The following is a 71,219-nucleotide window of genomic DNA, read 5'->3' on the forward strand; positions in this document are numbered from 1 at the left end:
AAGCAAATAAAAAGAAAGTATCTAGAAATTCTCAATTATCGGGTCCTGAGACATAGTTCGAGGGGTGTCTTAGATCTTCCGGGAACAAACAATAGAGTCACAGGTTGAAAAATAAAGTGAAAAGAAACATGGATTAATTTTTAATCGATCCACATTCATGAATCTTCATTCCGTTCTATTTTTGTTTTTAAGAGGCTTTAAACTTTTTCAGTTCATTCGTGAAGGGCCCTTGTGGGAAGAAACTTTTCTCCATACTACTTCTTAACCTGTCTTGAGCAAGATACTTCATTCTCGCTCGATGTTTCAACCAGCAGCTATGTTGCTTCGGAGACTATCGAACGGGAACTAGAATTAATAATGATTCATGAATCTGATTGTTTACACATTTTGACATAGGATTGCGTCTTTCGCGAACATATACAAATTGAAAAAGGAAAATCGATCGCATCGTAAAAAATGTCCAATTTCAAGCACCTTTTGCTCATGATGAATTGATGAGGTTTTTGCGTCAATTCATTTGGGAACTCTATAACAATCATTGAATCAAATAATATATGTCATCAAACTAACTTTCGAGCAATTGAGAATTATCAACCGATATCCAGAACGAAGTACCGGACTCTGGTAGGTCGAAAGATACAAGCTTCCTCTTGTACTCACAGTTATTGCTCAATAATTTTTTAATATACGAGAGTTTTGCATCAATCGATTTGGACACTCCATAACAATTTCATTGGAGCGCAAATGAACAAAATAATAAATTTTAGGAAACCAAGGTGCCTGGGGAAATCGGCTTTTTTTTGTATTGCAAGTAAGGTGAGTGATACGATTAATTCTGGTAAATAAAATATATATTTGGAACTTCAGTAGTGGTTTCTTCGCAAAATTTCATATCTCATGCATTGTAAAACGATTAGGACTAGTGTTAGTGTAAGATTGTATATGTTAGCGGTTATGTTAAAAATGATTTCAAATGTGAAACGATTTATTTCAATTTTAATAAATAAAAACCAATGTGTGTTTCTGCTCGAGAACGGATCGTCCGATTTATGCTGTTTATTTTGTTGTGTTCATCTTCATACGTATTGTGTATATGTTAAGTTCTCGCGGCGAGAAAAATTGGAATAGTGAAAGAATATTGGAAAAAGTGATTTCCCATATGTCTTACATATCGTATTAGGTGTAGCTTCGTGTTCCGTTGGTTTTTGATCAAAAATGGCAATGGGTTGAATACTCAGAAAGTAAAAATTTGAAAGAAAATTACCTTTTCCATTTCAAATAAGATCAAATTGTGATCGATAATGATAATTATTTCATATTACATAGGTGAGTTGTGGTGAGTTTTTGTTTCATTATTTCATCCATACAGAATACTGGAGCCATCTCGTCCAGGGCCACAGAGAGTGGTTTTTATCATATCTCATTCCACTTCGGCTTCTTCTATTGTGATACACACCATCCAACGACTAATCAACATTCTTGTTCCATCATCATCACTCGGTTGTTACACTGGTGGATTGAACAAACAATACCCAACAACCAAACAAAATGGCTTTTTTCAGGGTTACCAAATCATTATCAAATGATTTAACGATGTAATTTTTCGAACATATCCAAAATCAGCATGCGACAGATAGCTTAACAGAATCCTATGTCAACTATGAGATCGTGCCTCGGACACAACCCTTCTGTGACCTTTTTTTTTTAATAAAAATTGCTAAATTGCTTGCGAAAAACACAAAAATTGAAAAATTGAAATTTTAAAAAAAATGTTTACATCACAATTTAGATAATTCACTTTTACATGCTGTAAACAAATTTCATCCAAATCGTTTCACTAGATTCTGAGATAAACGTACCCACAGCTGAAAAAACATGGTTTCGAGAAAAACGCGTTTTAAGATTCGTACAACTATGTTGCTTCCCTTGGAGTGACCTCATAGTTTTCTGCTGCAATTTTTCAACGAGATGAAATATCGAAAAATCCTTTCGGCACAACATTCTTGAATGTATAAGCCTCCCGAAAACGCAAAAATTCCATCTTTCCGACTTTTCAGAGAAAGTTCCCTCCTTAAGTGTTCAATGTATAACAACGATGAAAAAGTTTCGTGCTGTCGTAATAAAAAAGGAGTACGCCAAAGCGATATGTTCATAAGTTTGAAAAACCTGGGACTGAAGCATGATTTTGTTTATCGAACCATTAGGAGGAACCGTGAGACTTCCTTGTTGGATGACCGAAAAAGATCCGAAAGAAGACGTTCAGCAAAAACCTAGCGGGCGAATAATATCGTCGGGGAGTGAAAATCACAACGTGGTCGGTAATATCCATGTTTCTAAATCGACAATGCACAATTTGCTCAAACATGACATCTTAGGAACTTTTAAGGAACGTAAAGTTGATGGAGCTTCGGAAGTTTAAAGTTTAAAAATAAAAAGAAGCGTTTTGAATGACCAGCTCTCCTACTAACACGATACGGTGGACAAGACTTTGTTTTTTGAAAAGTTATTTGTCTTACAACAGTCTCACAAAGTCCAAAGCGATAGAAAGTGTGCCTACAGTTCGGGGAACACTCCAGAAACATTTCACGGTTCTAAACCGCCGCATCTGTGATGGTTCGGGAAGGTATTTGCAAACGCGGTACCGTTTTGTCTCTATCATTACTCAAAATGGTACTGTTTTGCGAAAATAATTTGATTTTTGGATACAAAAGCGACTTTTTAACTTGGCTACAATAAAATTGATTTACAGATATATATTCGTGGTAAAAAACTAAAAATATGTTCAATTACATTTGTCTCAAATTCCGAACACAATTTTTGTCACTAATTAAAATTTCAAACACTATTTAAATACTAATTTTAATGAGGATTTCTGAATAAAAGATCCATTCATCTACAGTAGATTCTTAACTTTTCTAGCACTTAACATGAAAACGGCAAATCAAACATTGAAAATAACTACAAAAACTGAAAAATTAACGATATTTGTTTTTTCCGGCAGTCGCTTTTTGCAAGTGCTTAGTATTATAAATTATAGGCTTTATCGATATCTGTAAATGATGTTAAAATGAAGCCTATACCCCAGATAATATCAAGGTTTTAATTATTCAATTCTTTATAACATTAAAGTTCAGTAAATTTACATTTAAAAATGAAGTGTTAGGAATTTGAATAGTGCGTCGTTCAAGGCCGTGATCATATACATCAGCAAGCCGTGGAATAAAGGTGACGTATAATTTTCATCAAAACGAATATTGCAGATTTTCTTCGTGATTTGTTTTTTCTTGTAGGTCATTTCAGTGTTTTGAAGACTATTTCTCGAAGAAGTTGGGAAGTTATTGGAGCCATTTGTTTAGCGAGTGGAATTCCCCGAAGAAGATATACGAATTTTGAATTTTCAAGTGTTTTTCGGTGTGTGTGAAGCTTCCCGCTGTATTGAACCTTGGTGCAGGATTTCTGAAGATTCCCTGCCTCTGGAAAATATAAAACAGCTAAGTTTTTGTTTTGTGTTACTTAATTAATTAATTTATTTTATTTTATTTTTTATATATATACAAAAATAATAGTTTTATTTTCTGTGAGTGTTAGGCATTTTATGCTCTCTCTGCTCTCATTTTTATTACACAATTCTATCTAAATGGAGGGGAACGAACCCTCCGATGTTGATATGAGCATCGTAGCTTCTCCTAGTAATTGTTTTTCTGAAGTTTGTCCTTCGAAGAAAAATAAAAAACAATCACAGTTAAATTCGACACAGCCAACAATTGATTCTGTTTCACTCAGTTCGGTTCAAAATCTAATTAATTCTCCTCAACATCCAATCATTGAGAATATTCCTCCCAAGAATCTTTCTCGAATACGACAATACCAGAACGTTTCGGGTTCATCGAAAAATCGTTGGGTGGTATTCTTCCGTCCCAAAGGGAAACCGTTAAGAGTGACCCAAATTTGTAAAGACTTGAAATCTAATTACTCAAGTGTCTTGGAGATTACAAAAGTTAATAAAGACAAACTTCGTGTTGTGCTCTCGGATTGTAAAGACGCTAACGCAGTTGTAAATAATTCTTTGTTCACTGCTGAATATCGAGTGTATATTCCGGCACACATTGTTGAAATCGATGGTGTGGTTTCGGAAAAATCTCTCCAACTAGCAGATTTAGAAAAAGCAGAGAGTATTTTTCATGATGTAAAACTTCCTCATGTGAAAATTTTAGAAGTTCGATCGCTGAATTCATTTATAATTGATGGCAACGAGAAGAAATATTTCCCATCTGGTTCTTTTAGAATCACCTTCGAGGGCACAGCTCTTCCAAATTATGTGCTCATTGATAAGCTTCGTCTTCCAGTTCGATTATTTACTCCCAAAATAATGTCATGCACTAATTGCAAACAGTTAGGTCACACTAAAACCTTCTGTTGCAATAAAATTAAATGTTCTAAGTGTGGAGTCGAGGATGATGAAAGTATTTGCAACAAGGATGCTGATAAATGCATTCTTTGTGGAGGTGTTCCTCACACAGTTAAAGACTGTCCAAAATACAAATCCCGTTCAATTAAACTTAAACAGTCACTTAAAGATCGTTCTAAGCGATCCTTTGCTGAAATACTCAAGGCAGCTCAGGTATCCGAGATTTCAGAAAATCGTTTCTCTGCTTTATCAGAGGATGATGTATCGGATACTACTTTCGATCCAATAATCGCGGGAAGAACCAGGAAGAGAAAAAATACTTCCTCCTCCAAGCCTGCTAAAAAAAGAGGATTATCCTCTAATCAACCAGAAGCTTCTTCTCATTTTTCTGCTCCTTCCAACAGTAACCCTCCTGGTTGGGGATCCTCAAACTATGACGTTCATTTCCCTGAATTGTCAAGTCATCCCAGATTTGCTTCTCGATCGGTTCCTGAACCCCAATCATTTTCAGGAGGTATTTGCTTTTCTTCAATTGTTAGATGGATCTTTGATATTTTCGGAATTTCAGATTCATTGAAATGTATCATTTCTGCTTGGCTTCCTACTATCAGTCAGTTAGCTAAACAAATGGTTGCAAAGTGGCCCCTCCTCTCCTTCATTAATTTCGATGCCTAATTTATTGGATGAGTCAGAGAATTCTACTATTCTACAGTGGAATTGTAGAAGTCTTCTTCCAAAACTTGACTCTTTCAAGCAAATGCTCCATTTTTTGAATTGCGATGTGTTTGCTCTATCTGAAACATGGCTTCGTTCGGACAATATATTAAACATCCATGATTTCAATATTATTCGTTTAGACCGTGATGATTCCTTTGGAGGAGTTCTCATAGGTATTAGAAAATGTTATCCATTTTACAGGATTCCCCTGCCTTTAGTCACAGGAATTGAAATTATTGCGTGTCAGGCACGCATCAAGGGTAGAGATTTGTGCATTGCTTCTATTTATATTCCACCAAGTACAATGCTTAATTATCGAAACCTTGTGAATATAATTGAGCTTTATCATTAGATTGTCATTGGAAGGTTATCCAAGATCCACATGGAAGTGATCATTTGCCGATCACCGTTTCTATTTCAAATTATTCTAAATCGTCTGAAACTATAAATGTTCAGCATGATTTATCTAGAAACATTGATTGGAAGAGATATTCTTCAATTATTTCAGAATCAGTGGCATTAGTTAATGAGTTACCCCCGTTAGATAAATATAATTTTCTAGCTGGTTTAATTCATGACCTGATTTTGGGCATCAATAGCACTGATGCCCAAACGAAACGTTTTCCTGGGAATTCGTTTCGCAGACGTTCTCCTAATCTGTGGTGGGATCAAGATTGTACAAATCTCTATAAAGAAAAATCGAATGCTTTCAAGAATTGGCGTAAATCAGGCTCCTGCGAACGTTACGACAATTACATTTATCTGGAGCGTAAATTCAAAAGCTTCATAAAAGCCAAAAAGAGAGGCTATTGGCGTAATTTTGTGAATGGGCTTTCCCGAGAGTCTTCCTTGAGCACTCTTTGGAGAGTTGCCAGACAAATGAGAAATTCAACTCATTCAAATGAACAAGTTGAATATTCTGAAAGGTGGATCTTTGACTTTGCCAAGAAGATATGTCCAGACTCAGCGCCTGCTCCACCTCCCTTCTTGGAGACATCTGATGATATTGCGCCTCCGTTCAGTATGGCTGAATTTTCGTTTGCACTTCTGTCATGTAACAATTCGGCGCCGGGGTCAGATAGGATCAAATTCAACTTATTGAAAAATCTACCTGATAATGCGAAGAAACGTTTGTTAAAATTGTTCAATGTTTTTCTTGAGCAGAACATTGTTCCGCATGAGTGGCGACAGATTAAAGTTATAGCTATTCTGAAACCTGGTAAACCTGCGTCTGATTATAATTCTTATAGACCAATTGCAATGCTCTCTTGCATTCGAAAATTATTAGAGAAAATGATTCTATGTCGCTTAGACAGCTGGATAGAATCCAACAACCTCCTCTCACCTTCGCAGTTCGGGTTTCGTAGAGGTAAAGGAACTAATGATTGTCTTGCTCTGCTTTCATCAGAGGTTGACATAGCCTTGTGTAGTAAGCAACAAATGGCATCAGTGTTCCTAGATATCAAGGGTGCGTTTGATTCAGTTTCCATTGAGGTTATTTTTGAAAAACTTCATCTAAATGGGTTTTCTCCAAAATTAAATAGTTTTTTGTTTAACCTAATGCGTGAAAAACATATGAGTTTTTCCCATGGTTCTTCGTCAGTTTTACGGATTAGCTACATGGGCCTTCCTCAAGGCTCATGTCTTAGTCCAATCCTTTACAACTTTTATGTAAATGACAGCGATGTTTGTTTATCAGGAAACTATACTTTGAGACAATATGCAGATGATTGTGTAGTGTCAGTAACAGGCAAAGACAGTATTCATCTGTATAATCCCTTGCAGATTTCTCTTGATAATTTGGTTGAGTGGGCTTGTAAATTGGGTATTGAGTTTTCTTCTGAAAAGTCAGAAATGGTTGTGTTTTCAAGAAAACACCGTCCCGCACAATTGCAACTTAAACTTTTGGATAGAACAATTAGGCACTCGCCGTCATTCAAGTATTTAGGAGTTGTGTTTGATTCTAGAGGCACATGGGGTAAACACATAGGTTACTTGAAACAAAAATGTCAGAAACGAATAAATTTTCTCCGATCCATAACAGGGACTTGGTGGGGGGCGCATCCCGTCGATTTGATTAGGTTGTATAAAACAACCGTTCTATCTGTTATGGAGTATGGAAGTTTTTGCTTCAGGTCCGCTGCCCGTACTCATATTATGCAACTGGAAAGGATCCAATATCGCTGTTTGCGTATTGCTCTAGGATGTATGCAGTCAACACATACAATGAGCCTAGAAATTTTAGCTGGTATCCTTCCTCTTTCTGTGCGCTTTTTCGAGTTATCATTTCGTTTTTTGATACGTTGTGAAACACTCAATCCGATAGTGATAACAAACTTTGAAAAAATGCTAACCTTAGGCACTCAATCTAAGCGAATGTCGCTATATCTTGAATTTCTGACCCTGGAAAGCCCATCTGCTTTACTTGGTTTCCAGACCATTCCTTCAGTTTTGTTCAATCCTTCTATTAATTTTGACTTGTCAATGAAAGTTTATGTGAGTGGTATTTCCAGTGATCTCCGCCAAATAGTCATGCCTGCAATTTTCTTGTCAAGATATAAACATATTGACTCAACCAAAATTTTTTTTACTGATGGATCTAGTCTTAATGGTTCCACAGGTTTTGGGGTATTTAATATTAACTTCTCCATATTGCGTAAGCTTAGTTTACCCTGTTCGGTGTTTGTTGCGGAATTGGCTGCAATATACACTGCATTACAACATATTCAGACCTTGTCCCCTGAACATTTTTACATTTTTTCTGATAGTCTCAGCTCTTTAGAGGCACTTCGTTCGGTAAGGTCTAGATATTCTTCGTATTTCTTGTCTGGAATCCAACATCTTTTAAGTGTTTTGATAAGTAGATCATTTAATATCACTTTTGTATGGATTCCCTCTCATTGTTCGATACCAGGAAATGAAAAAGCTGATCTTCTTGCTAAGAAGGGCGCTACGGAAGGACTGTTATTTCATAGGCCAATTACTTTTGATGAATATCTCCATTTTCCTCGTGAACGTGCACTTCAATGTTGGCAGACAAGTTGGAATGGTAGTGATAAAGGTCGGTGGCTGTATTCTATCATTCCTAAAGTTTCCCTCAAACCATGGTTCAAAGGATATAATTATTCTCGTGATTTCATTCGAGTAGTTTGCAGACTCATGTCTAATCATTATTCCTCGAATGCACATCTTTTTCGAATTAACATCAGTGATAGTAACCTATGTATTTGTGGTACAGGTTACCACGATATTGATCACATTGTATGGTATTGCTCTGAATTTCAAAATAAAAGGTTATCTTTAATAGAAAACCGTGACGTTCTGGCTACTCGTAATCTCGATGCAATTATGTTGATTTATTACTTCCTCAAATCCATACACTTTCAAGTATGAGTATGTGTGTATTTTTCTTTTATTTTTGATTATCGTTTACTTCTCCAACTTTTTTGTTTTTTGTTATGAATATTTTTATTATTTATCAATAATATATGGTTATTAACGTTTTCATTTTTCTTCAACTATTTTCCTCAGAACTCAAAAATACTCAGATGCACGCAATTGCTCGCAATCTTCAAGGAGGTGGTTTTCTCTATAAAAAATCCTCAAGAAGAAGTCTTAAATAATATTTCATAATGAATTGTTGTATAATTATTTATATTGTTCTATTTCTTGAAAAAATCATAGGGTTTTTATGCCTTTATGAGAAAGAACATTTGCATAGTTCTACTCACAGAGGCTTTTCCCTATACATAAACACGGCTCATTGATGCTTAACGTTGCTGAGCCAGTTGAAAATAAATTAAATTAAAAAAAAAGGCTGATCCTTTGAATTTTGGACGAAATGCCGATGGAAGTGCCGATGTTTGAAGCTGTTCAAAAAGGTTAAAGGCGGTCTCATTGCGAGACATTTGCTGCAAGTGATCAACATAGTACCTTTTAGAGATGAAACGGATATCCGGAAACTATCCGGTTGGATACCGGATAGTGATCTACTAGCCGGCTGGATATCAGAAAACAAAAATCAATAATTTTTCATTAAAACAAGATAAATCTATTTCTTTTCAAAACAAAATTAATATCAACTCATAACACTAATTCATTAACACTTTTAATTTTATTATATTTTTTTTCTACCGATCAATTACTCTTTACTTCGTACATCAGGCCAGCTTCAGAGTACAGTCTTACTTTGTAAACACTACTGTGAGGAGCTGAAATATAAACTCTAGCAAACTTTGCCAATTGGGGTACTGCTTAAAGTTTAATGACTATCAAACGTAAGGAACGTGATTGCGATCCATTCGAAATGTTTTCGCATAACAGTCGATTTCGTTAGCAATGGGATTTTTTTCCTGAACGCGAAGATGGCTATCATTTTTTTTGCCACTTCGTAGAAACTGTCCCAAAAAGTTACGTGAGTTTCGCGTATCAGGTTTAATTCAGTTCCATGTTTTTTTAATCTTGAATGAAAATAATTGATAGATGTTCTATGCTTATTTGAATTCGTAGTATTTACTCTAACTCGACTAATATTAAATTATCTCAATATATCCAAAAATAGTTCAGCACAGAAAATCATTGACAGAAAAAAATGTGTTCAATATTACTTGCAGAAAACTTGATACTCTTAAGGTATTTGTATATAAATTTAATCAAAGTTAATTTTTTCATGTGAAAATGTGTTTATTTCTCCCTTAAATGTAGTCTTTTATTAACATCAAGCACACATGCAGTTTCTCCTAGTTTCGTATTCGCAAATAAAGAACCGAATATCTGGCCGCAAAGCTTGCCGGGTATCCGGCCAAACTACTATCCGTTTCATTACTACTACCTTTCATCCAAAAACAATAACAATTAAATAAACAATAACCAAAAACATGTTTTATGTAAAATTATCGAAGTTTGAATTTCTATAAAAAAAACGGTTTATGTATACTAACCTCTTAGTGAGTTGTCGCAGATTGAATATTAATACGCGCCAGATAATATGGGACATTCAAATTGATAACATACAAAGTTTCCAGAAATGGAAGATGCGAATTTTCAGATTCTTCATAACACATCATGCAACAGTTGGTTGCAATCGTCGAGCGACGTCTGGAAACAAAACCGTTGCTACCAACCGTACCCGACGCTGATATTACATCAATCCCACAATCTCCTATGAGGGTCATTGCTAGGCCAACCGTTGGTTCATTCTTGAAAACGGTTATCACTAGCATTGATCAAGAACGCTAGACGATGGTGGACAGAGACAGTAGCATTCATTTCTCTACGTTTTCCACGATTAGCGCGTACGATTAAAATTTTGTTTAATTAATCTACTGGAAGCAATGAATGCATTCCACGTTGATAGGGAAATTCTGGCGGTCGAAAGGTTATCATCGTCAATTGGCTGTTAATTAAATTTAGTTGTGTGGCCTGTGATTATAAAAAATACATCATGCAAGCTTGCAGAATGCTGACAGCATCCGTTCCATTCGGGGAGCAACGTATTCGAAGAAAGATTGACTTTGTATAATCAATCTATTGGAACCTGAGTCGACGACAACTGCCTAGCGACAATTTGATTTGAGCTGGCTTGAAATAATGTTAATTAATGATCATACTTTACCGGCGTTTCTGTAGACGTGAGTTTTACTCTTGGTGTCTCGTTTCTTGCATAACTCCGAAGAACGTGACTTGTGGTGTGCTCAGATATGTGATGATGTTCATTTCGTATATGGAAATCCTTTGTCTGCACAATCCAGTGCGCGGAAGGGAAATGCTAATCAATGAATATGATGAATTTTTAATAAGTATATCACCTATTGTTTTGTCGCTTCTCATTAATCATAATTGAGTGAAATGAAATTAAGGTTGGTTAATCTGTCTAATCTTTATGAGGCTAAGTAAAAATAAACTGAAGCATGTAAGGAGCAGACAATCCAGATCTAATTGTAATGTGCAACGCTCGCAGTTGGTTTATGCAAACATGGGGGGAATCGTGGACACTTTCAAAATAGTTGTAACTCACTTCAAACATTATACTGATACCCAACAATTCAACAATTCAATGCTGAAAACTACACGGGACGTTTGACAAAAAAAAATTTCCGAATACACCTTTGCCTGAAATATATTTTGTTTTCGTGTACTGTGTGATATTTTTGTAGAAACATATACTCTTTATCTTTTACACGTATGTTTATTTTGTTTTATATTATACTTTCATGGTAAAACCGTTCGAGCCTCCTAGGCCCCTTCCTTCTTCAGAGCCTCACTGGCTTTTTCCTGAAGGGTCGCGCTAATTTCGCCAGCTTTAGTCTTGAGGAGTTCACCCATTTCCGTCAGTTTGCTAAGGAAGGACTGCAAAACGAAATATTCAATTATTCGTCCAGTATTTGACAGTGCGGCTTAAAGGTTTATCTTACATCGACATTTTCTTTGGTGAAAGTATCCGAAATTCCCTTCTTGATGGTATCGACAGCTTCATCCATAGCATCGCGACGAATGCGGGCAGCCAACGTCAGCTGCAAATTCGAATAAAATTGATTTTGAGAGAAATAATCTTTATTAGATATTCCTAACACTATAGACTTTATTGATGTTTCACATCCTCAAAGCAATATTATAGTAATTTTATCATTCTTATACAAGCCTATTTGTGATTATGATGCCTAATTATTGCCTTCTGTCTGTTAACTTAAGATTCAGACTTGCTACTAAGAGATATAGACATGACAGATTATTTGATGAACAATTTTGTATTGATATATTGATATATTTAAATACATTTGATGATTCAGGGTATAGAGATAATTCGTTGTTTTTTAAGCATCTAGTTTAGATTGGAAAATAAAAAGTTAAGAAAGATTTACCCATATTCCTATGATCTATATATCTCTATATACACATACACATTTCTTAAAGTAAAGTTCTTATTTGAAATGCAATGTAAACTTTTATTTTCAGAATTCATTCCGAGATTCCAATCGAGTTTCCGCTGCTTCGTTCGTTTTTATTCAATTAATTTCCAGTCGAATCAAATTTTGTTATCACCATCGAAATATCAACTTATTCCTGTTGCGAGGGATGATTCGAATGACACTCAGCATAGAAAGAATCAAATTTGCTCAATGCTTGAATTGACGCTTTGTCTGCTAAAAATAGGCAGCGATTTTGCATCGCTCTGAATGAACAATCGTTTTTATCGGTTAAGCCCATCGAAGACTTCTCCCTGTTAATCTATTAACGATATGATTTCATTTGCAATGTCAGTTTGAAAATAATTGAATTCATAGTATCAAGTACTTAAAAGTTTTCAATAATGTTTCGTTTTATTAGTATGTTTGATATGTTTTGTTTTCAGACTTTTCAAATTTCCAATCTCTATTCTTGCTTCGATACATTGACTATGTAATGTCAAGACTGATCGTTCACAGCAATATATAATTTAAAAGTTAGTTCATTGTTCCAATTTATAATAAAAAACGTGAGAGTGTAATTTACTAAATCAACTCACTATCGCTTTATCACGTTTCATCCATGCTTCTGAGCTTACGTTGTATGTTTCGCGAAAAAAAAATTCAAGAACACTTCAAGTCACAATTGTTGGCATAAGTAGGTGAACCGTCAACGGAAGGCATTCGACGGATTTAGCACTACATCACCTACCTGAATGATGCAGAAGATAACGATGAACAATAGTCCCAACTTGGCCATTTTTTGGTAGATCTGTGTTTGGGTATAACACGAAGAGGAACGTCACTTCACTGAGCTGATCTCGACTGCGTGTCGATGTTTTCTGGACGAATTATCGCGTACGAATGTTGAATGTCGCTCAGCTTGATCTGTCTATTATATTTCGACGAATCATGAAGTTTTGTTTTCATGTACATGTGTTTGACCCGCCGGACTGACTCTATCATTCTGTAAACTTTATACATTTGACAATTGTCCAGCGTATGTGGCAGTTCAGTACAAATACAGTCTTATCGATTGCGCATATGACGTTGCTTCTTGTTAGATGACCCGTGACAAATTTGATTGTTCAGTGATATTTGCTGTTGCCGATAATTTCGTTACTTAGGTTTAGAAGATTTTCCCGTTTCGATTGCCGGACGTTCACCTCTTTGTAATGAATTTTAGTGATAAATATATTTTCTTCCAAATTAGAGAAAAAGAACGTTTCGAATTGCATCAAGAGTTGTAGCTTTTTTCTATTCACAATAAGTCTAGCATGAAAATTTTAATAGTGGATTTTTAACTTCAAAAAGTTGTACGTGCCACACTATGAAAATGCCTCGAACGTTACGGCGATTATGTAGAAAAATAGAAAATAAAATGTAGAATACGAAAATCCCCTTGTTTTTTGTCCTAATTTTATTTCTCAGCGATTTCTGAGGCACTGAAACACACAAATCGTTTATCAAAATGTGCGCTGGAAATATGTTGATGCTGAGCGTGGCTCAGGATACTAATAACTAAACCTTCTTGCTGTCAATAGCCGACGCCTTTCAGAGGCAATACTGTGTTTGTAGTTTCATTCTTGATCTACTCACAATCTTCGAAGCTCAGGATTCGGTTCACGAAGGACCAAATGTTGGCGACCTAGCCAACTGTTATAGGGAGCCTCCACCTTTGCAGCAAAGGCCGGCACTGTATTCGTCCCCACCACGGATGTAGTAGCTATCCTGGTACTGGGAAGGCCGGAACTGGACACGTCGCCACCACGGATGTAGTAGCTAACCTGGCACTGGCACTGGGAGGGCTGGAACTGGACTTGTCACCACCACGGGATGTAGTAGCAAGCCTGGCACTGACACTATCACTGGGAGGGCTGGAACTGGAGACGTCGCCACCACGAGATGTAGTAGCTAACCTGGTACTGGCACTGGGAGGGCTTGAACTGGACTCGTGGCCACCACGGGATGTTTTTTATTTTATTTTATATTATTTTATTTAATCCATCTGACATCAACTTGTCTTAATGGACCTACTCAAGTCAGTATCAAATATACGTATTGCGAATGTCAATTTACTCTAAAATAATCATTAAATCTAATTCGAAGCACATTGCTAGCGAGATTAAAGTCAAAGAAGTGAAAAATTCTATTGAATGTTGCAGACATAAATTTCAAAGGATCATGCTGGCCATACAAACTTTTCCGGAAATCGAGCATAAGGAAATCACGATGACGTAGGGTGCGTTCTGGAGCATAAATGTTTAGATTAGCTAGCAAGAAAGGGGAGTCAATCTCGTTCCTCAGCAGCTTCGCAACAAACAGGCTTGTGCTGCAGATCGCCTGTTCTCCAGAGTATCAATTCGCAGAAGGTTGCAGTGTTCCTCGTAAGAAGGCAATTCCCTTGGGTTCCGCCTTGACGCTTTCTTTACGCTCAACGTCATACAATTTCGTACACACCACCGAAAAGTAAGGGACCTAAATTGCTCCCATGAAGCACTCCAGATATGTTTGTGAATGACACAAAGCTCGATTCTTCAGGTATGACTCGAACCACTCGACAAAACCAAGGGCTACGCTACATTTCGCTAGTTTTTCGAGAAGGTTTTTTGATGATTGGGATTTGATGATCAACCCGGTCAAAAGCTGCCTTTTAGTCCAAGTAGACGGCATCCACTTGGTTACCAGCATCATGGCGCGAATACAACGCGATGAGAACTCAACTAGATTGGTGCTCACGGATCTTTGTGGGTAGAAACCATGCTGATTCGTTGCAACTGGCAAAAAGCTTTTCATTTATGATGATCTCAAACAGCTTCGAGCAGGCGCAAAGAGAGGCCGCGATATTTTCTAGCATCTCGTTTATCTCCTTTTATGTGGATGGGGAATAGGTACGATTTTTTCGAGCTCGATGGAAACACAGGTTACTGCAGTGATTGATTAAAAAGTTTCGTCAGCGGAGAGGCCAGTGCAGAACTGCATTTTTTCAACACTGCAGGTGAAATTTCATCCGGGTCTGGAGCATACGAGCATTTAAGCTTTTGAATTGCTTTGACTACATTCTGCTCAGATATTTCGAACATTTCAACGCTATATACATCACGAGTGGCATCCTAGACAGCTAATCTCACCTGTTCAGGTTGAGCTGTATAACCGTTGAAGGCGCGATTGAACTGTCGTGCAAATAGTTCGCATTTTCCACTGATCGAGTCAGAAGAAAGTTCGTTAAGATACATTGATGTCGGGAGACCGTTGTTATTTCGCTTCCAGATGACGAACGTCCAGAACTGTTTTGGATTCACACGTAGGCTCTACTCAATACGAATCTTGTATCTGGCACACATAAATCCATTATATCTCCTGTACTCATTACTGGCCCGATTGAACTGCAGCTTCGAGTGTTGAGAACGTTGATTGCAGTAGGAACGTAGAGTAGCAGATCGACGACGTTTCAGCGAGCGGTTGTTTGACCATGGCGGTTTACACGGAGGAGACTTCAAAGGAACGTGTGCTGTAATCGCCTGAAGTACAGCGTTGGAGAAGAATCCAACGGCTCTGTCGGTATCTTGAATTGTGTCCAGAGTATTCCAGTCAATCACGAGTAATGCTGCACACAAATGGTCAAAGTTGGCCCGTTTGAAATCGAAACCAGGATCGTTACGTTCTGTTTCGTGTGTTACAGCCGTTGGATATGCAACGATTAGCTCAACTGGAGGGTGACGAGGATCAATCCTAGAGAGCGCTTCAATGGATTCGCTTATCGGGTAACTAGGTAGCACGATGTCGTTTACGAGGACAAGATCAAGAGTCCGGTTTTCTGCAATCTCCAAGCTGTTAACTTACCTGGCACTGAGAGGGCCGGAACTGAACTCGTCGCCACCACGGGATGTAGTAGCTAACCTGGCACTTAGAGGGCTGGAACCGGGCTCGTCGCCACCACGGGATTTAGTAGCTAATCTGGTACTGGGACGGCTGGAACTGGAACTGGTTTCACTGGTTGCCACTTCTACCTTTCACTTGGATGGCTCGATAACTAATAACTAAATCCTAGATTGGTTTTCATTTTATACTCTTCGGAAAATTGGGGTTGACCAATCATATTCGTTGTTATATTTGTTTCAACGGTTGCTTGGCGTGGTTGTTGTTTGATTGTTATGAGAACACGTTAAGTTATTCATTTATTAGGTATCATTAGGGCACTCATGTTCAGGCCTGTTGATAGTAATGAATAAACAAATATGAAAATTTTGTTGTGACAACGACGTCAGCTGCTGCGCTGATTTTTCAGGCGCGAACAATCACAAAATGCTTAAATTTATTAGACTCAGAAAATTACATTTACTATAATAAGCTCTCTGCACGATACACTCAACAAGAATGGAGCAAGGATGTAAAAATACCAAGCTTTTCTGTTTTATAAATGTGCTACAATACTGCAATTCATGCTAAGCTAACAGATAATTTTGATCTTCATATAAAAGACTGTTGGAATTGTCGCAGTTGTCGGAGTGCTACCAACAATCTGCACTTATTCCTATTACAATCAATCACGTTTCTTTGCTTCCAGATTTTGAATCGTGTCCAGTACAACTTGTGCCTTGAACTTTCCAAATCAGCCCTTATCTTTGTTTTTAGAACATGGGATTGTGAGACTTATGTCATTTTTTGCTGCGGCTATCAATGACAGCTACGGGCTTCGTACGAAATGAGCTACCATTTTCGAATCTGCTTAAAGCTTAAAGTTTATTTATTTGAAGATTTTTAAATATTACACATTTGGTTCATAAATCAATTTCTCAGTCTAAGAGGCCCGGCAACATTTTGGATTTTCAGTTTCTAAACAGATTATTCATTGTGAACCTAGTTCACATTACATCCCATAGGAAGGGATGTACATAGTATTTCAGACTAAACGCTCACGCAAAAAAAAATCGAATGGCTCCTTATAAATTTTTTTTCGCTCCGTCATGGTAACACTGCATTCTCCACTTCGGGTCGATAATATTCGGCTACTCGTTCAGTCTGATTGGATGGTTCTTAGAGTCAATATGTACAATTTACATGAACGTGTATTTTTTTTGTGAAATCGTATTACTCGAGCAACCGATGTCACTGGCGCTACCTATCGGGAAATGTTGGAAGATGAAGTCTTCCCTGTCATGAAGGCCATGCCCAATTTCAAACGTTTCATCTTTCAACAGGACGGAGCGAGGCCTCATACCGCCAATGAAATGTTGTTGTCTCTGCGTAGAGTTTTCAGAGATCGCGTCATCTCCAATCGCTTTCCTGTTCTGTTCAACTGTGGATGGAATTAGCCGCCGCATAGTCCGAATTTAAGTCCGCTCGATTACTTCCTCTGGGGGTACGTGAAGAACCGTTTCTATATTAATAAGCCACAAAATTTGGAGGAACTTAAAGAAGAAGTAACTCGGATTTTCAACAGCATCGAAGTCGTAATGTTAGAGTTGTGCATAAAGAATTTTGTTCAACGTTTAAAACGCGTTATCGAAAAAAAGGGGTGGTAAAATCGAAAATGTCCTAAAATAAGCTTTATTTTCGTTTAGTAAAAATAAAAATCGGTTCACTTTTGTAGTAGTTATTAAAATGTGTTGCACGAGCGTTTAATCTCAAAGACCCTGTATAAGTTATTAATTGAAAAATTTGATAACTTACCTAGCCATACCATAATTTAAAAACTATGGATCCAGCTCCCGGATGATTGCGTACGGAGACCGCTGGCAAGACCCCCTGAACCTAGTCAGGATTTATGATTTCCGTTCTTCCAGTACTTGAAGACCAGACAGGCGGTAGATCTCGGTGTTTCGGGTCCTAGGTGGATTGTCCAGGATCATTGTTCTGGATGATCTGTAGTTTTTGATGATGTCAATTTGCACATCCCTCCTGTGTAATTCGCCAGCCCGGGAATCCACCATTTTGCTCCTTTGCTGCGGATCACGTTTTACCTGGCCTAATGCTTGAAAGCCAAAGAGGCCGATCACGGAGCTTGGTGTCGCACGACCGTAATCGTTTGTTGATGCGTTGCCAGGGGAGATGCCATAACAGGGGTGTATATGCTGGGGCGGATGCCATAAAGCTATCGGTACCCTGTTACCAGCATACATTCAAGCGTCCACACATCTCCCCCCCTCTCCAAAGAGAAGAGAGAACAGAAAAAAATACCTTGTAATAAACAAAATCGAACAAATATTCTCCTTTTCCATAGGATTTATTTTTATTTTCCATAGGATTTCTTTGATTAATTCAATTCAGTCTGATCGTTTCCTCTTCTACACTATGAACGTAGTTCTCCAGGTGAATTCTGTCTGATTGCAATGTGGATCTTTGCACTGGGGACTGTTTTGTAGTAGATCCTCTACCACTACCGTCAGCTGTGCTCATCACTACTTCTGACTTCCTCCAATCGCTTACCTTTTTTGTCTGTGATACGTGTCTGTTAAAAATTTGTCCGTTATCGTCACATAAGACAAGCATACCATTTCGTTCTTTCATTACTGTGTACTTTCGGGGATCAAATCGAGACTCTGCTTTCGAACGAACATGACGTTCCACAGATACTGTGTCTCCTGGTCCAACCCGGTACATACGCGCACCACGTTTAGTGTCCTTTCGTCGCTTTGCTTGTATTTTGGACTCTCGATCTCTTGAATTCAGTAGGTTATCGTCGAACTTAGCTTTTCCGCGACAGAGGAGAGGCAGTCCACGCTTTATTCTTCTTCCCGTCATTACCTCCTCTGGTGGTAACCCTGTTGTTACGGCGTTTGAGGAAGAATCAGCAAGTCCCCTAGTTCCCACAGTTGATTGTGTGTGAGTCGTCCAAAAATGACAAGGTAGAAAGGACAGATGGTAGAAAAACGATAGTCGAAGAAAAAGAAAGTAGATTGAATTGAATAAAGAAAGTAAATTTAAGGCATACGATAATAAAAGAATAATTGTTGAACTAAAGAAGATAAGGCAACCAAATGTAAGTAGGAAATGAAATGAAATATTTACGTTTGAACTTATCGAAATAAATAGCTTTTAGCAGTTTCCATAAAAACGCTGGTTTTTTCTGCTCAAAGGAGAGCTTTGATAACTTCTCGTTCAACAAAACTAAAAGATTTGCAATGGCCGACAATCACCATTGCCAGGCTTGCAATGAATTGGACCAAGAACCTATGGTGGCCTGCGATAAATGCGATTCATGGTGGCATTTCGAATGCGTGGGTGTCGGAGACAGCGTAAGCGAGAAGGAATTTATTTGTCCGAAGTGTAGCGGCAATACGGAAAAAGAGAACCCAACAACAGAACCCATGAAATCTGCTGATACGAACGCTGGTGGTTCGACGACAGGAAAACATTCCAACACAAATCTTCGACTACAAATGCTAGAAGAACAGAAGGTATTGATGGCGCGAAAATTGGAGATGGAACGCGCCGAGCAACGAAGACAACACGAGGTGGAGAGACTATTAAAGGACACCGAAATTGAAAAGAAGCAGTTGGAGATGGAGATAGACTTTTTGGAGGAGAAGTTCCGGGTTCTGGAACAGGATGGTGATGACGACGGTGACGACGTGATGAGTAGAGCATCCGCACAAAGCAGTATCAGCAAGGTGAATCGATGGCGAGAACAACTTCTAGGAGGTGTGGTCAATTCAACCATGGCAATCCAAGAGACCGTTCCTATTCCGGTTACATCTTCGACAACTGCTGTGAATGTTTCACCGCAAACAACTATCCAGTCTAACGCCGAAGGAATTCCAACGACATCTGGAAATGGTCCTGTTCTCGCTACACTCACCGAAGTCGCCGCCCATAACTCCAATAATGAGGGTGTCAATCGTCAGCATCAACCGATGCGAGCTGTCACCGTACCCGAAGGTAGAATTCCCGTTCCAGTTCCGATCCGTACTGTAGGGCTTCCGAACAGTACAGCACGCCAAAAACAACCGTCAAACCTGCCGGTATGTAACGACAACACTCGTCCAATTGGTGGTGTAATAAATGAAATCCCACCACAGGGCCAGTTATTTAATGCAAAGATAGGAGGTGAAACGAACAGGAGACGTTATGATACTAGTAATATTATGAGTCACGATTATGTGCTAGGTAGACAGGTGTTAGCAGGAACAAATGGCTTGCAAGGCAATGTACCGTCTTCGCAAGCTGGGATTCAAGAATTCGGTTCTCGATATTATTTTTCACCTACACAAAATCATTCATTTCTCCAAGGCGCACCCAATCAATATTCCTTTCCTCCTGGACCATCCGGTAACAGTCTACCACAGTCGTATCCTCCGTCGAACTCATACCTTTCTCGGACCAACCCTTCAATGCTCCGGGTAGGTCCCACTCCGGAACAGTTAGCAGCGCGTCAAGTTTTGCCAAAGGAGCTTCCACCATTTTCGGGCAACCCGGAAGATTGGCCACTTTTTATAAGTTCATTCAACAATTCAAACGACGCATGTGGGTTCACGCATGCGGAGAACTTGATGCGACTCCAGCGGTGTTTGCGTGGTCCAGCTCTAGATGCTGTTCGAAGTAGGCTTCTATTACCAAATTCAGTGCCGCAAGTGATATCTACGTTGCAGACACTATATGGAAGACCGGAAATACTTGTGTACGCTCTTCTGAAAAAAGTTCGCGAAGTTCCCGCCCCAAAATCAGAAAGGCTGGAGACTTTGATAGGATTTGGTATGGCAGTTCAGAACCTCTGCGATCACCTGCAGGCTGGTGAGCAAGAGGCTCATTTGAACAACCCCACATTGCTTTTCGAGCTAGTCGATAAGTTGCCGTCAAATCTCAAACTGGACTGGGCAATGGTTAAACGGCAACAGCCGGGAGCTAACCTTCGCACATTCGCTTCGTACATGTCGACGATAGTATCGGCAGCCACCGAGGTCACGTTGACGGTGGACACGAAAATCCCTCATCATCGGATGAAGGAGAAGAATTACTGCAATTCTCATTCTGCAGAAGCTACTACCTCAGATAGTCACCCGAAGCCGGTGGATAACAGTTTCGGCATAAAACAATGCCTGATATGCAAAGATTCACAGCACAGAGTGAAAAGTTGCGATTCTTTTAAAAAATTGACAGTTGATGAGCGCTGGAAGTTGGTGCAAAAATTATCACTTTGTCGCATTTGTTTATTTTCTCACGGAAGACGTCCGTGCAGATCCAAAGAGCGCTGTTAAATTGATGGGTGTGAATATCGGCACCATCCTTTGTTACATTCTAACAAAAGGACTATGAATACGGCCACTTCGAGTAATACTGCTGTCCAGAACCATCATCGAGTAGGCCAAGGGTCACTATTCCGCATAATTCCGGTGACACTCTACGGACAGGGACGTTCAATTACGACGTTTGCGTTCTTAGATGACGGCTCATCAGTTACGCTTATAGAGAGTTCCCTTGCCGAAGTCCTTGGCGTGGAAGGTCGTTCCAGTAATTTGTGCTTGACTTGGACCGCCGGCGTCACTCGATGTGAGCAAGATTCCAGACAAGTTTCACTGCAGATATCCGGTGGTCAACGGCAGCGGAAGTACGTAATTGCCAAGGCGCATACCGTAAAGAAATTAGGTTTACCAAATCAATCCCTATGCTACGAGCGCCTGATTGGAGCCTACCCGTATCTGAGAGATTTGCCGATCCAAGATTATCTGGATGCTGTTCCCAAAATTCTTATTGGTAACGACAACGCCCATCTCGCCGTTGCTTTGAAGAGGCGAGAAGGAAAACAGGGCGAACCTATCGCCACGAAAACTCGTCTAGGATGGTCAATACACGGCCCCACCCTATCGAATAATAATCAAGGTTTTAATCTACATATATGTCAATGTACGGAGAGAGACGAGGCGTTACATGAATTGGTAAGGCAATATTTTTCATTAGAGAGTATGGGAGTAGCAACTCAATGTACACCAGAATCAGAAGAAGATTTACGAGCAAAGCGTATTTTAAATAACACCACCAAGCGAATTGGATCCCGATTTGAAATCGGCTTATTGTGGAGGTTCGACGCGTTCGAGTTTCCCGATAGTTTCTTCATGGCAAGGAAAAGGTTAGAGTGCCTGGAGCGGCGAATGATTGTAGATCCACAGCTAGGTGAAGCTGTGAAAAAGCAGATTGAAGACTATAAAGCTAAAGGCTACATTCAAAAGGCGTCCCAAGAAGAACTACTTGAAGCAGATCCTCGTAAAATCTGGTATTTGCCTCTCGGAGTAACTATCAATCCCAAGAAACCCGGGAAAATTCGCATCTTCTGCGATGCATCCGCCAAAGTAGATGGCGTTAGCTTAAATACCATGCTGTTAAAAGGACCTGATCTACTCGTACCGTTGAAATCTGTAATCACAGGGTTTCGAGAACGGCCAGTGGCAATATGTGCCGATGTTAAGGAAATGTTCCATCAGATGGTTATGAGAAAATGCGATAGACAAGCGCAGCGAATACTGCTGAGGGAAGACCCTAAACAAGAACCGCAAGTTTATTTTATGAACGTAGTCACCTTTGGCTCAGCTAGCTCGCCGTGTTCAGCACAATTCGTTAAAAATTGTAATGCCAGTGAATATAGCGAACAATACCCAGATGCGTCTGATGCTATCAAACGTAAGCATTACGTTGACGACTATCTGGATAGTTTGGACAACGAGGAAGAAACTATAAAGAGAGCGGAAGAAGTAACGTTCATCCATTCAAGAGGGTTTTTAATCAGAGGTTGGATGTCCAATTCGGAAAAAGTTATTCGGAAGTTGGGTGAATTAGAGTCCGCCGAAGTGAAGGAGTTTGCAAATGAAGTCTCTGATGGATCGGAAAGAGTTCTTGGAGTCTTATGGAAACCCCGTGAAAATGTGTTCACGTATTCGGTAAAATTTGTAGACACTCCTGAATGGCCTACCAAGCGGGCCTTATTGAGAACCGTGATGAGTCTCTACGATCCGTTAGGATTCTTGTCTCATTTTATAATCCACGGAAAAATCATCATTCAGGATGTGTGGCGAAGTAATACAAACTGGGATGAGAAAATACCTGAAAAATTGAAACAACGTTGGAAACAGTGGGTGGATCTTTTCTCTGCATTGGAGAAGACGAGAGTACCGCGATGCTACTTTCCGGGGCAGCCTACTTCTGAACTCTCGAACATCCAATTGCACGTATTCGTGGATGCTAGTTTAGTGGCATTTGCTTCTGTTGCGTATCTACGAGCGGAAGTAGCTGGTTTAGCACATTGTTCACTGGTGGCCGCAAAATCAAAGGTGGCTCCACTCAAACTAACTTCAGTGCCACGATTGGAACTCCAAGCTGCGGTTCTCGGTGCTCGATTGGTGGAATAAATATGCGCGACGCACTCTCTACCAATTGCAAAAAGGTTTGTTTGGACAGATTCCAAAACAGTGATGGGATGGATAAGTTCTGATCAACGTAAATATCGCCAGTACGTAGGTTTCCGGATAGGAGAGATTCTCGAGAAGACAAATCCCAGAGAGTGGAACTGGATTCCATCCGATTTAAACGTCGCTGATGACGCTACAAAATGGAAAGGTGAACTAAGTTTGGAGCCGGACAGTCGATGGTTCCGTGGACCCGATTTTTTATACACGAGGGCCGAGCTTTGGCCTTCATCGGGAGAAGCAAATTTTGAGACCGACGAAGAGCAATGTACAAAATGGGTTATGGAGCATCATGTCTCAGATTCAAGAATCGATTGGAAACGATTTTCGCAGTGGCGAAGATTAATCCGTACCGGATACGTGATCCGGTTTGCTGGTAACGTGAATGCGAAGGTTCATAAGGCCACTACAACTCAGGGCCCATTAGAGCAGCAAGAATTGGCATTAGCGGAGGCATGGGTTTTCCGAACAATTCAGAAGGAGTTTTACCCACAAGAAATATCTGCACTTCAAGATCCGAGAGAAACGAAACCGAGTTTAGATCGCAATAGCAAATTGTTCAAATTATGTCCATTTCTGGATGCCAATGGCGTTATGCGTATGGAAAGCCGGATCAGTCAAGCAGCGTTTGCGTCCTATGATACCAGGAACCCTATAATCCTCCCACGTGGACACTATGTCACGGATCTCGTAGTCATGTGGTATCACTGGAAGTTCCTGCATGAGAATAAAGAAACGGTGGTCAATGAGATGAGACAACGCTTTCACGTATCAAATCTTCGAATAGTTGTACGACAAGTAGCTAAAGAATGCCCCTGGTGCAAGATCGTCAAATCCGTTCCGAAGGTGCCGAAAATGAGTCCTCTCCCAGCTGCGAGATTGGGAGCATTTCAGCGTCCATTTTCATTTGTGGGCGTGGATTACTTTGGCCCCATCACCATCAGAGTTTTGCGGAGTAATGTTAAACGTTGGGTGGCATTATTCACTTGTTTGTCCATTCGTGCTGTTTACCTAGAGGTCGTACACTCTTTGTCCACGGAATCATGCAAGATGGCAGTTCGACGTTTCGTGGCTCGGCGTGGATCACCGTCCGAGATATACAGTGACAACGCAACAAATTTCTTGGGCGCTAGCAACGATCTCAAAAGTGAGAGCAAAGGGATCAATTTACAGTTGGCTGATACATTCACAAACGCTAATACGAAGTGGTTGTTTATCCCTCCATCATCGCCCCATATGGGTGGAGCATGGGAGCGAATGGTACGCTCCATCAAAGTAGCTTTCTACGCCATTTCTACTACGAAGCTTCCTACGGAGGAAATGTTTGCCACGGTATTGGCTGAAGCGGAAGGAATCGTCAATTCAAGGCCCTTGACCTTCATTCCACTTGACGAAGACAATCAAGAAGCTTTAACACCAAATCATTTTTTGCTCATGAGTTCCAATGGGGTGTTGCAGCCGTCTTGAACGATCCAACACACGGAAGCTGTATGCCGTAGCGATTGGGATTTCTGTAGGAGAATGATTGATTTGTTTTGGCGAAGATGGATAATTGAATATCTGCCTACGATAACTCGGAGAACCAAATGGTTTGGAGAAGTGAGACCGATGAAAGAAGGGGATGTTGTAATCATAGTTGATGATAAGAAACGCAATGGCTGGGTTCGAGGACGAGTTTTGGGTGTACGTGCCGGTCCAGATGGTCGAGTGCGTAAGGCATGGGTACAGACTACTGCAGGAGTTCTTCTGAGGCCAGTAGCAAAGCTGGCTGTATTAGATCTGAGTCCTAGTAAAACTGGTCTGGTGAGAGCTGACCAGTGTTAAGGTCCGGGGAATGTTACGGCGTTTGAGGAAGAATCAGCAAGTCTCCTAGTTCCCACAGTTGATTGTGTGTGAGTCGTCCAAAAATGACAAGGTAGAAATGACAGATGGTAGAAAAACGATAGTCGAAGAAAAAGAAAGTAGATTGAATTGAATAAAGAAAGTAAATTTAAGGCATACGATAATAAAAGAATAATTGTTGAACTAAAGAAGATAAGGCAACCAAATGTAAGTAGGAAATGAAATGAAATATTTACGTTTGAACTTATCGAAATAAATAGCTTTTAGCAGTTTCCATAAAAACGCTCTTTTTTTCTGCTCAAAGGAGAGCTTTGATAACTTCTCGTTCAACACCTGTGATGGAGTGTGCAGCAGCGTTGTGGGCATGGATCGCCGCTCAGTTTTATAATTTGTCCCATTTGAAGCCGCCGCAGTCATCGCTTTATTTATCAGCTTCATGCAGCTCTCTGCCAGGCCGTTTTGTTGTGGGTACAGTGGTGTGGAGAAGATGGCGTGAATATCGTGCTCAAGGCAATATTCTTTATATCCGTCCCGTTAAAAGGAGGACCGTTGTCCGATTTTATGTGTTTCGGGTAACCTTTTCTGTCGAAAACTTTATCCAAAACAGATCTTGTATGCTTAAAATTTGTGGATCTAACCGGTTTAGCAATTGGATATCTGGACCGGTAGTCCACTATTACCAGGATTGAGACATTATTGAACTTCGAATAGGGCCCGTTGAAGTCTACGGCGACCGTCTCCCACACCGAATCGGGGGTGAAAACTCTTGTCATGGGAGTAGGCCTTTCGGGTCTTCCGTTGGGTACGCACACTGCACATGAATTCGCCCGTGCCTCCGCATCCTTCGACATGCCAGGCCACCATACGCGTTGTCTTAAAATGCCTCTGAATATCCGCTACTAATTTGGCCAAACGCGGTCGTCTCGACCCGCTACTAATTTAGCCAAGTGCGGTCGTCTCGATCCGCTTCTAATTTGGTCAAACGTGGTCGCCTCGATTCGCTACTAATTTAGCCAAGTGCGGTCGTCTCGATCCGCTTCTAATTTAGCCAAGTGCGGTCGTCTCGATCCGCTACTAATTTGGCCAAACGAGGTCGTCTAGATCCGCTACTAATTTAGCCAAGTGCGTTCGTCTCGATCCGCTACTTATTTAGCCAAGTGCGGTCGTCTCGATCCGCTAGTCATCTAGCCAAGTGCGGTCGTCTCGATCCGCTACTAATTTGGCCAAACGCGGTCGTCTCGATCCGCTACTAATTTAGCCAAGTGCGGCCGTCTCGATCCGCTAGTAATTTGGCCAAACGCGGTCGTCTCGAACCGCTACTAATTTAGCCAAGTGCGGTCGTCTCGATCCGCTACTAATTTGGCCAAGTGCGGTCGTCTCGATCCTCTACTAATTTAGCCAAGTGCGGACGTCTCGATCCGCTACTAATTTGGCCAAGTGCGGTCGTCTCGATCCGGTACTAATTTAGCCACACTATTGACCTTTTTAAATGGAAAAGGAAAAGGTAACGATTTTTTCACTATTCTAGCATTTTGTATGCTAACGACGGACGATTTCACTATGGTAACCCACGGTAGGTTCACTTTAACATTTTCAAATAGCAAAGGATAAAGTAACGATTTTCACAATTCTAACATTTTGTATGCTAACGACGGACGATTTCCACATAGCAACCCGCGGTGGGTTGCTGTAGTCCAATAAAGAAAAGCAGGCTGCGGACCATCTACTCCATCTACTCTTTTCAAATCACTACTCCGTAAAATTTCGATCTGAAATATTTGTTAAAATTGATTCTCCCTACTGCGAAATGATTGATTCCCGGACAACCACAACAAAGAGATTCGTCAAGCTACTGGAAAATCCAGCCTCCTGGCAGGATCGCCAATGTGTAATTCGCCAGCCCGGGAATCCACCATTTTGCTCCTTTGCTGCGAATCACGTCTTACCTAGGCTAATGCTTGAAAGCCAAAGAGGCCGATCACGGAGCTTGGTGTCGCACGACCGTAATTGTTTGTTGATGCGTTGCCAGAGGAGATGCCATAACAAGGGTGTATATGCTGGGGCGGATGCCATAAAGCTATCGGTACCCTGCAGTGCTACCAGCATACATTCAAGCATCCACACACCTCCCAGATAGGCAAACCATATTCGATCACTGGTAGTTTGTGCGGGTATATCGACGTTTTGTTGTGTTTTGTTCACATGGGATGCAAAGTTCAAATTCCTGTCCAGGGTGAGACTAAGGTAGACAATTTGGGAGTGTTTCTGAGGTGGACTTCACATCATCAGGCGGAACAAGTCGCTGTGATGTTGAGTGCGGAAATAGTATGGTCTGTGTTTCCACCGCGTTGATGCGAATCTTCCAGGATGCTTAATAGTCGGACAGAACATGCAGGCCAGTCAAATGTCTTTTCAACGTCCAACAATACCATGGCAGATATGTTGAACACGGACTTGTTCCGCCTGATGATGTTCGTGACTCGTGCAAGCTGGTGGAGAGTGGAATAACCTTTCCTGAATCCAAACTGCTCACGGAGGAAAATATTATTCTGGTTTGCGAAATCCAGCAACCGGCTGAGAACCAGCTTGTCAAACAGCTTCGAGATGGACGACAAGAGACAGATGGAGCGATAGCTTTTGGCGCTGGTAGGATCTTTACAAGGGCTTGTGTAAAGCAACTAATTTTACTAACTTCCAGTGAAACGGGAGTAACCAAGCTCCAAGCATTTGTTGAAGATCGTGGCCAAGTGCGTGAAAAGACCTACACTCAAGTTCTTCAATTTGATGTTAGGCGTACCATCGACGATAGGCTCGTGGTAACTCACCATGGGGAGATCAATATTGTGAGAATCCACGAAGTATTGACCAAGCGCATTCGCCTTTTCGGCAGATGTATTTAATAAAGATGAGTTGGAATCCGACGATCCAAGTGGAGGAACGGGTTGCGGTTTTTTTTTTGGATCTTGGCAGTTTTCCAAAAGGGTTTTGCGTAATTTGGGAGGGAGCGAAGATGATCTGAGAAATATTCGTTCGTGAGATTCACCATCCTGACATGAATGATTTTCTTTAGACGATTGCAATTGGTCTTCAGGTGGGGAAGGCCAGTACGTTGATATTGGTGTCGGATGGTGTTGTGGAGTCTAATCAAATTTTTAGTTATCCTGTCTAGGTTCTGGGGATTACTAACGAATCTTAAAGTCGGAACGTGTCGGTCTCTGGCCCGGGAGATCGCCTCGTCGATGGTCTGGAGACACGGGTCGATGTCGTCGATTGAATCGGGTATGATGTCGTAGTCGAACTCGGTGTCAACGTACTGCTGGAACTGTGACCAGTCGACGTGGTAGTAGTTGCGTCACGAAGCCTGGAACTGGGTAGTGATCAGAGCTGAGTTCTTGATAGACGACAGGCTTCGAGATGTTTATCGTGTTTGTGATGATTATGTTGAATATGTCGGCTCAACCGGGACTTTCTGGACTCATGATGATGTACTGTGGTTCATGGAGATCATCGTACAGGATTAAGCTGCTTCGGTTACTTCGGCTGTTGCCCCACACTCGATTCGGGTTGCCACCGATGATGAACTGCTGTGGCCGCCGGGTCAGTTTGATGATGTCGTTTCGAAAAAATGCTTCCGAGCCGTCCTGTGCGTTTGTTTGTTTGGGGCAGTAAGCTGCTACTATGGTGAGGGGACCGATGGGGGTTGAGACCCCTACGGCCTCGATGATTTTCAGCTCGAAACTTGAAAGCAGTCGACGGAAAATGTTTCGTCTTAGCTCAATAGCCACGCCACCACCCTCGGAGCTGGTCCTATCGATGACATGAGTACGAGAGACCCGCGACGGGAGGTTGACTCTGATGCGACGCTGCGCCCATGAGTCTATGCTGCACTAATGTACTCTGCCCTCTTTGGACACGCTCTGCTGGTGGGTTTGTGATCGGCTCCGCAGTTTGCGCAGACAGGGACACCGTCCACCATGTGTTCACATGCGTCAGCGTCGTGGGTTTTGCCGCAATTACGCCATATGACAGTTTCGTGTGTCATGCCCGAACATGAAACATTTCGAGCATTGGGTAACTTCTCTGTGGATCGATTTGTAGCGATCCCACTGGACCAGGATATGGAACAGCACCCGGATGTTCTGAAGGTCTTTTAGGCTCGTCGAGTTCTTGGCGAGATGGACGACATAAAGTTGGTCACAATACGTCCGGGACAGATCATGCCACTTCATTTTGTGAATTTGAACCGGCTTGAATCCGTTCTTCTTGAGTTCGGTCGATAGTTCTTTGGTGTCCATATCGTGCAGGTTGCGGAGCACCACCTTGAGCGGTTTCTTTTTCTCTATCTTCGGTTCTATGACGGACCAATGGAATCGCCATTGATGAAATTTTGAAAATTGTTGTTCATTTATTGAATAAATGGCAGATGGCAGCCTCTGTTTGCCGCAAAACGCCAGTTTGCCTTAAATGCTTACAGTTTTGCGGGTTTCTCGGGTCTGTGGGATCTTTGGGTTCCGCTTGACGATGGCCCACTATTTCTCGATTGGGCGAACTCTGGCGTGTTCTTGTCGTCGGGTGCGTTTTTTAGGATGCCAGTTTCGTCAGCATCGTTGTGTACAGCTTCTGGAATCGTGTTTTGGCTATCTTATTTCTTCATCATCGCTATTTGGAGTCACTATTTTGCTATAAGTCGACAGTCTGGCTCCTTAAAGGAATGATAACTTTTCGTTCGGTTCTATGGTTTTCATATTTTGAATGTTTCGTGACTGAACAAAACAATGCAGTTCGAATAGTCAGAACCTCTGGATACTCAAACTTTTTTTTCGAAAATTGTCGTGTTCCGGAAGAATCTGAAAATAAGCGAAACTTTTCCACTTTGTTTTTAACTTCTTTACATCAAAGAATATACCAGGAGGACTTGACAGGCTTCTACTACTCAACTTTTACCAAACAGGAATGCAGCGAAAATGGCAGTGGTTCCAAAAGAGATGACGTATACAGGTTGATTGTGAAGCACATACTGATGAAAAATGCTGGAACTGCAATTGAAATGAAGTTTTTACCAATTCAATGACATGTCTCAAAACGCACGTACTAAAACTACATCCGATAGATAATATAAAACGGATAAAATTATTATGTTACATTCCATTGTTCTGCTGTTGAAAATAATGAACAAACGAATAGAGAACTAACGGAAAAGTTAAACACATTTATTTGAAATCATTTGTGGAGCTACGAAATTAATATTGACATATGCATACTATAGAACACATTCTATAGTAAAAGCGTTATTCCGTCTTATCTGTAAGTATATGAAGTCCTAATGTGAAACCTTTTTTAAATTCTAACTAACATGATTGGACAGCTAGTTGATAAAACGAATGAGTTATTGAGGCCGTCTGGTTGTGTGTAAAATATGCGTTTGTCGAGGAAGTTGACGCGTTTTCCGTTGAAATTCGCGAGATAAGCAATCCAATAAATTGTGACGTTGATGAAGACTCAAATAATGTTTTTTTTTGTAATTCTGCACGACCTCTCTCAGTTCAAGTTTGCATCGGTTATTGCTCGTAAATTGACAATCTATATCACGACCCCATTTTGCCTAAATTAGTCGTTTTAGAGTTGTGATTATTTTAATGGATTTTCATTATACAATCTAATTGGCCTGGCTGAACTGCAAGATGTACGTTGATTTATTAAGTACACCATCTATTGTTCTTATGCTGTGATGTTCGATCGAAATCATGCAATCCGGATTCCTAACTTAATTTGGAATAAAGTATGATCAGTTAAACAAGTTAGCTACTAACACATTCCTTTTTTCAAAACTTTAATTTAAGTTTGAATGTCAGACATAATCCTTTTTGTTCTAATCGTACGAAACAAGGAGCTTTTTTTAAGAAAAACATTAATTGACATAATCACTATCCGACTCTTCGTTACTGTTGCTGTGTTGGTAACTGTTGTTTATTACATTTGTAGCACGATGCATCTGTAATCTGCGAGCCCTTTCAGCATCCCGATATGCTTGCTCATCTAAAACTCGTAATATTTTTAGCAGTAGGTCGAATATTTTTTCATCGCTTTCCTCCTGGCTGTACTCTGTGGAATCATCATGGCATTTTGGAGGTTTGTCTTCAGTTGATTCGTAAGGTATTGAGGCACGTTGCTGTTGATTATCTATGGTTTGTTCGAGTGATGACTCCAATAGTGGTTGTGAGAGAGCGCCGAACAATGGGGCCTGTTGAGCATAAAAATGAAACGGGAATGAATTTAAGTTTAGCTTTTAAACTCTTCTCGTGCTGCGAATGTGTGAATGTGCTTGATTCTTGTGTTTGCGGAAGCATGTTGTGAGGTTTATATATTAACGACCATGAAAGTGTTTAACCTTGGAATTTGGATCATTACAAAGGCCAATATTTAAAAAAATGTGTTCATATTCTCTACTGTTAAATACATACATCTCATCGTTACCTCGACGAAAAGCTTCATTTTTTTGTGTGTGTGAAAATTTATTGAGTCCTAATAATCATTCCAAACTTCATTCAAAAAGCTAATGCTATATTTATATCACACAAAAGATTGTGTAAACTCTATACACCAGTAGCTTGGACAAAATTTATGAGGATTGTGAATTGAAAAACACTTGAATCGTATAACTACGTTTGAGATTACTACAGCTCATATCAAACGCGTACGATTTAAAGGATGTTCTGTACGCAAAAGCTTTGGGTTATTGTCAACCGAGGTATAAAAAAAAATGGAATTATGTCATGCTGGGTATTAGATTCCATCTTGGCAATTCCCTTAAGGGTGATAGAGGACGAAAAAATCCCTTTACGAATTTGATCAAACATTAAAACTTGATTACATACTTATTGAACCATTTTAGTTTTGAGCTATATTGTATATAAACACGCTTCAAACAATCGCCAATTGGACCCACTTCGATGTTCAATATATTTTAACTAGTACTTGATTCGTACTAAGTACTGGCTCTGCTAAAAAATGCGTCTTGGTTGTACATATTTCAAAGACCAATGTACCAGTGTTTATCAGAAAACTCAAAGCTTCCACCATATTATGTGTATTGAGCGATTTCTACATCGGATCCAATACATGTTCACACAAATTCAAACTTCGATTACTTTAAATAAGATATACAGATTTGATTTGTTATTGTTTTGATTGGAATTTCATATTATGTTGATTTATTTACATCATATTTTTCGAAATAACACCACTTATACCTTTTTGACCAAACGTTTTTAAAACTCGTCACAGGCGGCCCGCACGATTTCCATCTAAACTTTGTCTCAAATTTGGAGGATCACGGCCTTTGAGTGACCGAAGTAGACACCTTTTGCTCGTTTGTCTTCGACAGCATGTATAACCATACGAAGTAATCTAAGGGGTTTGGATCGGGTGAGCTAGGAGGCAATTTGTCTTTAGCCAAAAAATCGGCCAAATTTTCCCGACACTAATCCTGAACCAGAATTGCGATATGAGAAGGCTGCTACGTTTCATAATATAAAGCGTTAAATTTAACGCCTTTCTGAATAAAAAGTAGAAGTTTGCTGCATTTGCAAATACCTTTCCAGACCATGCGGCGTTTGGAAACTGTGGAATGTTTCTGTCACTATCTGGGATATTTCTCGGACAGGTATGCCAACAATCTGTCGTTTTGGATATTGTGAGACGGTTGCAAGAAAATATCTTTTCATCCGGAAGGACAAAGTCTTGTCCAACGTGCCGTGATAAACCTTTCAAACTGTTTCTTCTCGGAAGCTTCCGAAGCTCCTTGAACTTTGCGGTTCTTGAAAAGCTTGACATCCTAAGACGTGTTTGAGTACATTGTGCATTGTTGATTTCGAAGCATTGAGTTCAGCGGCCATTTTCGTACAGAGCGTTGTGATTTTCGTTGAATTCGCTCCCTGATGATCTTTAACGGTACCTCCAAACGTATTACTCTAGATTTTTCAAGTTTATGAAAATAGCAGCTGAACGCATTGCTTCCAAAAACTTTTTTATCACCACAGCACGAAACACTTTCAATGTTGTTAAACAACTAATTGAAAATAAACGAACAGATCCGTCAATGACTTACGTAAACATAGCGCAGGGATACACCAATACAAAGATAATGATGCAAATACAATCAATTATATATGACTTATCTTAGTTTTCGAAAAAAGCCTTTTTTAGAAATAAAATTGTACAAATAATTTCAATGGAAGCATTTCTCATCAATTTCTGTAATTTTACTTTATTTACGAAAACTGTGTGATACTGTCCTGATGAATGTGTTGCCGAGCGTTATCGTGAAAAAAATAAGTTTACACCTGTCATTCGCTATTGTTGGTCTTTTCCGCTACTGCCCAAGCATTACCGTATGACCGTTGGGGATCCGTTTTGGCTGCGACGTTGCTGGTTGCCGGTGGTTTACTCATGATTTCTGTTTTTTTCTAGCTTGCCATTGTTCGTTACAATACGCCACAGAATGCTCTAAAACTCTTCTTTTTAGCCTGGCAAGCAAGTAAACTGTGATATTGAAATGGTTTGGTATTGAATTGCTTCCCGTTCATGATCGATTGGAAATATTTACTCCAGTTACTCATAGCTCGTTTCGAAATGAATTTTCATATAATAATGTTAGCAATTCATCGTTCTAGAATATGTTCGCTTATCCTCAGCTACGCCCACAACCATGAACACAATAAAGATGTGAAATTATGACTAACGAAGTTTTTCATTCATAAAAACGATTACACAATAAACATGTATCAAACAAATTAGAAAAAAATAGAGTAAATACTCTCAAAAGGATGATTATAAGAAAACCACGAACCGAACCATGGGACATTCTCAAGGTCAATATCTACGGATTGAATGCCATATATCCAATCGTATGAGCACAAACTGTGATTACGAGAAAAGCTATAAAAGCTCGATCTTTGATTGACTTGAATGAACTGAGGCTTACTATCATTCGTTCCTGGTGATCTCTCTTGAATATTGTTCCTCTTAGGTCGCTTTTTCGGAACAATCTGAATGGCGTCTAGTATGCGTAACATCAACTCTACTAACGGCGACTGAGAATTGGCACGTTTCTAGAGGAAAATGTGTCACTGTTATCACTGACATTATTAAAGGACGGTAGAAGCTCAAGGAAAAATACCTGTAAGTGTCGACCTGGCGAAGGTGTCTTCGGCGAAGAAAAGTACTGGATTCTTGGATTAAGTTCGGGGTTCAGAAAACTTACCGAGTGACAATTGAAGTTCGCGAGCACCACTGATAACAGTACAACGATGGTCCACATCGTGATATCGGTAGCAAAGACATTTGTCAACTATTGAAGAGTGACATCCATGATATGCCAAGCTCTCAGCCAGGGTTGCGACCATCCGGGGGCACATATACATAATGATGAGTGCGTGTTTATTTTCTTTTCATCAGTGCCAGTCTGGGCAAATGCTGTGTGCATATGCATTATATTGCATAATAAGCAAAACCATGCTTGCCTTCAGCGAACTTCGCTACACGCTAATTAGATGCGTGCGCTGACCTAGCGGCTTCAAATTTTCATTGAATTATGTTGCGATGCATTATTATTATGAATGGATAAATATGTGTTAAATATATGTTATATTTAATGTGATCATTTACATTCCGTTTTTCTTATTTATAGAGGATTGTGGTTCAATGAATTCAGAATACATTCAAGGCGTGTTTTTTGGCATATGAATTCTCAGCTAAGTATTAACATATGACGGAAGTTAATTCCTACATTGACGGCTAAAGTTCCTCTGGGACATTCAAGGTATGGTTTGATGGTAGATAATGGACTGAGTAGTCGTGAAGAACTTCAGGAAGTCACTCTGTGGATATAGTGTTTGTTTGTACCAAACTGTTTCATAATAATCCTCGTTATGTTAACTCGTATCCGGAAGTGTATAAATCAAACGATTTCATCTGACAAATACGCACTGAGACAGCCCTCTTTAATTTCCCTCATGAACCAAGTTGACAGAAAACATAGCGTAAGAATCTTACTATTAATTCAAATCCTAGATAGCTCAAAACAAAAATTGTAGCTACTCAACTGACTTTACAATTTATTGGGTCAGTTTAGGATCATCCTACCTTATTGTCAATAAAGCAAAACCTTTGTGATTGATAATGGAGTGGAAATCGAAGTATAACACATTGAGTACATCCAAACTAGCATTGGCAGAAAAAAATTGATCTTCGGCAGAAAAAAATGCTTTTTCGTATGCTGGAGGATGACATGAACAAATAAAAAGACATTTTTCCAAACTTTTAAAATGCTTTTATGTATGGGAGCAGACATCTCTTTTTCTCAGACTGAACGTCAGCTTGGGATTGTACAAAAAAAAATCCAAACGATGTCAACGGGGATTGAACCAAAGCCGGCTGGAATGCAAGGCTGTTTTACACTACCACGCTATCCACTTAGCCACTGGTGCTGTGCAAAAGTGCATGATAATATTATAGATCATTATAAAATGAAGTGTTGTCTAAGAATAAAACAGGAGAGCATAAACGTGAATCTATATCCTTTTCGGTCTGGGCCGTGTATGCAAAACCTTTGTCTTTTTTGACCTTGAGAGGCTTCAAAATTCGCTGTTTATTCGCCTCTAGATGCGGCAAAATATGCGAAAACCTTTAATGCGTGCTTATTTTCGATGTGTTTCGCTCGCTCATTTTGCTCTCTTATTGCTAACGTAGGACTGCGAAGTTATTTTTTTCAGTATTTGTTAGCAATATTATATCCCAACGGAACTTCACCGGAACTGATCAACTATGAATGTGCGTGGAGCTAGAGAGTGGAAAAATTAAACTTTTCAGAAAAAGCTGAAAACGAGTCTCGCGGCAGGGAGTCGCATGTTGCTCCGTGTCTGATTGTAAATTATAAAAAAACCGGGCCAAATTATAAAAAAAAAAACTATGCGGCACCTTTTACATATCGACAACCGAAAATTCAAACTGAACCGGAGGTGGTGGCGGCGGAGGCAATAACAACAGCACCAGAACGAATTTTTACCTTCCGATTTCAAACGAAGAAAACAGTTCTTACACGAAAACAATATATGAATTCGAGAAAATTGAATTATCGATTGAAAATGACACCATTAAGTCCGAATATACTCTCAAATTCACAAACGCTCTTTCCCGAACATTGATTGATGATTCATTGTTGTCCTCGCGAGAACAATGCATAAACTGGCCATGTACCGCAATTTGTTTTAAATTTTAAAAAATTATCGCGAGGTTTTTTGACGTAGAACGACATCTTTCAGGAAGGGTGCCAAATCGGAAAACAGGTCACGTTTCAATGAAATAAAGTTAACGTTAATAACTATTTTCACAACGAAAGAATTCTGATGATTTGTATACCAATCGAATCGGAAATTCTCTAATATTCGTTTGATATGTTCGGACAACCGAAAGCTTATGTTAGATTTTTTCTCTGTATTCAATATTGATGGAATTTCAAACAGAGGAATAAAATGATTTTTTTTACTAAAAATATTGATAAGGCATTTTGTTTGACTGAATTTTGATCATAACATCCTTTATTGAAATTGCAGGGAGGGGCATCGTTTATACAGATGAGTAATTAGCACCAGAATTCCATTTAAAAATGTTGTTAAAAAAGAATAAATGAACTTTTTCGGATTTTCATTATTCGTATATCTAAGACGAATCAGCCCAGGAGGCTGAAACTCTTAAAAATGAGGAATTTTAAAAAAATATTCGTATACGTTTTACGCAGTTTACATAGAATCGTAAGCAAAATATTCAGAAAGATATATTTATATCAGTTTATTCCATCCCTCAATCGCAAAAATAATTTATTAAATTAAATATGTAGATGTGTGTAAAGGAAGACAAATGGTCCCAATAAATAGCGGTTTCAATGACAAAAGTAAACTAATCCTCGAATGAAAGATTCCTGATAATGCTAAACCAGCGTTCCAAAAGGGCTGCCATTTAATCTGACTTCAATTACTGTCTACGCATTCGTCATCTTCTGAGCAGTACAAACACTCGCACTCCTCGCTCGACTTTTTGCAGGGTTTTTTGGTAGTCGGCCTTTTGGTTGTGCTACGCGTTGTCTTCCTCTGCTTGGTGGACTTCGAGGTAATTTCTACGGAGTCGCATTCCAACCTGCATCTGGAGAACGGGAAGCATTTGACTTTCTTCGGCCAACTGTGGTTGAACTCTTCGCTTTCCTCCGGTATATATTCTTTTTCAAACCTTAGACATTGTGTAGTGGGCTTCGGTGTTGTAGATCCTGAGCCGTTCTTCTTGAGGCATTTTAGTAGGCGATTCATATTTTCATTATTTTGCTTTAACTGATCTACCAGAAAAGCTGCCACACAGCCTAATTTCTCACTTTTATCAGGTGGTAGACTAGGTTTCTCGCAAATCGTATCCCGTTTGTGTACATTGGTTTTGTTGGTTTGAGCACTTTTACTTACATGGTATAAGACTGGTTCAATTTCTATTTTAAATTTTTCCGCATCTGGAAGTTTTGAAATGCCCACAATTGTTAAATTATCCTCTGTAGAATTCTGTTCCTTAGCGATTCCTTCCTGCAAAGGTCCTTTTTGTTAGTATATACAAACTGAATGAATAAAAACAGAAACATCTGAAAAAACTTGCGTGTATGAGGACACTCAATACTGCCAGAACACCAACTGGTGTTTTCCAACGTCGATTCATTCTCGAATTCGCTGTTAACTATATATCACCATAGCCAGGCAGGAGTTTAAGTAGTGAGAAATCAAAAATACGGTTATCATGATTGTAAACCAAAACATAGGTGACCTGTTTACTATGGAACGTGACATATCGCGCTTACGCTGAAGTGACGGTCAGCATTGGCTTTGAGTAATAGAACATTTAGAGCCTGTGGTAGGTGTGATGAAAACAAAGTGTCGAATGGCTTCTACAATTCTCAGAGATCGCTTATGAGTAACAAAATCGCATGAATGAAATATTGACACTTCAACTACTTCAACGTCTTTATCAAAGTATAAGCCTCATCAAAGGGTCTTGTTCTATGTGAGCCATTCAGTTTCCTCTTTATTAGGTAAGTGATTATTTGGTTTTAAGCAACATGAATACCACCCAAATCTTAATAATTCTTCGGAATTCTAATGTTTTGATGCAATTTAAAGTAAGCTTTCTACAATCAACGATTTGATACTCTCGAAGGGTATTATCCCTTAAAAACCTCACCTTTTTTATGCGTAATAACGCAAGGTGGGACATGTTTTGACTACCTAGAAATATTAGAATAGCTGCGTGCTAATAATTTTTTTCGGCCTTCTTATTTAAAGTAGTTGGCAACACCATTAGCAAATGTCAGAAATATATTCGATTCTGTGCAACATGGGTTTTTTTTTATTTTCCTCAATTCTGAGCCTCAAAGGGTTAAATCGCTACACTAATTCGAAAGAAACCCTAGCAAAAGATGCTTCAAGAACACAGTGACGATAGGTTAAGAACCTTAAATAGCGCCAATGACTGGTGTTATCCTTCATGCGTAGAACGTGATTGTGATTTTGTGGAAACCAGAAGTCTTATTCGCGAGCATGTTTACCGTTTGTCAAATTAGTTGAGGAAGTAACAGTAGGAAATAGTGAATGTTGCGAAGTTTAGCAACAAACATCACATAGTTACAAGCATAGGTTCGATTACGCCTGGCACACGACGCTTATCCAACGTTTAGTGAATGCAGAACATCAATCTCTCTCTCATTTGCAAATTGTGGATGAGTTCACAGTGGGTATACAATGAAGCCATCCTTTAGTGGCGTAACTACTTTTTTGCACCAGAAATCAAGTTTTCATTTCACTTTATATGGACGGTAAAATAATATTGTGTACGTGGGCAACGAGGTACATGTCGGGGTGGAGTAGTAGTGGTGGAGTGAAATCAAGTTGAATGGATAGGCTGATTTGTTTGCATTCGCCACGTCAGTTAGAACAACCATCTGATTCAACTAGATATGAATTAACGAGCGTTAACTCGAGCCAACCGCGAGTAATCGGTTACATATTACTGACATAGTTGTAAACAAACATTGTCGAAATATTGAACTCCCGGCCCCGTCAGGCTGACGCCATATGAGCCTTAAGAAAATTTGGATAAAAAACGAGCTTTAAGAGCGAGGAGAGGATAACTGATGAATGACTCATGTTTGACGGCGAATGCGTTCGTTTGTGACTCAGTAACAAGAGAGAAGGTCATTAATGGAAGTAGTCCTGCTCGAAGCGAATTGACTGAGAGGACAGTCGTTGTTTATGTTTTGTCTTCGAGAATGTTGGACCCTGATCCGAAGAACCAGTGTCTGGGGAATGTGGCGGGTTAGGTAGAACTTCCTAGTTCAATCTAGAAAATTCTTGACATATCCATGAACATTTGATCTGACGTTGTCATATTGTAAAATTATTTTGTCGTGTATATTCTCCCATTCTGGCTTTTTTGCTTTCAGAGCACTATTCAAACGTTTTAATTGTAGTCGGTACCGTTTATCAGTGCTAGTTTCAGACAGTAGATGCTTCCAATTATGTGTCTTGCAATGCTTTCGGTGGCTTTCCATTTTGTATATCATCTCTATCAAAATCATTGATTCTGAATCGTTCAAGCCACTTTTCACAAATCGTTCCTGATGGAGCATATTGTTTGTATGCTTCGTCAAGCACGCTTCCGGTAAATGGCAAAATTCGACATTTACAATGCGATAAAAATATTGATTATTAACACTTCAATCAAATTAACCCGTTAACGACCAAGCTTTAGAAAAAAAAATTTGACGAAATTTATTGGTGTTGTTTTGTTTATTGGCGTTAAAGAAACCCTAGTGTTCAAGAGTTATTTTTTCCGATCTTCCATTTTTCGAGAAATAACTAAAGATCGAAAAATCGTCGAGCCAAAACATTGGCCAAAACTTGTATTTTTGTATCTGTAGGAGGTTCAATCCAATGTTTTTTTCTCCTACATCATAATGTGTGTTCTTTTATCAAAGTAATACATATTTTTGTATTTTGATAGGTATTCTTACATTTTAGGTTATGTTAGGTTATGTACTCCCCGCACATAGTTTTTTTTCTTTCTGTATTATAGTGACTTTCAACACTCTGGCCTGGGGGTCTTCGTAGCCACATTGGATACGCGTTCGCTTACTAATCGATCGATCGTGAGTTCAAAACTCTCAATTGACCACCTTTTTGTGTTGTTATAGAATAACTACATCCACGCAACAATCATCATGCAAGCTCTGCTACTGGGGGAGCTCAGCTTACAATAAAAAAAAGTCGGTCTGTTGTGCTATTAATAACAATCATATCAACTTTCTCCGCTGTCCGGCCCGCTGGACAATGGGAGAACAGACGAAATACTCTTACGCTTAAATGGCTACTACTGTCTCATTTGCCATACGTAATGGAACAGAAGACATACTTTTACGCCTAAAATGGCTACTTTGTAATTTACAACATGTACACAAATAAAACCCGGCTCTGTTACAGCTAGAATGCAAATGAGCCTAAATAAATAAACAAATGGGATAAAATAAAAAAAAACACATTGGTTCGTCACTTAACATCCACATTTCAGAAGAATGTCGGGAGTGAGAATTGAACTCGTTACTTTTGTGTTGCGTGAGAGGTACGGAAGTTACTACTATGACAGATTTCTTTCCGAACATAGTTGCTTTAAATCGAATTTATTGCCCAATAAAGTTATACAAAACTAAATGTAATTGATGGTTATTAGTACCTAATAAATTAAGTTATTATTTGGTGTGAAAACATTGGTTGCTTTTCAAAGACAAAAAAATATTATTAAAATATTATTATAACTCTCCTACGTTCAGATGTTGTAGTACACAGTTCTTTTCATATTTGTAGATATATATGAATTAGTATTTTTATATACGAGGGCAGTCCGATATATACTTAGCCTACAAAAAAAAACTGAAATTTTGGAAAAATGCCGATTTATTTCTCAACATAGTCTTCTTTTAGCTCGATACACTTGACCCAGCGATGCTCCAACTTCTTTAATCCATCTGAAAAATACTTTTTCTCGAGGTCTGGCCTCCGTGGTGGCGATGACCTCCTCATTCGGCTCAAATTTTTGCGCGGTGAGTGACTTTTTCAAGTTTGAAAACAAAAAAAAGTCGCACGGGGCCAAATCTGGAGAATACGGGGGATGGGGCAGCAGTTCGTAGTGCAATTTTACCAATTTGGCCGTGGCGACGGCGGTATCCATTTTTTCCATTTTTCTGAAATCCGCGGACACGCCTACTTCCACAAACGGTCACAACCAAACTATGAGTCCGATTCGGCTGAAATTTTGACATCGGGCGATGAGGCTAAGAACTTATCGGCCCGCCCTCGTATAGTTATAAAAATATAGTGAGAAATTGGCTCCTTCAAACTTATGTAACTGAGCCTGTAAAAAAAACGAATAATGAAAAAAGGATGAATTTACTGAATTATTTCGGATGTTGTTATTAATGTATTTGTTCCGATCTCAGTTGTTATTTATTATCCTCTTGTCAAGCTTTGTATAGTATCGACGGTACGTGATTCGAGTTAAGTCCATCCATTTGTAAGTAAACGTCAATCAAGGATATGTCGATTAATTATCGTTATAATGCTGGAGATGTATTGGTCGTGATCCTCAACGGTGTAAGTCCGGGTCGGTTGTCCTCATTCGCTAGATGAAAATAGTTCATACATTAGTTGGAGTATTCAAATAACATTTTTAATAATCATATAAAATCTAACTGAATAGATAATGCTGCAATGAAAGAACGTCATCTATGAAATGTTTTTGTATAATCGATTATCTCGGCACTGTCGTCGTTTTTCCCTCCTAAACGTGTTCAGAAGCTGCATGAAGGAATTCTGGGGTAATTGATTATTAATGCCAAATCCAAGTTTCCTTCTTTGTTGGAGTCTCGAAATTCTATTGTCCATGAAACGACCGAACATTTCATTTGTGAAACCGGCAAGTGCATTCCAGGCCGATGGCTCATATTCACCATCCACCGGCTGTATATCATACGTCCGTAATCCCTGATCGTCATACTGAATAGTTTTGGTACCATATTTGATTGGCAAAGAATAATTCCGATGCCCTCTGTTCTTGTATATTTCGTAGTAAATTTTTCCCAATTCTGCGATTAATTCGACCGTTGACTGTTTTTCGTTGCCGGGAGTTATTCTTTCTAGACGCTCCCGTATAGTCTCGTACGAGGGAGGGTCTCCTCCACCAATGTAGACAGGCTCTTCATTGAATATATTTAGAAAATTCCCAACCATAGGTTCTTCGGTAGTTGTAGTTGTGGTTATAGGAGTTTTTACAAACAATTTTTCGCTATCACTTTCTGGAACGCATCTACAAACATATCCTTCCATGCAAAGGGGGTTCTCCGATTTGGATCGTTTGCGAAACCGTCGTTGATTTCGATGGTAATATTCTTCTTTAAATATTCCAATATGGTTCTCGGAGCGTTTAATACGTGTCAGAATTTTGTGACCGTATTCATCGACAGGATAGGGACATATAGCATTTGCTGAAAGAGATTTATTATGATAATTTTCATACCCACAATCGCACTCGCAATCTGCAAAACGTTAGAAATTAGAAGATTGGTAAAACCGATAGAATTATGTCAACTAACGTCTTGGTTTGTAATCAATTTTCGCCGTTAACTTCAGTTTTTTGCAGCGCTTTTTGTGAACCGGTACATCTATCTCAACATCATGCGTTTCAGATTCTGCCGAAAAGCACTTCACAGGTGGCTTCTTCACACGATAATATTTAGGATGGTATCTGGTAGGGTTCAAATTAAATTAACAATTGAAGCAAACGTCACAAGTTTACACTAATTACTTTGGGCATTTTGGATCTGGTGGAGCTTCAATTTCCGCGTTCAATGTATCAAAAGTTTCTTCGCGACAATTTGTTTTGAAATGTTGCACATTGTAGCTGTAATTCCGAGGTTTGACACATTCCGGATCGGCCGGTTTCTCAACGTCGAAACTGACTCGACAAAGTTCACACTTGTTGCAACACTTCTCAGTGATTTCTTTATGTGACGATCCACAACTGTAGCATCCTTGTGGCTAAAATAAAGAGGAGACATCTTAACTCAATTGTATTTTCTCCACACTCATCACTTGTACTTTGGCTTCCACTAGCCAGCATACCACAAACAACATTGAACCAATCACAATAAATAAATTGCTCATCGTGAAATTGTAGTGAACTGTTTTCTTTCTGGGCTACAGTAGCTGTTTTATAAATTCTTCTTCAACATTTCAAACAGATATGGCCAGACAACGGTTAGGCGATTATACGTTTTGGGAAAAGCACGTAGAACTGCACTCGTTTAGGTCACTCATGAGGCTTGTGTTTTGGTTTTCACCTCTGAGAAAATGCATTCGAAGCAAATTGGCGTGGGCTAGAATATTATGGTTGAAGCCGCTAGCCAAGGCTTTTGTAAGCGGACGCTTCAGACATTCGAAGCGTCGGTTCACAGAAGGTTTTGTGATGCTACTATAATCTGCCATGATAGAATATATCGATTGTAAGGTTTTATTTAAATTTGCTCGATACCAGTCAGGAGTTATCATTTGCCGACTTATAAATATCTGCGTTCTGTCATTCACTCGGAATGTGTAAACATTTGAAAATATTGGTCATAATTATCACTTATCATACATTCATTCGAATAATGAAATTTATATCAAAGATGAAAAAACATTCTACTGTGGGGTAGTATTTTTCTCTTCTACAGCGATGATAACATGGACGACAAAGATTAAACATTCTAATAGTTATTTGAATAAAGAACGCTAGTATTGACAAAGGAATTGACGGCTTCCTGGTCCTGGCCTTGGATAATTGATATGAAGGATAGATATTGTGATTGCGTGTCAAAGATAGACACTAACACAGAGGAAATACTGAAATATATTTTAGAGCTTTTATTTGATAAAGGCGAAAACACAAACCAGGCGACTGAATTATGAATAGTGTTGATGGTTTTGATAATGTAACTTTTGGTTTCATCGATTCCTTTCCGGTAAATTCGATATCAGACATGCATCATCTCCAATTGTCGTAAGCGTCGGTGAAACAGTGAAAATCATCAAGTGCAATTATCATAGAAGCACTGTTTCGATTGCCCAGGACCTGAAATCGCACAAAAGACTCTTCGGAGTCACTCAAATATGGCTTGAAGAAATCCTTATGGACAAACGGTCCTGCACTGTCAACAATGGGATTGAGAAAGCAATCGTCCAAAAGCGGCCAGTTTTGGCCAATAGATGAGATTTGTATACCATCAGGATTACGCAGATGCTCCGAGAGCTTAGTGAGTAAGCGAATAACTCAAGGAATGAATAGTCCGATTTGATATGACTTCATTTCATTACATTTTCAGTAACAGTGGAGTGGAGTGTAGTGGAGAAACAGGTTATTTGCAAGTGATTGAAAAATCTGGAACGAGAATTGTGTCTGAAAATAATTGGATATTATAGGGTTGGGGGTTGGGGTTGTGCTCCCTTGGCCGAGTGGTTAGCGTCATAACTAACATGCCGGGTGTTCGGGTTCGATTCCCGTTCTGGTCGGGGGAATTTTTCGTCAAAGAAATTTCCTCCGACTTGCACTGTGATCACGCGTATTCTAGAGCTTGCCACTCAGAATGCATTCAAGGCGTGTTATTTGGCATAGAAATCTCAACTAAGTACTAATAAAAATGACGCAAGTAATACTACGTTGAGACGGCGAAGTTCCTCTAGGAACGTTAGTGCCATTGAAGAAGAAGAAGAAGGGTTGGGGAAAAAGAAATGTCGTATATTGTCAATATATGGCAACACTTGAACATAAAGGGTGTCACATCAAATTGCATCACGGAAAAAACGCTGTAGAAATTTAATTTTTAGGAACTATATCTTCAGCTTTCGCTTATAATCAGATCAAGGCACGTAGGCCAACTTGCTAAAACCACTCTTCAGCCATCTTGGAAGTCTACTGTGTTTTGTTTGTAAACAAAACACAATACGCTTGTGCCCAAGCTCGCTCGTGATCAGTCTGTCTCTTTCACGCTTCAAGGCAATAATTCCCCTTCTGCTTTCTTCCGTACTGTTTTCATATACCGCTCCCCTAACCAACTTAGTAACGAAACGGCAGAAAATAAGATAAGAGTGTATAGATCACGTTGGCCATGCTTCACTGTCGATTTTTCGTAAATTTGGAAAAATGTTGACGAACGAAAAAGAGCGTCGTGAATTAATCCTGTGCACTCATTTCGAGAATCCGGAGAATCTCGATGTGACGAGACATCGGTAAGATGCTGGGAATCGTCCAATCCACGGTCAGCAGAGTAATAAAACGATACTTCGAGAACCTAACCATCGACCGGAAGGTGATGAACGGCAAAAATGGATGCTCCGTCAGTGAAAACGATCACAAGCGCGTAGTAGATCACAAGCAGTTTAGACGTGATCCGAGAAGTTCGGTCCGGTATGTCGCCAATAAACTGAATTTGTCAAGTTTATTCGTCCAGCGGACCAAGCAGCGGGAGGGCCTGCGTACATACAAGGTTCAGAAGGCTCCTAACCGCGACGAAAGGCAAAACAAGGTGGGGAAGACGCGAGCCTGGAAGCTGTACACCGAAATGCTGACGAAGCCGCCTTGCCTGGTAATGGACGACGAAACCTACGTCAAAGCGGACTTTCGTCAGCTGCCGGGCCTGTTGTTCTTCTCCGCAGAGGACAAATTCAGCGTTCCGGAGGAGATTCGCAAGCAGAAACTATCCAAGTTTGCCAAAAAGTACATGGTGTGGCAAGCGATCTGCTCTTGCGGAAAGCGGAGCGCCCCCTTCATGATGACCGGCACGGTAAACGGGCAGGTTTACCTTAAGGAGTGCCTACAGAAGCGCTTACTACCACTATTGAAGCAGTACGAGGGCCCGACCATCTTCTGGCCGGATCTCGCTTCGTGCCACTATTCAAAGGACGTGTTGGAGTGGTACGAAGCCAACGGGGTCACCTTCGTGCCAAAGGAAATGAACCCGCCCAACGCGCCGGAGCTTCGCCCAATAGAGAAATATTGGGCGATTATGAAGTAGGCCCTCCGGAAGAACCCAAAAGTTGTCAAATCGAAGGCGGACTTCAAGAGAAAATAGATTTCTGTTCAAAAAAACAGGAAGTGGGTTATATCTATGGTATAACCGCAAGGGTGACGTTGGACTATCGTTGATTTAGAGATCATTTGTATGAAGTTGAATCTGAATTCATTCTGAATGAATGAATATTTGGAGAACTTCGAAAACGAGAGCGTTACGTTGGAGGCACAAGGTTTTATGCATCCAATATTGGATACGGAAATATCCTACTAATGGGGAAGAATAATCTTCAGAAGCTATCCTGTTGATTGCGATTGATTGAAAAATCACAAAACCTAATGTATTTGGTCACAGTGTTATATGGATAGAAAACATTAAAATAAACTCTTTCACATGAATATATTTTGAAAATTCCCAAAGGAACTGGCAGATTATTTTCAGTAACGATTAGATATTTCCACATTTTCCTCGATACTGGAAGCCCACCAGTGGTTAATGCCAACTCGATAACCACCTGTTAATAGCACTTGATTGAAACATATTTGGTCACAGTGTTACATGGATAGAAAACATTCAATTAAACTCTTTCACATGAATATATTTTTAAAAATTTCCAGATGAACGGGCAGATTATTTTCAGTAACGATTAGTTATTTCCACATTTTCCTCGATACTGGAAGCCCACCAGTGGTTAATACCAACTCGATAACCACCTGTTAATAGCACTTGATTGAAACATATTTGGTCACAGATAGAAAATGGATAAAAACATTCAATTAAACTCTTTCACATGAATATATTTTGAAAATTCCCAAAGGAACTGGCAGATTATTTTCCAGCAATGATTAGATCTTTCCGGAACTTTCTCGATGCTGAATGGCATCCTAACGGAAAGAGTTCTGCGCGTGTATGTGTCGATCCTTCGCCGTCCACCTCCTCCAGCACGTTAGGCAACGATGTTGTCTTGTCGATGTCCTCACGAAAAATGAATGTGTCTCACCACCAGAATATCGCTTAAGTATTGTTTTTGTGTGTGATTGAATCGAGAGAAGGTGTGGTTTACGATGGCAATTTGGAAGGCAAACTAGAGGGGAATGAACTCTCTGAGCTCGGAACTTTCGGCGACTGAGCAATAATCGATTGCGGGCGCATACAATATTGGATACGGAAATATCCTACTGATGGGGAAGAATAATCTTCTGAAGCTATCCTGTTAATTGCGATTGATTGAAAAACCACAAAACCAAATGTATTTGATCACAGTGTTACATGGAAAGAAAACATTCAAATAAACTCTTTAACATGAATATATTTTGAAAATTCCCAAAGGAACTGGCAGATTATTTTCAGTAACGATTAGATATTTCCACATTTTCCTCGATACTGGAAGCCCACCAGTGGTTAATGCCAACTCGATAACCACCTGTTAATAGCACTTGATTGAAACATATTTGGTCACAGTGTAACATGGATAGACAACATTCAATTAAACTCTTTCACATGAATATATTTTGAAAATTCCCAGAGGAACTGGCAGATTATTTTCAGTAACGATTAGATATTTCCACATTTTCCTCGATACTGGAAGCCCACCAGTGGTTAATGCCAACTCGATAACCACCTGTTAATAGCCGCGCGTGTATGTGTGTGTAGCGATGTCTTCCCAGGGAACCGTTTGTGGCATCACTCTCCTCCTGATAGATTCCCTTCTGACCTAGGGTGCACAAACAGGCTCTTGGTGACACCGTTCATCCGTGCTTTCATGATAAACAAAGAGCTTCACCGTAACAGCGACAACATGTTCCAATCGCTGTTCAATTAGAACTGAGTGGATTTCCGAGCGCCGCTCGCTTATATACCGATTGGTGATTTCAATAGCCTGTTTTGAAAGCAATTTTAAGACTATTGAAACAAGTTTTTGGATCAAAAAGTAACAAGTATATAACGCGTAGACATTTTATCTTTCGAATGAAGTGTTTATCATACCATTTCGTTCAGTTGTTTAGGAGCTATTAACGCTCAAAATCTCGGTCTCCGGCGTAACGCTTTCGTTTTCGAAACTTTGATTTTACACCCCGGTATAGAAATGAAAGACGTAGTCCTACGTCAAAAACTATAACCTGACGTTGTACAGAATGAAACACAAATTTCTGCATTACTCGGAAATTAGTCAAACAAACGAAACCAAAGTTGGCATGTGGAGGTTTTAGGATGCAATAAATGTTTCTATAGTAGTTAGACACTCCTACCCCTCCCTAAGGGGAGGCTGCCATACAAATGAAACACGAATTTCTGCATTACTCGGGAATTAGTCAAGCAAACGAAACCAAAGTTGGCATGTCAAGGTTTAAAGGTGCAATAAATGTTTCTATAGTAGTTAGACACTCCTCCCCCCCTCTCTAAGGGGGAGCTGCCATACAAATGAAACACACATTTCTGCATTACTCGGGAATTAGTCAAGCATTACTCGGGAATTAATCAAGCAAACGAAACCAAAGTTAACATGTGAAGGTTTTAGGGTTTATAAAATGTTTCTATGGTAGTTAGACACTCCTCCCCCCTCCAAACTATAAAGCATAAATATCTGCATAGCCCAAGAACTAATCAAGTAAACAGAACCAAAATAAGCATGTGAAGGTTTTAGGGTGCAATAAATATTTCAATCAATGAATATTTTTGCGATTGAACCAATTAACGTGCGCTTAATAAGAAAACGTGGATGTGACAACGAAAAATAAATTTTGGGCGAGAGGAAGTTTGCCGGATCAGCTAGTGTTAAATAAAGCGTCAAATTTCGAAATACGACGAAATACGACATTTCTTTTTCCCCAACCCTATATTATGACGAGTTTTGGTAGAAGTACTAAGAAACTTATAGTGAAAAGAAATTGCAATGGTTCGATTAGAAGATCAATCAATGAACAGTTCTGCGGTTGGACCTATGAACGTTCGCTTAGTAAGAAAACGAGAATGTTTGAAGGTATTCACAACAAAAAGTCCATTTTGGGTGGGACGAAGTTTGATGGGTCAGCTAGTAGCTTATAAAAAACAACTGGAATAAGGGTTTCTATGGAAAAAAAACCATTCTGAAATTTTCGGACTTTTATCGAATTTCTAGCGCATTGAGACGCTTTTGGGATGAATTACGATCTTTCATATTTGTGAATTCGAGATTTGAAATAGAAAGGAGTTACATAAACTTGGTTACGCATATCACCGGATGAGCTATCACCCTCTCAAGACATACGGATATTAATGAAGCATGTAGAACTTTCTAAAGTTATGCTAGAAAGAAGCTACCGTGATGTGAAATCTTGCTTTACAGACTAGCAACCAGTGACGGATCAAGAATTTTGACGTACTTCTTGTACCGAGCTTCACATGAAAAAGGTCTGCCGTTAGAGTCGTGTTCTGGGATCATTATAGCATGATTTATTGAGAGGCTCACCTCAAAAGATAATAGTCTTCACAGTTTTCGTGAAAGTATGTCATTATGTCCGAATATTGCATATCCCAAGACACCCAGTACTTCAAGGATATCTCTCGATACTCTCTATTTGGCGCATCCCTTCGGCATGCGGTTCTTTCCGGGCCCCAGTGAGAGATGTTTTTAATCAAACATAGTGCCCGTAGTGTTCCCATACCGGATGCTTCATGTGAGCATACGAACGACTCATTCGATATCAGATTTAGCTATATGAGTGTTATAGGCCATGCTCGCAGATCGTAGATTGAGCTAATAATGATTCCAGTACATAAACTTGGAGCATTCCTTCTGTGCGGAAAGCGTGGTGGATATAATGAAATTATCATTAAACTTGTTCCGGACATATCTTCGGAACACGTGGATCGATTCATATAAAACTTTCAAATGAAACTTGTCGCTTCTTGTTCGGTGAACCGCTTCCGAGAAAACTGAGTCGCAACATTGGTTGTATGGTTAAGAAAAAGAAGTTGTCTTTTATTGTGTTTTTTATAAAATTGATTTTTTTAACTTGTTTTAATAGTATTTGTAACTATCTGATTACTGTTTTTACTAGTAAAGAATTTGCTGGGTTCGAATTGATATTTTTAGCGTCTGTCAATATCGATTTGATGTGTTGAAAATATGTTTCTTTACCATGCTTGAAAGTAAACCTTATCAATTTTTTTAGTTTGGTTTGCTTGGTACGTTTTATCAATTGGCCCTCGGATAACGCTACACATTTTTGTAACAACCGGATGCAGTTAAATCATAAGTCTTTCTAATTCACTCAATTTACATTGTCCCTACAATGTCATATTTTTTTCAATTATTTTTGAATATTGGTTTTTAATTGTCAAAAATGATCCCTGTAACGTACAAGGAACCTCGGTTCAAAATAGGAATTGGAAACTTACCAATTGTTATATGTAATGTAAAACTAATCTCGAGGGATGTTTGCGTTTGTTATGAAAATTACCTGTGATCAGGTAAACTATCCAGCCATACAAAATATGATATACATAAGACCATCACTGAAACAGCAAATAAATAAATAAATAGTTTTCAATTGATGTTATTTACTTCTACACTAATATATTTTTCTCCTAAAGCATTGATGCACCAGTTTTATTCCTTGCATCCCTATAGTTCACAGGGCTAGTCTCAATTATCCTAGCTTGTCGTGATTTTCTATTTTTTTTCTTATGCTGTCCTCTCTTACGCCGTACCAGCTCCTCTTCTTCACTTTCGAACACAATGCTACGGTCGTCGTCATCCTTTTCTTGCTGTTCGGACTGCTTCGAAATTTTCGGCTTTTTACAAGGCTTTTTGGTACTACATGGTGGTTTCTCTGTCTTTACTTTTTCCTGGGAGCACTTATGCTCCTGGGACACTTCGAAGGAGAATTCTTTCGAGAAGTTATCTCGGCACACTTCGCAGGAACATGAAGTTTGCGATGTAATTTTCTCGAACTCTGGTTTTTCCGTTTCAACTTTTCCGTAGCAAATTTCTGCATAGGATTGCTTCTCGACCTGGCAGGGGCATTCCTCGTCCTCTTCCGTTGAATGGTGCTTGTAGACGCGTTTCTTCTTCGGGGGTTTCAGCTCAATCAGCTGACGGTTGAATTTGTGCAACCGCTCTTCGCCAACGTCCATAACACATTTGGATTTTGGTGTGGGTTTCGCTGCGTTGCCCTGGAAGTGAATATCCATTTCACATATATGTTTCCTTTTTGCCGCCAAAACAGCAAGATGATGACTGACAGCATCAGCAGAGTATTTTCTGAAAATAATTAAAGCGTCAAATTCTGTGTTTCCAATACCAATTCACATATTACATTTATTATATTGAGATTAAAAAAAAATATAACGAGATATACTGAACGATTCTTTAACTTACTTTGGCAATGGTTCTTGAAGTCCGCACTCGCATGATGTCGAACAGGCGAATTTTGGAACTTCGTTTTGAGGTTGTGCAGGTCGTACCTTGGCTACGGTAGAACACGAACAGATGTCTTTTATCGGAGGTAGGTCCGCAGACTTATTTTTCTTTAAACATGAATCCGGGGGAACGGTCGATGCTTTCAAAACTTTCCGTTTGCACTCGCACTCATTTTTCTTACACTTGGTACATTTGATAATTGAACCACTCACTAACATGAGTAGCACAAGGCTACTTATGACTATTAGCCCTATCCTCATTGCTGAGGAGCGACTATCAGGTATAACGATTTGGTAATAGATCACAGTTGAATTAATGGCGCGACAGCTCGTTTGGTACAAACACTTTATACTGACTTAAATATTTTCTCCGACAACCGACCATGTTGTTTGGAAGAAACAAGGGTGCCAATAGACTCAACGTGCTTTTCTTCAGCTGCAATGAAAATCGTCGCTTGCGCAATACTTTCCGGGTGGTATTTACATTGAGGCACGAATAGTTTATGTTTTCGTCGAGGCGGTATCTAAAATTTTATTTCAAGCAAAACAAAATTCTAGTAATCAGAATTTTCTGTTCATTCAATAATCAAGCTGAGAGAGGTAGCATGAGTTGTGTTCGAGAAGTAATAATAATTAGTTATTAGTATAGTGCAATCATTTCAAAAATATCCTCAAAATTGTGCTTCTGTATAGAACCAACACAAATTAATTACAAAATTTTAGATGTTGTGAAATTTAAAACGGACATAGAAAACGGACACTACTTAAATGTTAGGATCCAGGATACAGTTAGCGAAGGAGTTGAAGAAGGGACAATTTATTTTTAAACAAATTGACAAGCTAGATTGTGATATGCATACCGTTTTGTCTTAAATTCCGAACATTTTTAAATATAAATTTACTAAAATTTTATGTTATAAATAATTCAATAATGCAAACACAGACATTCTTTGAGGTACAGGCTTCATTTTGACATCATTTACAGGTATCAATACAGCCTATAGTATATAATATTAGACAAGTGACAGTTAAAACCAATGCTAAAATGTAAATTTTTCAGTTTTTGTAGATTTTTCAACTATTTTTATTGTTGTTTTCATGTTAAGAGCTAGAATTTGTACAAATCTACAATAAATGGATGAAAAAACGATATTTTATGCAGAAATCTTCATTAAAATTAGTGTTCGGAATATGAATCAAGTTTCTACGCATGATTCAAATTGCGAACACTTCATTTTTCAATGTGAATTTACTGAACTTAAATGTAAAAAAAAATTAAATTTTAAAATTTTAATAATCAAAACCTTGACTTCATTTTAACATCATTTAGAGGTATTGATAGCTATATCGGTCCTATGAAAAACAAATACAATCAATAATCCTATCTCACTTCGTGTTTGGCGAATTCCTACAGGTTAAACCAAGTTCTCATGCTATGGAAAGATTGAGGGTAGCGTTGTTTTCCTGTGTAAGATTTGTCGCTTTCAGAGCCTCATTATTCCACCCAACAACTCAACCAGCTACTCAAATTCTTTGTTCGTTCGAGGTGTGGTAAACTACAACTCTTTACCTCCTATCGTCAGACGCTCGACATCGGTAGCAGGTTTTAAGAGGGGCTGTCTCGAGTTTTTGAACCGCTAATAATGTTAAATATGTTGAATTTGTTAAATTTTATACATTAAGATAATTATAGTGTAGTTATATCCTCCAAAAATTCATAGGTAGCAAGTAGAAAAAAAGGTTTTCCTTTACGCTACCGGGTAATAAACAAACAACCAAAATCCAATTTTTTGCGAGTATAATATTTTTTCAAAAAAGACTAGCTAATTGACTTTAATTTAATTAATGTATTCAAAAATTAATTTAATTTCGTGAAAAAGTAATTTTGAGTAATGAGACACTGTTTAATGGCCATCAAAGCTTAAGTGTTCGGAATTTGAGACAAAACGGTATGAACTTTCGAGCTTTTCGCTTGATACCTCCCATCATTTTTTGCACAGTGACATTATCAACCGTATCTGCCATCCTTTTTCCATATAATATGGTGTTTTGATTGTTTTGCCACACTTCCTCAATTTACGCTTGACAATCGCCCAATATATTTCGATGGTATGAAAATCTAGACAATTTGAAGGATTCATGCTTTTTTCTATAAAATCAATGTTATTCTGCTTATAACATTCTACGACATTCCGCAACTTCATGGGACTTCGTGTAATCGAAAAAACGGCAACCTATCTTCTGAAGAGACTTCTCCTTGTAATGTTGTCCATTCATAGTTGCTCCAGAGATGAAAACCTTTGTTCTATTTGCCCAGATGCCTTGTATAATCATAAACCTGCAAGCGAATTTAGCTGCGAAGACAAATGTTTAGCAAGGTAATATTTTTGACCAGAGATTTGTACAAAGTCAAAATACATCCGTTGTACTTTGAACATGGTCGACCGGTTTCCAATTTCCACAGATTTTCGTTCGTAGTTTCCGGCCATATATTTCACTCATACGTTTGGTTTGTTTTACGCGATCCAACGTCAATGCTTCTCGGTAACATTTGAGCACGGTATTTAGATTTTCAACGTTAGTGTGAAGAATTCCTTTACGTCTTTCGCGTTCCATCTTGGATATTGGAATTGAAATTTTGAAAGTTGAGGTAACTAGGAAAAAGCGGCCACATACTAACTGTATATCCGACAGACTTTAGTTGACTATTTTTTTTCTAAATTGGTTTATTTCAAGGCTAGAGACGAATGGACTAGAAGGTTTAAAGATTATTTAACAAAAGCTAGTCAAGTAATGTAGTAAAGGAGGCGATTCATGCTGAATGTTATTCATGGTCGAAGAAGGACCATTTGTTTACCCTGTTATAGATCCTTCAGAAGTACCGCATGTGATAAAAGCGCTAGTATGACCAACGACAGCTATTGTTGGATTTTCTGTTTAGGAGCCCAGGAAACGATTCCCAAATTATAAAAAAACTCCTTTTTTTCTCGAAGAAGTAAATTTTTAATTCCTGTGTAAAATAAATACATTGTTGAATCAATTACTCCTATTTCTCGTCCTTTGGGCCAACAATTCCTGGGATGATCTGGATCAGTTATCACTACTATGTCCCAGACTTCAATAGGTTTCACTCTTTGAAACCATTTGATACGTTGGGTGATATCCGGCAGGTAATCGCGAAGCCAGCGATGCTAGGATTGATTGGCCATCACTTGAGATTTGGTTTTGGTTTTGGTTTTGGCAATGGTTTTGAACCATCAGACGATCCTAACAAGAAATGGTTAGGTGTTAGTGCTGATGAAGAATCTTCATCGATTGGAACATGAGTTAGTTCTTCATCATTCGGCCGCCTTTCGCCTAGAACTTCTGTGAGATTTCACTGACCTAACCAAACGCTCCCAGCAATCTCGCATATGTGGTAATGTTGGAGGGTTGAAATGCCATTCAGTTTCCGCACTAGAAAACTCGCGCATCATCTCATTTTGATCCATAGCCTTTAAAATTGCACGTAGCTCACGTTCTGCACCAATAAAATTAGTTCCTCTATCGATGTAGAATGCCGCGGGTTTACCTCGTCTTGCAATAAAGTTACGCAAGGCCATGATACACGATTTTGTGTTGAGAGAATGAGCAACTTCTAAATGTACCGCTCGAATTGTTAAACACGTGAGTAAAACTCCCCATCTTTTCTCGACTCTTCGTCTCAACACAATTTCTATTGGACCGAAATAGTCGACTCCGACATGTGTAAACGGACGAGTGAAAGCTGCTAATCTAGCCGGAGGAAGATCCGTCATTTAAGGCGCGTGCGGAACTGCGTCCCTATTCTTGCACCACTGGCAATTCTTTCGGATATTGCTGAGGATCGTTTTCAATCTGGAGATGCGGAAACGTTGGTGGACTTCATTTCGTACGGTCTCGTTATTGGAATGGTTGAATTTTTCGTGGTAACTGACAAGCAACAAACATGTAACTGGATGTTTACGTGGAAGAATCACTGGAAACTTCACCTCTTTTTCGAGAAATTTACACGCTGCGACTCTTCCTTTAGATCGCAAAATTCCATGTTCGTCCAAGAATGGGCAAGAATAGGATCGCTTCCCGATTTATTCTCTTGTAGGATAGCAATTTCGTCGAGATATGCATCTCGTTGTGCGATTCTGAAGTGGTATTCTTCGCCCCGTTTCAGCTCATGTCTATTCATTTTTTTTTAATTCTTTATTTGAGAGGCTTTCAGCCTCCTGGGCTGGTTCGCCTCTGTAGTGACGGCCGCAAGGTACAACAACTTACATAAAATTTACATAAAACATTAACGTAAAATGACTACACAGACTGGACCTTGAAATAATGACGAAAGAAGAATGCATTAAAACATTTTTAAATAAATTGAATAAACAATACTAGTTTTTCTCCAATTGCTGCTTGCTTGCTGGACCAGATGGTAAGGATATCCTCGGACCATGGCTCCAGGCCAGTGGAGAAGAAGCCGTACCGTTGAAGATGCCGAGAAGTTCTTATTCCCCTTCATCGTGGAGGGGAAGGAACAAGGATCTTCGTGGCTGATCCATTGTTCACGCATTAGACTCTGAGGAATAGTTCGGCATCTTTTAAGTAGCAGAAAAGCGCTGCTACTTTCGCTGGTTCGTCGCTTAAGATATCTCGCACGCTCCCGCTGATTTCATAAAGATTTCGCAGATCGTCGTATTTTGGGCAACCACACAGGAAATGTTCGACAGAGTTGTGGATTTGGCAGTGATCGCAGAGTAGTCGGAAAGATCCTCCTTTGAAGCCGTGCGAAACCGAGCAATGACCGGTCCTCAGTCTAGACAGGATACGTTGTTCTCGCATCCTTTTTACGTCCTCGAACCCTTTACCTTTCTGAGGAACAGCCCTTTCTCTGCCAGCCACCTTTCAGACCAAAAGGAGCGGAAAGAATTGGTGATCCACAATTTCGTGTCGTCAAACGGCACCTCCCGAGTGAAAAACGGTCTGGTGTTACCGATACCGGCAAATCGATCGGCCGCTTCATTCCTTGCGATGCCGCTGTGTCCGGGAACCCACATGAGCACAGTGTCGGGCAAAAGGTACTTCCTGACGGCCTGTACCCATGGGTGTTTGGACCTAGCCGCACCGATGGCATCAATGGCACTTGCCGAATCGGAGACGACCAGCAGCGGCTTAGAGGACGGGATTGTGGTTGCCTCTAAAATGCCGGCCACCTCTGCCGAGAAGACCTGGCAGATGTCCGCAACTTTTTTGCTGGAAATCAGTCTGCTATTACCGTCGCTTGCCCCAAATCCAACTCCTGATGGTCCTTTTGAGCCGTCCGTATACCTGATTTCGTGGAGGCGGTATTTTTCTGCTATGGTGGCCTTGAAATGTTCTGACAAACCGGCTGAGCTCACCCCGGCTGTGCTCACCCCGGCTCGGAAGTTGTTCCTGATACCGTTCTCCACGAGAGTCGTTGGGAACCTCCAATCGTTCGCCCCAAACCAGGATTGTTTTGCCATCGGGGGAAGGTTGGAATATACCACCCGCTGCACGATCCTGCTGCTAAGGGCGGTCAGGTGGGTCTCCGCTGGTTTTCGACAAAGAACTGGCAGTCCTAGATATGATGGCCGAGTCGATGATTAGGTCGAAAGGGGGTTCCCCAATTTCAACGCAGACTGAGGCAGCTGGTGTTGATGGCAAGAGGCCGGAGACAGTCCGTAGTGCCTTATTATAAATCGGTGCCAGAGTTTTTGGGAGCTTGTCTCCGGCCAAACATGTCAGCTCGAGGCCATAGGTGAGGCGGCTGTTGATGATAGCTTTGGCCACCCGTAACCGGATCTTCCAGTTGTTGCTCCGGTGCGGTTTGGAAATGGGTTTCAACATCCCTTTCATGAGCGGCAATTTCTTACTTTTTTGGGACAAATTCGATATGAACCGTGTAACGTACCCTGTCACTCGAACAAGTCGTTTCCAACTGGAATATTCCTAGGCCGCGATAACTGGTTCAATCAACTGACAATGAAATAAAACGCTGGGACGTAATTCTTCTTCCGTCGTCGAATTTTTGGACGTAATTCTTCTTCCGTCGTCGAATTTTTACAAAATATTGGGGGCCAAGCTACTTCTTCCTCCCACAGAAACTCGGGCCCTCTGAGCCATCTGCTATTTATTGTGAAATCAGGCCTTCCCTTCCACCTGGTGCCTTCATCGGCCACGTTCCATTTGGTCGGAATCCATCGCCAATCACTTTCATTGGTAATATCCAGAATATCGCTTACACGTGCAGCCACGTATGGACTGTAGCGTTGGTGATTTGAACGCAACCAGCAAAGTACATTGCGGGAGTCAGACAAAAAAATGTTTCTGAACTCTTAGTGAGTGCCCTTCGATCACCGCCTTCGCTAATCTTGATCCGACTACTGCCGCTTGTAGTTACAGTCGAGGTACTTAAGCGGTGACACACGGGTTTTCGCACATACCAGTACGCATTCAATGTTATCATGCTCCTGGTACCGAAGATATACGGTTACAGCTAGTCCGTTTTCGCTCGCATCTACGAAAGTATGTATTTGTATCTCTGTACTCTCTCCTATTGATGTTTTTTTGACGATAGCACCGCGGAATGTTTATTTTCTCCAACTGCGGAAGTAACGCTATCCAGGCCTGTCATTTCTCATATTGTTTATCCCCAATCTAATCATCCCACTGTACTCCGGAGTCCGCGACTGAATCCGGAGTCCGCGTAGAGATCCGCGTTCGTTAATTTTCTCTGATGTCTGTCCCAGTCGAGCTTTTTGAGGGTGGTAGTTTACAAATTAACTCCTGCAACAATGTCACGTCGCAAATATATTCCTTGCGGCCACAAGCGTCAATTGTGGCACACAAATTCTGCACCGCTAACGCGAAGTCGTTTAGTTTGTCCATCGCTTCTACCTTTAATGTCGGCATAGCCAATACTTTCTGTCGCAATACATTTATTATAATCTGCGGTTGTCCGCAACGCAATTTCAGAGCATCCATGGCCTTTGATACGGTAGATGGGTGCATGAGAAAATTCCGAACAGCGTTTAAAGCATCACCTTTGAGACAGTTTCTGATACTGGGTCGAACATTTCTGTAAGAACGCACTGGTAGCCCCCGGAGATATGGGTAACGAACTTTTAGTTGATCAATGTCTAGACTTTGCGAAGGTAACATTAGGTCTCCCACCGTCCGTACATCAGCCAGATTGAATTTCTTCCCCACGCAGCCGGATATTTCAATGCAAACGGTTCGTGAATCTGCTTCAAATCGGTGAGTTCCTCCCGTCCATTTCAGACAGAGAGGACGATGTTTCCCTACTGCACCAAGCTCATCTGCTAGCGCTTGATATATCATGGTGAGATCTGAACCTTCGTCCAGAAGCGCATAGCATTCGATTTGTTTGTTGACCCCATACAAAATGACTGGTAGATATCGGAACATTTTCACTCCAGAACTCGACTGATGAGTGTTCACGTTACGTTCATCTCTGTTGTGTGCTGAAATGCTCTCTCCTACGGGCATAACTGTGAAATCTTTATGTAAGAGTGCATGATGTCTGAAGGTACAACCACCTTCACCACATGGCTTCGTGTTACAACTTCCACCGTGCTGTCTCAAACAACGCCGACAGATTCGAAACTCACGTACAGCGGACCATCTCGCGTCATATGAAGAGTTCTGGAACCTTTCGCGCTTTGCAGCATTCTGACAACTCCCTTTACAAATAGGACAGCTCTTATTCTGTGTAGCATTTCCACTGGTGGAGTTGATATTGTGACTCAATGAAACATATGATGGGTTATCTTTCGGCTGGCTTTCATTCATCGATTCTGGAGGTGAGTACTCAGAGTGTGTATTAGTGTACCTGCCCCTACATGTTCCGACAGGTTCCCGATTGCTACCTTTGTGCAATTCAGTTCCTGATACTAAACAAACATCTTCAGCGACTGAATAGATCCATTCATTGAAAGCGTAGAGATCCGCGTTCGTTAATTTTCTCTGATGTCTGTCCCAGTCGAGCTTTTTGAGGGTGGTAGTTTACATATTAACTCCTGCAACAATGTCACGTCGCAAATATATTCCTTGCGCCCACAAGCGTCAATAGTGGCACACAAATTCTGCACCGCTAACGCGAAGTCGTTTAGTTTGTCCATCGCTTCTACCTTTAATGTCGGCATAGCCAATACTTTCTGTCGCAATACATTTATTATAATCTGCGGTTGTCCGCAACGCAATTTCAGAGCATCCATGGCCTTTGATACGGTAGATGGGTGCATGAGAAAATTCCGAACAGCGTTTAAAGCATCACCTTTGAGACAGTTTCTGAGACGGATCATGTTTTCTTCTTCGCGATACCCGCACATTGCAGTTGTGCTCTCATACGTTCACCAGAACATCGGTCAATCTTCGGGATTTCCATTGAATATTGAAAGATCCCGTGGTACGACTTGTCGAGCTGCTGTTTGTTGACGCGTGATACTGACGGACGGGGGACGATTAACGGTTTGCGCTATAATGCACATTTAAGGTAACCTAATCATGTACCGACAGGTTACAGGAACAGACCGAAAAAATATTTTAGGCATCCAATTATTGAATATTTGCTTGTCGTGTTTTGTGTCGAATATATTCGGGTTGGGGAAAAAGAAATGTCGTATATTGTCAATATATGGCAACACTTAAACATATCTTGTGTTGTACTTATCGCATCGGGTCATACTATACGACTATTTGAAGACGACAATCTGTGCTACAAGTGTCGTTTTGACAGTGTTGTGATTGTCCTTTTCAGTCTCAAGTTATAGCGCGTCAAAGATGGAGTCCACCAAGCAAGAAATTCGCTATATTTTACGTTTCTACTACCTGCGAGGTAAAACTGCAACGAAGGCGGCCGAAACAATTCGTGTAGTTTATGGACCCGATACTGTGACGATTTGCACAGCACAGCATTGGTTTGATCGATTTCGTTCTGGTGTAGTGGCTGTCGAAGATACACCCCGTACTGGTAGGCCAATCGTCGTGGACACCGATAAAATCGTTGAAATCATCCAAGTAGACCGGCATGTGAGCACTCGCTCGATTGGCCAGGAACTGGGTATAGACCATAAAACCGTTTGGAACCATTTGCAGAAGATTATATTCCAAAAAAAGCTGGATGTATGAGTGCCATACGAGTTGACGCAAAAAAACTGCAAACCCATTTTTGAAGAAGATGGTGACTGCTGATGAAAAGTGGATCACGTACGACAACCTAAAGCGAAAAGAGTCTTGGTCGAAGCGCGGTGAGCCGGCCCGAACTATCGCCAAGCCCGGATTGATGGCCAGGAAGGTTTTGCTGTGTGTTTGGTGGGATTGGTAGAGAATCATCCACTATGAGCTGCTCAACTATGGCCAGAACCTCAACTCGGTTCTCTACTGTGAGCAGCTTGACCGTTTGAAGCAGGCGATTGATCAGAAGCGGCCAGAAATGATCAATAGGAATGGTGTTGTTTTCCACCAGGACAACGCTCGGCCTCACACATCTTTGATGACCCGCCAGAAGCTACGGGAGCTCGGATGGGATGTCCTATTGCACCCACCGTATAGTCCGGACCTGGCTCCAAGTGATTATCATCTCTTCCGGTCCATGCAAAACGCTCTTGGTGATACTAAGTTGGCCTCTAAAGAGGCTTGCGAAAACTGGCTGTTTGAGTTTTTTGCAAATAGGGAGGGAGGGTTTTATAAAGGGGGGATATTGAAGTTGCCTTCTAAATGGCAACAACTTTGCGAACAAAACGGCGCATATTTGACTTAAATTGGATGATTATGATTGGATAAGTATGTTAAATAAAGCGTCATATTTCGATCAGAAATACGACATTTTATTTTCCCCAACCCTATATTTGATCAGTACACGTTGATCAAATTTTGTCTGTCAAAAAGAGTCATATATTTGGCTTCGGTTAAACATTCCTAAGGCACTAAGACATTCGGCATAAAAAAACGAAAACACCATTTCCATGTGTTTTTTTTTGTGTTTTTTTGGTGGGTGTTTTTTCAATTTTCAGAAAACTCAAACTTTGATCGGTTTGCGCCACTCTCCCCTATGTCCCCCTGAGTAACTTGGTTCCGCCGATGGGAATCACCCATTGCACCCGGAGCACGAATGCACATCCTACGTTGTTAGCTGGGTTAATCGGGTTCGAGACGGGATATAATATGGGGTGGTATTCAAGACAGCTCGTCTTGCCTCACACATGTCTGATTAATTAAAAAAAAATGCATAGGGTGTTTTTTTTTGAGGTGGTGAACGTTTTGTATGGGGTAGCTTTTTTAAATTCCAGGTGACAATTTTCATTGGTACCCTAATTCTGCTCTTCGAAAAAAGACCCGAAAACACATTACAACTGCATGAAGAAATGTGTAACATATGTTTGTCTCGAGCATGCAGTTATGGCATGTCCTGAATGTTATATTATGACAGATAAAATTTGATCAACGTGTACTGACTGAATATATGCGACTGAAAGCACAACAAGCAACTATTCAGTTATTGGATGCCTAAAATTATGTTTCGGTTTATTCGTCAAACTTGTCGGTACATTGTTAGGTTACTTAAATATTTCAGTCGATTTTTTTCCATGTTCGATGTTTGACATTGTTTGCCACTGTTAACAATTGAAGAATGACAAACAAAATAATGTTTGTACAAATTTCAAACCAAACTTTATCTGTCAAAGATTGTCGAATGTTAGACCCCCGGACAAACAGTTTACGGCCACCATTACACCAATGAAACCTCAACCGAATAACCCATGAACGACCAAGCTGTAAATAGCTGTATATTTTTTTCAACAAAAGCCATTGGTGTAATTTTGATTGTTGGCGTTACAGAAACCCCAATCTCCAAGAAATAATTTTATCCGTTCTTCCGATTTCCAGAAAATGACAAAAAATCTAAAAACCTCCAAACAAAAACATTGGCCAAAACCTACATTTTTTCCTGTAGGAGGTTCAATCCAATGGTTTTCTTTTCTACATCACAATGTGTGATCTCTTACCAAAGTAATACTAGTATTACTAGTATTATCATTCAAATTGAATGTACATGAGTCATTGGAAGGCCCGGTTAATTCAAAAAACTTCTGGCCGAACGGTGTTTCGATATCTCCTTTTTTAGATCGACCACCAGTGCGAACTCGCCGCAACTTCACCACTCCCCAATTGCAACAACAACCCTACGAATCTCAAAGATATCCGAACAACACTCCAATTCAAATGCAACCTCCTGTCATACAAGAGTCATTACAAATAAGCAGCCTCTATCAAAGAGCTTCGCCGAGACGAGTGTGAACCTCGTTCGTGTAAATAAGCCACTACTAGTGTATTACCAAAATGTTGGTGGGATGAACACACGAATCATCGAGTATCATCTTGCATGCTCAGACACATCTTATGATGCTTATGCTTTCACTGAAACCTGGCTCAACGAAAACACTATATCGCAGCAAATTTTTGGACCAACCTATGATGTATACCGACGTGACAGGTCGTTAACGAATAGCAACAAACGCACAGGTGGTGGTGTGCTTCTTGCCATTCGTTCGGATTTAAAATCTCGTGAATTACAACCTCCAAATTATTCAAATTTAGAGCAGATATGGGTTGAAGTATCATCCGCAAATCAAACTACTTTCATCTGTGTCGTTTACTTCCCACCGAATCTGATCAACGATCCTGAAATCATCAACCGTCATATAACTTCACTCACCTGGATTACATCCCGCATGAAACTGACTGATAACATTATCATACTTGGAGATTTTAATCTGCCAGGTATTGCTTGGTCTAAAGGAACACAAGCTGATTTATTTCCTGATTTATCTCGTTCCACAATTAGCGTGACAGCTACGAAATTGCTTGATGAGTATTCTACTGCAGGGTTATGTCAAATTAATGATATTTCCAACGATAATAACCGATTTCTTGATCTGTGCTTCGTAAGTAATGAATTGTTATCCAAAATAATTGTTGCTAGAGCTCCCGCCGCACTTGTAAAAACGTGTCGGCATCATCCTCCACTTCTCGTGTCGTTCATCAAGTCCAATACAACCAATTTCACGAATACTGCAGAATCATTTTATTATAGTTATCAGTACGCCGACTTCACATCGATGAACCATTTCCTCAACGCTTTGAACTGGGATGAACTGTTGATTAAACAGGATGTTGATGCAACTGCTGCGAATCTTTCTCATGTACTTTTATATGCTATAGACCAATTTGTTCCGAAGAAACGAAAGAAAGTTCCTGTCCACCCACCATGGTCCAATTCCAGCCTACGACGCCTGAAGACTATTAAGAAAGCTGTATTAAGAAGATTCTCGAGATACCGCAATGATTTGTGGAAATCTCGCTATGTTACCGCAAGTAAAAACTATAGAATCTTGAATAAGAGGCTCTTCGGCGAACACCAAAGTCGAGTACAACGTAAACTGAAGCTTAATCCAAAATGCTTCTGGAAACACATAAATCTACAGAGAAACGAGTCAGGGTTGCCATCTGTTATGACTTATGAACAGGAAGAAGCCTCTACGATTCCTAGCATTAGTGATTTATTCCGTCGGCAATTTAGCCGTGTTTTTGTTGATAATTCAATCAGCGACATTCTCATCCAAAGGGCAGTTGAAAACACGCCAGTTTTACCTGAAATTGGTCCTCATCCAATCATTGATGCAATGACTGTTCTCAACGTTTGCTCAAAACTGAAAGCATCATCAAACTGTGGGCCTGATGGAATTCCATCCATAATCTTGAAACGCTGCTCTGCTAGTCTTTCTCTGCCATTATCAACTTTATTCAACACCTCTATTCAATCCGGAATTTTTCCCAAAGCTTGGAAACAATCATTTGTATTCCCTGTATATAAAAAAGGCTGCAAGAGAAATGTGAAAAATTATCGTGGAATTGCTTGCTTATGTGCTATGTCCAAGCTGTTTGAGGCAATGTTACTCGATTTCATGCACCATGCATGTAAAAATTACATAGCGGAGGAGCAACATGGATTCGTACCTAAACGTTCCACGTCCACGAATTTGTTGCTTTACACATCATTCATTTCAAAAACGCTAGAATCCAGATCCCAAGTCGACGCTATATACACGGACTTCTCAGCTGCTTTTGACAAGATCAATCACCAAATTACAATTGCTAAGCTGCATCGCATCGGGTTCAATGGACCACTACTGCATTGGTTGGAATCATATTTGACTGGTCGAACAATGAGCGTCAAAATAGGTGACTTCATATCCTCCCCTTTCGACGTAACATCAGGCGTTCCACAAGGAAGTCATCTAGGACCATTGATTTTCGTACTATATTTGAACGATGTCAATTCTGTTCTCAAATGTATGAAGCTTTCATATGCTGATGACTTCAAACTCTTCGTGCGTGTAAATAAACGTGATGATGCGACTTTTCTACAGCGACAGTTAGAAATCTTTGCCAGCTGGTGTGAAGCAAATTGTATGTCGCCGAACTCATCAAAATGCTCTGTCATCTCTTTTTCTCGCAAACACACAACGATACAGTACGATTATGAGCTTTTCGGATCGATACTCAACAGAGTCACATGTATAAAAGACCTGGGAATTATTTTAGATTCGAAGATCACGTTCAGCGAACATATCGCATACGCAGTCTCAAAGGCTTCCAAGGCTCTTGGATTCATTTTCCGCACTACTAAACACTTTACGGACATACAATGCCTTTAGGTTTTATATTGCTCTCTGGTTCGCTCGATTTTGGAGTACGCTTCGGTCGTCTGGGCTCCATATTACCACAATAACATACAAAGAGTGGAGTCTGTGCAGCGTAAATTTGTCCGTTATGCACTGCGTCGTCTCCATTGAAATGACCCTCAAAACCTTCCAAGATATGAAGATCGTTGTAAGCTCCTGGGTTTGGATCAGTTATGCGTGCGACGTAACACAGCTAGAGTTGTTTTCGTTTACGATCTCATCCAAGCCAACATCGACTGTTCTGGATTGTTAAGTTGCATTAATTTCAACGTCAGAAGGAGAAATCTGCGTAACCACGAATTTCTCCGCCTTCCAACTGCACGAACTAATTACTCTCACCATGAGCCTGTTGCTAGCATGGCTCGAACATTCAATCGCCATTTTGAAAACATCGATTTTCATATATCAAGGAACAGAATAAAAAATCGTCTTAGACAAGCTCAAACGTTATTAGGTTAAGACAATTAGTTAAGTAGTTAGTATCATTAGGGTTCAATGTCAACCTGTTGATAAATAGTTAAATAAATAAATTACTAGTGATAGGTTATGTGAGGTTATGTACTTTCCGCACATAGTTGGTTCATACCGAATTTATTGCCCAATGAAGTTATACTAAATTGGATTAAATTGACTAAGCTATCATTTGATGCCAAAACCTTACCATATGTTTGCTTTTCAAAGTAATGAAAAATTATGAATGTTTCAGTTCGATTTTTCGAACGCTTAATATGAAATGGGTTAATACTTTTTTATGTTATTTCATACCCCTTTATACTTTCATGAATTATATTCAGTTGCTTACTTTCACTGTGTTGTGTTGTTGAAAACGAGGAACTGGTCATAGGTTTTGTCGCTTCATTTTAGTAGTTAAGTATACTCAAAACGCATTTTTTCATATTGGTTATTATAAATGGATTGAAGCACTGGATTGGATTATTTTTTCACAAATTTTTGTTACTTTCGTTTTTGCTTGAGCAGTGCAGAACACAGAACACTTTTGTCCGATACTGTAGTGGAACTGAGGGGTGAGCCCAGCCCCTTAACCCTCCTGTACTCGCGTGCAAAATCATAACACGTATACTCGCGCACGGTGTCACAGACCGAAAATTTAACTTCTCTGTAATGTTGCCATTGTGTATTTTTCAGGCTTTATTGCCATTTATTTGAAGAAGAGGGTAAGATTGAATGAAAAAACTAAAAACAATATGTATTCTTCGTCTTTATTATGTTTTAATAGTCATCTAATTCAGCCTCCTCAAAACAGAATAATTTTTGATACTCCAACACTAATATCGAAATTCGAATTTTTCACTGTTACTGATTAAAAGTAAGCAACATATAATTCATGGAAGTATAAAGAGCTATAAAATAACATTAAAACGTATTAATCGATTGTGGTTTCATTGGAATAAGAATCAGAACATAGCATAACTGCATGCTCGATACACACATATTTTTTACATTTCATGCAGTTGTTGCGTGTTTTTCGGGTCTTTTATCGAAGAGAAGAATGTATAACAACCTTCTAGATAATTACCAGACGATAAAGGTTCTGGAATATAAAGTTTGCATATTTCTAGTACTCTTTGTCTCTGTATTCTTGGTAAACTAAGAATTAATACCTTTTTTTCAAATGGGACATAAAAAGATGATATAAAAGGATTTCTAGTAACTTCCTTTTTTTCTTGTTTTCTTGTCGATATTGTTCATTATAAAAAAATATACCCTAGACTGTAATCGTTTAAAATTATTATAAGCCACCAATTAGTTTATAGTTTACTGTTTACAATTCTTCCACAAGTGAAATTCATCCTTTCTTGGAAAAGAAAGGAATTTGAAATAAGGCAAATCTATCATGCGACACCTCATACCACACCACCATTTTGATGGAATCAGTTTGATGGAATTTAGGATCACATTGGACACTTCCGGGAATGTTCCGGATACCCCAGGTAGTCATTTTCTTCACTTAAATCAATATCCGTCATACGATGCCTTTAATCACACTAAGATTCGACCTCAAATCACAGAAAAGATTGAATCCATGACCGTAGGTAAATTTATTAAGGTTTTGTGATTATGATAACAATAATGCTAATCAAATTCTTTCTGCTTGTAATATGTTTATTACTCTTGTCAGGACCATCAAATGGCCATTATTTTTCGTTTGATGAAGGTATGAATCTAATTAAACTTATTAAACAACTTAAATCCAACATTAAATTCACATTAGCTCAATAGTTCAATTCATTAGAAAAACAACTTGAGATCAACAAATGGATATCAGATAATCAGTTCAGTTAGTCTCAACGAACAACTTAAGAATAATAAATGCAGCGTGTCTCATGAACCCATTTCTTGCACCCTGTACACGTACACGTATTCCATTCTGAAATATATGAACAAAAAATGTATATATATATATATATATATATATATATATATATATATATATATATATATATATATATATATATATATACTGAATAAAACGACCGAATTTCTTTTGTATAATTGTATTTCAGATTTTTCCTTCTATACGGTGTACAGGTCTGAACACGAAAATGACCGTTATTTTCAAATACAAAATGGTTGTCAACACAGCTTCTTAACCCTCCTGTACTCGGGTGCAAAATCATAACACGTATACTGGCGCACGGTGTCACAGACCGAAAATTGAACCTCTCTGTACTAATGCCATTGTGTATTTTTCAGGCTTTATTGGCATTTATTTGAAGAATAAACTCCAAAAAAAAAAGTTTTCTCCATCTTTATTATGTTTAGTCATCTAACTCATCATCCTCAAAATAGAGTAATTTTCGATACTCCAACACAAATAACGAAATTCGAATTTTTCAATGTTATTAATTAAAAGTAAGCAACTGAATATAATTTATGGAAGTATAAAGAGCTATAAAACAACATAAAATCGTATTAATCGGTTCTGGTTACATTGGAGTAAGAATCAGAACATAGCATAACTGCATGCTCGAAACAAACATATTTTCTACATTTCATGCAGTTATTGCGTATTTTTCGGGTCTTTTATCAAAGAGAAGAATGTATAATGACCTTCTAGATAATTACCAGATGATAAAGGTTCTGGAATATAAAGTTTGCATATTTCTAATATTCTTTGTCTCTGTATTCTTGGTAAACTAAGAAGTAATGCATTTTTTAGATGGGGCTTAAAAAGATGATATTAAAGGATTTCTAGGAACTTCCTTTTCTATTTCTTGTTTTCTTGTCGATATTGTCCATTATAAAAAAGATATCCCCGAAACTGTAACTGTTAAAAATTACCGTGAGCCATCATTTATAGTTTACGGTTTACAATTCTTCCACAAGTGAAATTCTTTCACAAGTGTGTATGTGTATGACCATTATATTTAGCGAATAACTATACGAAAGTCAAACATTTATATTTTGCTTTTGAACGTATGAATTTAACGACGAATATATCGACGAATAGTTAATATATGGATCCGATCAATCCAGTTAGAATAGGGACTGAAATCAAATGAGAATGGTCCGATAATGATCTTATGCATTATGTTCAATAAATATTCCACGCCACTAACATTAATTTATACATTTCATTGAACAATATTTTAAAATATGAAAAAAGGTTCTTGTCCATAAAAGTTACACCTATACTAGCGTCGGTGTGTCAGACCGAAAGTGTTCAAAAAGTGGTACACGTCTCTTTTGTACCAACACATGCGATACGCTAAACGATGACGAACGACGTATAACGAAGCTAGAGAGAATCGCAAAGTCGTAGTGTTGATATTTTCTGAGAAATGAATGAATTATTGATTTCTCGGTCTGACAGACCAATGCGCGAGTATAGGAGTGTTAAGAACAAGTCAACTTTTTTTTGCTCGGCGATTTTTGAAATGGATAACTTTTTTGTTGAAAGATATTGTGTTACAAACGATCAAATATTATCTTGGCGCCTTGGCACCTCGGTGCTTGAGAGAGAAAATTCGTTGAAAAAGACCAGATTTGTGGAAGGGATAACACTTGGATTTGAATCATTGTGAATGATTTTTTGACCAAAAATGGCACGAAAGTTTTTGCACAAGTACCACACTATCTTGATATGGCCTCGTGTGTCTTTTTCCGATTTCCGAAACTCAAATCAACTCTATTTTGACATCATTGAAGATATAAAAATGAATTCACTTCAGTGTTCCGATGACCGAATTGTTCGTTGGAAAAAGTGTATTTGACAGAATGTAAACCCAGAAGACAGATTACTAAAATAAGCTACCAAATCTTTGGTAAGCCAAACATTAGTAGAATGTACATATTTTCTGTAAATATTACCGATCGTTAGTATGAATGACAGATTCAATACACATCCCTACTAACGATTGGTATATGTTACTGTGCGCTATCGGTAACTCAGACAATTGTCATCCCTGGCAAACGTGAAAAACTATCAGTCATTATTTCAATTTTCGCCGTGCAGATAACAACAATAAAGGTAAGTTATTTTGAATAATTTTTAAACATTGCATTTTAACGTTTGTTTTATGGCTTATCATTTCATTTCGTTGCTGTATTATAGGTTTTTACATATGGTACACCTAATTGCGCAGAGAGAGCAGAGAAACCGATTCACAGTGGTGGTACTTTGCGAACCACCAGTGGAGGTGGAGGTATCGTGCTGGGAATAACCGGCGAAGATGGTGATAGCTCGGCCGATAAACACCCGCATGATCTGGTGAACGATTAAATGTGATAAGTGTCAGCAATACTTGCAAGGTAATCTCATAGTGCATCGGCAGTGCTCGGCCACGGGACTAGAACCGTGCGCAGCGGAAACTGGCACTAGGACGGTAACGTTGACTAGCCGTAGTCACCAGGCCTTTGGACTTAGTCTTTGCTAGCAGTTTAGCGTGGCCGAGCTGTCGGCGATGCAGATTGTCATAATAGTTTGCAACGAGCTCGACTAGAAAGCGATGTGTAACTTGAACCTGGATCTGTACAAGATGTATCGGACGACGTCACCGAACTACGACGAGGTTAACAAACTGCGTGATTCACTCAACGAAAATCTAATCAACACCGATCTGAGCAGCTACTCACCGGAGTGTGTAGCCATGGTTCTTACGGGAGCTGCCCAATCCGATCATTCCGATTATGTTTTACGATAAATTCGTCGTAAGTCTTAAGTAGGATATCCGATACTTATTTTATATAACTTTTTACTAACTATCCATGTATCTGTCCACACAGAAATTACCAGTGATGCGTAGCTATTCGATATCCAGGATCTGCCAATTTACCACAACATGACGCTCAAGTATATTGTGATTCATCTAATACGAATATGCCAAATGTAGTACCAGCGGGAACTGGAAGAGGAACCGACAATACTGATACAAGTGTGGTGCCATATTCTAATGTATCCTCCTTGGGAGAAAATTGTGTAAGTATGCCTGCCAGCCTTGTCTGACTGTCACATGTTAATGCGTTTGTTAATTTTTTCCAGTCAAATCGTGTATTACACGGAATGCCACTTGC

The 71,219-nt window shown here is 39.6% G+C and overlaps 7 protein-coding genes and 1 long non-coding RNA gene across 10 annotated transcripts in view; 4 read left to right on the plus strand and 4 right to left on the minus strand.

Moving 5' to 3' along the window:
- The first annotated feature begins 18,933 nt into the window (after window positions 1-18,933).
- On the plus strand, window positions 18,934-21,266 carry LOC129773970 (uncharacterized). The gene is made up of 2 exons (XM_055777649.1): window positions 18,934-19,051; window positions 19,105-21,266. The coding sequence occupies exon 2, from the start codon at window positions 19,194-19,196 to the stop codon at window positions 21,264-21,266; it is 2,073 nt and encodes a 690-aa protein (XP_055633624.1). The 5' UTR covers window positions 18,934-19,051; window positions 19,105-19,193.
- Window positions 21,267-21,320: 54 nt separating this feature from the next.
- On the plus strand, window positions 21,321-23,408 carry LOC129773971 (uncharacterized). The gene has a single exon (XM_055777650.1). It carries the CDS (start codon window positions 21,321-21,323, stop codon window positions 23,406-23,408), a length of 2,088 nt encoding a protein of 695 aa, XP_055633625.1.
- Window positions 23,409-23,471: 63 nt separating this feature from the next.
- LOC129773972 (uncharacterized) lies at window positions 23,472-24,932 on the plus strand. Its single transcript, XM_055777651.1, has one exon. The coding sequence runs from the start codon at window positions 23,472-23,474 to the stop codon at window positions 24,930-24,932; it is 1,461 nt and encodes a 486-aa protein (XP_055633626.1).
- Window positions 24,933-30,540: 5,608 nt separating this feature from the next.
- LOC129779553 (uncharacterized) lies at window positions 30,541-34,707 on the minus strand. Of its 2 annotated transcripts, none has more exons than XM_055787101.1 (2): window positions 34,570-34,707; window positions 30,541-31,548 (listed from the first exon to the last, which is right to left on the minus strand). In XM_055787101.1, exons 1-2 carry the CDS (start codon window positions 34,624-34,626, stop codon window positions 31,216-31,218), a joined length of 390 nt encoding a protein of 129 aa, XP_055643076.1. In that variant the 5' UTR covers window positions 34,627-34,707; the 3' UTR covers window positions 30,541-31,215. The 2 variants fall into 2 exon arrangements, with proteins under 2 accessions (XP_055643076.1, XP_055643075.1); XM_055787100.1 differs by lacking the exon at window positions 34,570-34,707 and adding an exon at window positions 32,901-33,332.
- A 2,217-nt stretch (window positions 34,708-36,924) lies between these two features.
- LOC129779857 (uncharacterized) lies at window positions 36,925-38,087 on the minus strand. The gene is made up of 2 exons (XM_055787599.1): window positions 37,998-38,087; window positions 36,925-37,927 (listed from the first exon to the last, which is right to left on the minus strand). The coding sequence occupies exons 1-2, from the start codon at window positions 38,055-38,057 to the stop codon at window positions 37,334-37,336; spliced, it is 654 nt and encodes a 217-aa protein (XP_055643574.1). The 5' UTR covers window positions 38,058-38,087; the 3' UTR covers window positions 36,925-37,333.
- A 3,158-nt stretch (window positions 38,088-41,245) lies between these two features.
- Window positions 41,246-43,907, minus strand: LOC129777211 (uncharacterized). Of its 2 annotated transcripts, XM_055783353.1 has the most exons (5): window positions 43,541-43,907; window positions 43,248-43,480; window positions 43,036-43,187; window positions 42,960-42,978; window positions 41,246-42,065 (listed from the first exon to the last, which is right to left on the minus strand). In XM_055783353.1, exons 1-5 carry the CDS (start codon window positions 43,604-43,606, stop codon window positions 42,059-42,061), a joined length of 477 nt encoding a protein of 158 aa, XP_055639328.1. In that variant the 5' UTR covers window positions 43,607-43,907; the 3' UTR covers window positions 41,246-42,058. The 2 variants fall into 2 exon arrangements, with proteins under 2 accessions (XP_055639328.1, XP_055639327.1); XM_055783352.1 differs by having other exon boundaries at window positions 41,246-42,978; window positions 43,541-43,905.
- A 6,528-nt stretch (window positions 43,908-50,435) lies between these two features.
- Window positions 50,436-52,240, minus strand: LOC129777212 (uncharacterized). Its single transcript, XM_055783354.1, has 2 exons — window positions 51,851-52,240; window positions 50,436-51,733 (listed from the first exon to the last, which is right to left on the minus strand). Exons 1-2 carry the CDS (start codon window positions 52,150-52,152, stop codon window positions 51,058-51,060), a joined length of 978 nt encoding a protein of 325 aa, XP_055639329.1. The 5' UTR covers window positions 52,153-52,240; the 3' UTR covers window positions 50,436-51,057.
- Window positions 52,241-70,042: 17,802 nt separating this feature from the next.
- Window positions 70,043-71,219, plus strand: part of LOC129777966 (uncharacterized) — a 1,722-nt gene continuing 545 nt past the window's right edge. Inside the window, exons 1-4 of the long non-coding RNA XR_008743335.1 lie at window positions 70,043-70,176; window positions 70,261-70,867; window positions 70,932-71,124; window positions 71,188-71,219. The exon at window positions 71,188-71,219 is cut by the window's right edge and continues 545 nt beyond it. This is a non-coding gene — a long non-coding RNA (uncharacterized LOC129777966). The remainder of the gene's footprint in view (window positions 70,177-70,260; window positions 70,868-70,931; window positions 71,125-71,187) is intronic.

This window comes from Toxorhynchites rutilus, chromosome 3, assembly GCF_029784135.1.
Source record: "Toxorhynchites rutilus septentrionalis strain SRP chromosome 3, ASM2978413v1, whole genome shotgun sequence".
NCBI lineage: Eukaryota > Metazoa > Arthropoda > Insecta > Diptera > Culicidae > Toxorhynchites > Toxorhynchites rutilus.

What these genes read in the sequence shown, in the direction of transcription:
- LOC129777212 (XM_055783354.1), bottom strand. Translation starts at nt 52,152, where the DNA reads ATGAGGATAGGGCTAATAGTCATAAGTAGCCTTGTGCTACTCATGTTA. An exon ending in CTTCAAGAACCATTGCCAAA is followed by an intron (nt 51,734 to 51,850) that starts GTAAGTTAAAGA and finishes AATTATTTTCAG; the next exon opens with AAAATACTCTGCTGATGCTG.
- LOC129773970 (XM_055777649.1), top strand. Translation starts at nt 19,194, where the DNA reads ATGGCCGACAATCACCATTGCCAGGCTTGCAATGAATTGGACCAAGAA.
- LOC129777211 (XM_055783352.1), bottom strand. Translation starts at nt 43,606, where the DNA reads ATGAGCAATTTATTTATTGTGATTGGTTCAATGTTGTTTGTGGTATGC. An exon ending in GCTGGCTAGTGGAAGCCAAA is followed by an intron (nt 43,481 to 43,540) that starts GTACAAGTGATG and finishes TCTTTATTTTAG; the next exon opens with CCACAAGGATGCTACAGTTG. An exon ending in AATTGATTACAAACCAAGAC is followed by an intron (nt 42,979 to 43,035) that starts GTTAGTTGACAT and finishes AACGTTTTGCAG; the next exon opens with ATTGCGAGTGCGATTGTGGG.
- LOC129773971 (XM_055777650.1), top strand. Translation starts at nt 21,321, where the DNA reads ATGAATACGGCCACTTCGAGTAATACTGCTGTCCAGAACCATCATCGA.
- LOC129779857 (XM_055787599.1), bottom strand. Translation starts at nt 38,057, where the DNA reads ATGAATCGACGTTGGAAAACACCAGTTGGTGTTCTGGCAGTATTGAGT. An exon ending in TATTGAGTGTCCTCATACAC is followed by an intron (nt 37,928 to 37,997) that starts GCAAGTTTTTTC and finishes GGACCTTTGCAG; the next exon opens with GAAGGAATCGCTAAGGAACA.
- LOC129779553 (XM_055787100.1), bottom strand. Translation starts at nt 33,140, where the DNA reads ATGTCAAGCTTTTCAAGAACCGCAAAGTTCAAGGAGCTTCGGAAGCTT. An exon ending in ACGCCGCATGGTCTGGAAAG is followed by an intron (nt 31,549 to 32,900) that starts GTATTTGCAAAT and finishes TATGCTCAACAG; the next exon opens with GCCCCATTGTTCGGCGCTCT.
- LOC129773972 (XM_055777651.1), top strand. Translation starts at nt 23,472, where the DNA reads ATGGGATGGATAAGTTCTGATCAACGTAAATATCGCCAGTACGTAGGT.